Source organism: Nicotiana sylvestris, chromosome 7 (assembly GCF_000393655.2).
Source record: "Nicotiana sylvestris chromosome 7, ASM39365v2, whole genome shotgun sequence".
Lineage (NCBI taxonomy): Eukaryota > Viridiplantae > Streptophyta > Magnoliopsida > Solanales > Solanaceae > Nicotiana > Nicotiana sylvestris.
The window spans coordinates 4278907-4350754 of NC_091063.1; the positions used below are offsets into that span (position 1 = coordinate 4278907).

Here is a 71848-nt window from a genome sequence, read left to right on the forward strand (position 1 = left end):
CAAGAATACCCCAGCCAACCACCCTGCTTTAAACTAACGAAGTTTTCTTTGATTTAAAACAGGGGCAAGTACAATATTTGTGTCAGGAAATACCCGGTAAAGAATTAAAGAAGTCAGGCGTCCACCTGGAGAATGAGGATGAGAATTAAAGAAGTCAGGCGTCCACCTGGAGAATGAGGATGAGAAAAGAAGAAGTCAGGCGTCCACCTGGAGAATGAGGATGAAGAATTAAAGAAGTCAGGCGTCCACCTGGAGAATGAGGATGAGAATTAAAGAAGTCAGGCGTCCACCTGGAGAATGAGGATGAGAAAAGAAGAAGTCAGGCGTCCACCTGGAGAATGAGGATGAAGAATTAAAGAAGTCAGGCGTCCACCTGGAGAATGAGGATGAGAATTAAAGAAGTCAGGCGTCCACCTGGAGAATGAGGATGAGAAAAGAAGAAGTCAGGCGTCCACCTGGAGAATGAGGATGAAGAATTAAAGAAGTCAGGCGTCCACCTGGAGAATGAGGATGAGAATTAAAGAAGTCAGGCGTCCACCTGGAGAATGAGGATGAGAAAAGAAGAAGTCAGGCGTCCACCTGGAGAATGAGGATGAAGAATTAAAGAAGTCAGGCGTCCACCTGGAGAATGAGGATGAGAATTAAAGAAGTCAGGCGTCCACCTGGAGAATGAGGATGAGAAAAGAAGAAGTCAGGCGTCCACCTGGAGAATGAGGATGAAGAATTAAAGAAGTCAGGCGTCCACCTGGAGAATGAGGATGAGAATTAAAGAAGTCAGGCGTCCACCTGGAGAATGAGGATGAGAAAAGAAGAAGTCAGGCGTCCACCTGGAGAATGAGGATGAAGAATTAAAGAAGTCAGGCGTCCACCTGGAGAATGAGGATGAGAATTAAAGAAGTCAGGCGTCCACCTGGAGAATGAGGACAAAGAAAAGAAGAAGTCAGGCGTCCACCTGGAGAATGAGGACGGAGAATTAAAGAAGTCAGGCGTCCACCTGGATAATGAGGACAAAGAATTAAAGAAGTCAGGCGTCCACCTGGAGAATGAGGATGAGGAAAGAAGAAGTCAGGCGTCCACCTGGAGAATGAGGATGAAGAAAAGAAGAAGTCAGGCGTCCACCTGGAGAATGAGGATGAATAAAGAAAAGAAACAGTTAAGGCACCCACCTGGAGAACGAGGGAATACAATTGAAGTGTTGAAATCAAAAGCCCGCTCATATGATAAAGGAGCACATCTAAAAATCAATAAAGCAGAGGAGTCCAACAAAATCCCCAGCAAGAAACAACGAGAGTCCCAAAAGAAAATACGGGACACAATGAAAAGGAATACGGAATAAGCCAAATGCCCAAGAGTCACCAAGATATCAAGACAACAAGAAACGCAAGGGCATGACCTAGATAAGATTTTTTATAATTCCTGTACCATAATATAGTTTAGTCTTTGTATTACCTTTGAAGTAAGGTGTAATAAGGAGGTCAGCAAGCAGTAAAAACAGCACGAAGCAGCAGTAACATCACAGTCCCACGGTAGTCCCAGCTACCCAAAACTTCCCGAACTACATTGACCTGATTCCTTTATAGCCAAGGATATGTAGGAAACCTTTGAAGCAGAGGTTCGGTCAAATCTTTCAAAAAATGCTTCCCACGGAGTATTTGAACGGGCAAAAATCGCTCGTATCCGCTCACTTTATCTTTGCACGAAAACTCTTCGAGTTTCCGCACAAAGAGGGGCAGCTGTGAGCACGTGATTTTTGCCTTACGAAAACTACTCCAAAATAAATCAAAAAATAAAATAAATTTCTTTTACTGTGTAATTCTTGAATTTGCGTGGTGTTAAATATTTGTGTTATGTCCGTAAATGTTTACTTTGTCATAATAAAATGAAAATTAAAATAAAATACATGTTTCATGCATATCTAGGATTTAATTATGCATTTAATAATTGATTCAAAACAAAATCACAAAAAATATGCATTTTTATTTTTATTTTTCGTCATATTAATTGTGTCATTGTGTGATTAATGTTTTATCTACGTGTTAATGGTTATTAAAAGATAATTAGTATTATTATAATGATAATTTTGTTTTTATTATTTTAATTAGGAATTTAATAATTAGGAATTTAATTAGGAAATTAAAAGAAGTAGAAATTAAGTGGGTAAAACGGATCTGGGCCAAAATCCTAAACAAAAAATCAGGCCCAAACCATTTTTAACCCCCCACAGCCCAATCTAGGCAGCCCAGGTCCGGTCCAAACCAGACGAGCCAAAACGACAGCGTTTGGTCGTGGCTTCTCGGGGACCGTTGGATCAAATCCAACCAACGGTCAAGATCTCACCCCCTTACCCGTAACCCGTAACCCGACCCAGTGACCCGACTCAGCCGACCCTGGCATTAAACCAAACGACATCGTTTGGTTTAATGAATTGATCCTGGCCCTTCATTCTACTTGATCTAACGGTTAGTATCAATCCACCCCACCCCTATATAAGTCTCAAGCCCCTACCCCGGCCCCTAACTGAACACCCCCCTCCTCTCACTGTTCATCATCGTCCCCAAACCCCACTCCTAACCCTAGCCGCCCTAGAATCCCACCGCCTGAAACCCGGCGGCATCAACGCCGCCGGTCACCAAAATAACACCCTAGAACCCCCTGAACATCCTCTACACAAATCTGACCTTAGTTTCCTTCGAATCAGACCCCAACTCTTCGAATACTAAATCGAAGGTGGGTCTGAAAACTCAAACCTTTCCAATGGCTTCCAAAATAACACCATAGCTTCCCCTAACCACCCTAAGTATAGATCTGTTGTTTGTTTGGTTCGAATCCTCTCAGAACTCTTCGAATCTTCTTTTGAAGATTCGGACCAAACAAGAACTTACCCAGACCTGTTCCAAAGTGACACCAAATAATCCCTAGGCTTCCCTCACCCTTGTGTCGTATTTGGTTCTCCTCAAATCTGACCAGAAATGGTTAAGTCCCAAATCGAACTTTCAAGAACCCTAAAAATACCAGACTTTTGGATTCTGTCCAGATTGAATAAAGATTGAGGTTTAATCGACCTTAGTCGAAGTATTTTCAGTGGAAAATACTTCGACTAAGGTCTGTTTGATTTCAAACAAAATCCGAAGCCAAGTTGAGTTCGAGTCTGATTAAAATTCAGAGGTACTTTTCTATTTCTGTTTGTGTATTCTGTATGTATTTTCGTTTGTTTTAATAACTTGTTAATTTTTCATATTTTGTTTTGATTAATTCTGTCATCTTTGTCTCATGTCCGTCTTATGATCAAAATATGAAACTGTTTCTGTTGGTTGTGATTATTTACAATGTGAGTAATCGACTCGATTAAGTTCGTCGATTAGTTATATTATGAATTCTCATTCATGATAATACTGATTGAAACAATTTGTTTCTATTTTTATGTACTGTTTGTTGACAGATATTGTAGATAATCATTTTTAATTAATACTCGTCAGTTAAATCATCCTGGTTTATATGAATCTGTCAAAATAAGTGTTGTATATATGTTATTGTCTGAACATTAAAGTTTCAGGGCATTGTCAGTATATTGACAATGCTCCTATGTTTGTTTGATTTTGGTTCAAATTTGAAGTTCAGTTTGAATTATTATGCTGAACTCAGTGTAATATTGTTGTAATGTCAAGTTTGAATTCAAGTTTACAAAAGTTGGTCAAATACAATTATGTTAGGAGGTTAATAGGATTGGTTATAGCTGTAAATCAGAAGGATAATTAAGTTTATACAGATTATAGAATCTGTTTTGCAGTAGGTTCTGATTTTTCAGTAATATTTCTGGGATAAAACAGTAAGGGTAATGTGATAAAATAGTGGACTGAAAGTGGGATGTTAATGGTTATAATTTAAGATACTAATGGGGAACAAGGGATAATGGGCTGCTTAAAATCAGGATAGGATCATTTAAATTATTCAAAAGCAGTTTTAATGGAAACTTTCTGATTTTAAAAGGAAAAAAAGGGTTCATCCAGCACTAAAAGAGTATAGGACCAGCCCTGTATAAATACAGGGAGCTGGACAGACTTTAAGGGACTGATATTTTGAAAGAGAAAAATCTGATTTAAGAGCTTTTCAGAGAAAGATTGAGAGAGATACATTGAGAAAAATCAGAAATAGAAATCTGAAAATTGAGAAGAACAGAATCAGATAGAGGATAGAAGGAAAGAAAGAAAATCAGAAATAGTAAAAAGAATTCTACATATTAAGGCTGATTTTTGAAATTAAGAGCTTTTCAGTTTTCCTTTTCTAAAGTTTTAGAATCAGACATATTGTTCAGTTTAAAAATCTGAAACTTTTAAGAAGTCTTGTACTGTGTTTCTAAGTTCCTCGGGCCTTGTTTTGTTGACCAAATCTGTTGCACACTGGTATATTCTGCTGAATTTGTTACTGCTGCTACTGCTGAAATTTACTCCTTCTACCTTCATTTTCAGGTACATGTCTTTTAAATTTCATGTTGGAAAGAGATTCAACATGACTAATCAATGAAGCTTGAATTGCAATTCTGTTTTTCCATTTGTCCAAGTTCATCAGTTTAAATTTCATTTTTTGTTTCATGTTAGTTAATTAGTAGTGAATTCAATTTGATAGCTATGAGTTAATTGTCTTACCTTGAAATTCATATAAGGCTTTGTAATAATGTTAGCCCTTCATCTCATTAGTTTTGTCATGTTTGAACTGTCAAGGTAGGAAACATGACATAAAGATTGGCCATTAACTAGGCCTTGTGACGTTGTTAGTTGAATAAAGAATAGCGTGAAAATGTCAAAACCATATTGCTAGTTTATTCTGATAATCTGATTTAGTTGTGGAAGGAATGATATAAGTTGTACGTTCTTATGTGGCATTATAACAGGTATCTATAGAACCATTAGTGGATGGTAAGTTGAGTTGTTATGGCTCATTATGATGTTAAAGTGCTACGAATGTTTCAAGACATACAAATATGTGGCATGTAAGGCAATGTTGTTAATCAATTTGTATAATAATTCCCTTTCTTATCAATTTGATGCTTATTTACCATCCTAAATAAATAATTAGGCCTATTGGATTAAAAGCAAGTATATGAGAATAAAATGAGATATACAAATTGCAACACTTTACATCAACGACAATTAGAAATAGGACTTGCACTAAATAGAAATAATAAAAGTTCTTGAAAAAATATTTTTCCCTTTATAAATCATTTTTAGTTTCATATACAATTCATTATTGGGCATATAGATATATATATGTTGTATTTGTGAAGAATAGTATTAATCATGTTCTTATTCTTTATTTTGAATTTGAATAGTCTTGGATGAACATAAATTATACGCGGAGATTATAATCGACGGGCAACATTTAATAAATTGTGAATTTTTTTTAAGAATTAAGGGGTATCTTAAATGGAGATTTCTCATAATATAATAAACAATTTGGGGGACAAGTCCATAATACTATTTTGCGCAATCAGGGATGCGTTCGCGCACCCTGATTATATTTTAAAAGTAACTTCGGATTATGCGTACGCGCAATTTCGAGCGAATATTTAATAAAAACGAATTTCTTTGGAAAATATTAAATAAGTTCATATAACCCGAGATGTGCAGTTCATTATCTAAATACAAGGGTAATGATGTTCCTGATTTTATTTTAAATTTCGAACATATGTTTTTTTGTTAATAAAAACAATAACAATTTTATTGTGTACACGTACGTGTGGCACGATCCCCGGTAATTATAAAAAGTACATAATACGAATATACGTACGCATAATTCGTCCATATAATTGTAAACAATAAGTGAAAAACGGTAGTAAAATCATGCAAATAAAACGTATTTAGTAAAATCAAGATAATTAAGCCAAGAATGAAAGCAGTTGAGCGACCGTGCTAGAACTACGGAATTCGGAAATGCCTAACACCTTCTTCCGGATTAACAGAATTCCTTACTCAGGATTTTTGGTTCGCAGAATAATAAACAGAGTCATATTCTCCTCGATTCAGGGATTAAAATTGGTGACTTGGGACGCCTTAAAATTCCCAGGTGGCGACTCTGAAATAATTAAATAAATCTCGTTTCGACTGTCCTTTAATTGGAGAAAACTCCCTTGTACCCTCTCGGGTATGTAAAAAGGAGGTGCGACAGTAAGTGCCTAGCCTAACCTCGGTGAAATAGTGACGAGGCTAGGACCAGACTACTAAATAAACCTGTGCAAAATAGCGTACAAAAATAATAGGAAGCAGATAACAACGATGGAAACAATGATCAACCAGTGATATAAATAGCAGGCAACAAGAACACCATAAATGTTTCTCAACAAATAATAAATACAAGTGCAATTAATTAATCAAGTCCTTCAAATATAAATCTTTCACCTATAAATCTTTCAAGTAATAATCTCTATAATATGCTTTTCAATAAATATATTTCGAATATATTTCCTTCAAAAAATATCTTTCAGATAAGCATCTTTCGAATATAATTCTTTCGAGTAAAGGTGACCTTGTGACACCTCATTTCATAATCATAAATAATATAGGTCTCAGCCCACTTTCATATTTTCATGGCACCTCGTGCCCATATTTATGTCACAACCGCACGGACAACTCACGTGTCATTAAATAAAACCATAATATTTTTCTCTGGCACCTTGTGCCCATATATTTTTGTCTCACATTGCACAACAATATTCTCATGTTACTCAGCTCATAAGTTCCATAACCCAATACAATTAACAGTGTTCAAGGAGCCTCATTCACTTAACATAAAGTAGAGTACAACTTCCAACCCAATTAGGAAATCAACAAGAAAAGATGATTTTTTTTTTAAATCATTTGATAAAGAAAATACCATTTTCAATGAAAGTACAATATCGAAGGAATCATTACCTTTGATACGAGAAATTAATAAATTAAAACATAGTAGAAATTCCTTTTTAAGTAAAGTACAACCTCAAACGGTTTAAGGAAACTTTATTTGAGAAATCAATTGAGTTAAAAATGTAATAATTCTTGAAATTTGAAGTATTGAACATATTAAAAAAATAAGTCGAGGTATTGTAAACACTATGGATTCCAACACAAAGGATCACAACAGTAAAGGGATCTAAACAGTTAATACACTTGAATTGTTAATAACAAGTAAACACAGCAAACAGAAAGTGCACGGCATCACCCTTCGTGCTTTAACACTCTCTCACCAAAACAATACACGGCATCACCCTTCGTGCTTTAACACTCTCTCACCAAAACAATACACGGCATCACCATTCGTGCTTTACACTCTTCCTCACCCAAGCAACAAACACAAGGCAAATAGGGTAAGAGAATCTATAACATCGAAATAAAATCAAGTAATAACGGAAAATCAGTAAATAAACGTACAGGACAACATAACTCAATTAGAATCAGGAAAAATCAAGGACAAGTGCACGACATCACCCTTCGTGCTTTTACTCTCGTCCTCACCATAAGAATCAATATAAACTCACGGAATCACCCTTCGTGCTTTACACTCTTCCTCACCATAAAATCAATATAATCGGCACGGAATTGTACATCGTGTGACACGGCATCACCCTTCGTGCTTTACACTCTTCCTCACAAAATCATACACGACATCACCCTTCGTGCTTTAACAATCTTCCTCACCCAAACAACAATCACAAGAAATAAGGGCAAGGAAATAAATGAAATCACAATAAAATCTCGGTAAGGGAACAATAATACAACAATCAAATAAACGGCAAGGGAAACAACATCAAAATAATAACATCCCGGCAAGGGAGACAATAATATCAAACAAACATCCCAACAAGGGAACAATAATATCAAACAAACATCCCGGCAAGGGAACAATAATAATAATAACATATGAAGCGCAATAAACCACAACGGAATCATAACAATTATAATATAAGACTCACGGGCATGCTTGACACCAACGTATAGATACTCGTCACCATGCCTATACGTCGTACTCCACAATTAACATGTAGCAAATAAGATACAACTCCTAATCCCTCAAGCTAAGGTTAGACCAAACAATTACCTCGCTTTGCAACCAATTCAAAATTCCAACAAGCCTTTGCCTCGCGAATTCGTGCCCGAAATTCCCAAATCTAGTCATAAACAATTCGATTCAGTCAATAAAAATTATAGGAATTAATTCTATATGAAATTCTACATTTTCCATTAAAAATCCGAAATTGCACTAAAAATTCACTCGTTGGGCCCACGTCTCAGAACCCGACAAAAATTACGGAATATGAAACCTCATCCAATCACGAGTCCAACTATACCAATTTTACTAAAATCCGACATCAACTCGACCCTCAAATCTTCAAATTAAACCAAGAGGATTTTCAAGATTTTCCCAATTAAAAATCACCAATTAAATGCCAAAACTAGTAATAGATTCGGGTAATCTAACCAAAATTAAGTTAAGAACACTTACCCTATTGTTTTATCTGAAAATCTCCCGAAAATCGCCTCTTCCCGAGCTCCAATTCGCTAAAAATGGAAAATGGGAAAAGTCCCATTTTCAGAATTTAATGTTCTGTCCATAAAAATTTCGGGTACTGTACACGACACTGTTCATGGGGGTACTGTACATGGGACTGTTCACGGAGTACTGTTCACGGTACTGTACACGGTACTGTACACTGAGTACTGTTCACGGTACTGTTCACGGGGTACTGTACATGATGCTGTAAAAAAAGACAGCAGTTTCCCAAAGAGAATTTCAGTAGCTTTTTCTACCCGTTGACCTTCCGAAATCCACCCGAGGCCCTCGGGACTTCAACAAAATACACCAACAAGTCCTAAAATATGATACGGACTTAGACGAAACCTCAAATCGCATCAAATAATGCTAAAACCGTGAATCACATCCTCATTCAAGCCTAATGAAACTAAAAACGTCCAACTTTTATATTCGATGCAAAAACCTATCAAATCAAGTCCGATTGACTTCAAATTTTGAACACAAGTCATAAATGACATAACAAAGCTATGAAAATTTTTAGAACTAGATTCCGACCCCGATATCAAAAAGTCAACTCTCCGGTCAAACCTAAGAAATCTTTAACCTTAGATTTCTAGATTCCGTTAAATGGCGATAATTTGATCTAGGGACCTCCAAATTCGCTTTCGGGCATATGACCAAGTCCCAATTTACAATACAGAACTACCGGAATGGTCAAAACTTTTATCCTGTTTCGTTTGCTCAAAATGTTGACCGAAGTCAACTCAATTGAGTTTTAAAGCTCTAGTTCACAATTTAATCCATTTTTCACATAAAAACCTTTCGGAAAATTATACGGACTGTGCACGCAAGTCGAGGAATTATTGATACCGCTTTTCAAGGTCTTAAAAATAATGAGATGATTATTTAATTTAAAGATGAGATTTTGGGTCATCACATTAAAACATTCATGTAAGTATACATATATTTTCTCAACTTCTAATTTTTCTAATCTCATATAAAGAGTACAAATTTTCGTATGCGTAATTCTTAAAATGGTAAAAAAATAACCTCTTTTTCTTGTGAAAAAATAATTTATCTTTACAATAAAGAAAATCTCATATTATGTGTATAATTTATCATATCCAAAAATAGTAATAATGATAACTATCCAAAATTATACTTATAAAACTTTTACTGAAATACTCCACTTAAAATAAAATACCACACTAACATAATATCTAACGATATTAAGGTTGTAAACTTACAGGGTCTCATAATAATAATGTCTCAAGCCCTCTATAACCTCCTAATAGATATAGTTCCTTTGAACTCATGTTGATTTACTATGGCATATCCTAATGCTAAGGTACAGGATGTAACACCTCAGAGGCTTGATGAAGTTATGAATACATGTACCTATGCATGATATGACATGCATACGCATATGCATGACACTATGAGTATTTCATGATTTGCAGAGTTATCCAGACTTACAGGTTGAGTCATTTACTCTATATTTCTTCTGTGTCTGTTATGTACTTATTTATGTGCCTTACATACTCTGTACATTATTCGTACTGACATCCCTTTTTGCCTGGGGACGCTGCGTTTCATGCCCGCGGGTCCCGATAGACAGGTCGAGAGCCCTCCAAGTAGGCTATCAGCTCAGCGGAAGATGTTAGTGTGCTCCATTTGCTTCACAGTTGCTTGATTGGTTAGTATGATTAGATGTGTATTGTTTGGTATGGTGGGACTCTGTCCCGACCTTTAAGGAAATTATATATTCTTAGAGTCTTGTTGACAGATGTCAAGTACGTAAAAGATTGTATGGCCTTGTCGGCCCATGTTTAGTACACGAGCGACTATTTTGGTCTTATAAGCCCGTACTTCATATGTATAAGTTTGTATTCCCTCATACTTTACTCCAATTTATTTACCTATGATAGAATGCTATGAAAGATACGTTACGTTGGTACTCAGCTGAGTAAGGTATTGGGTGTCCGTCGCGGCCCATCGGTTTGGGTCGTGACATATGGATAGGCCAAAGAAGTATTGGGGAGAGGTGATTAGACAGGAAATGTCGGCGCTTCACCTAACCGAGGACATGACTAGCGATATGAAGGTGTGGAGGTCGAGGATTAAGGTGATGTGTTGATAGGTAATTTTGAGTTTCTCCTAGGTTACCAGTAGTACTAGTAATATTCTTGTTGTTGGTTGAATATTACTTTCTTTTAGTTTTGTTATTAATACATTTTGTTTGTGCATAGCGCTACTTCATTATCATTTTAAGCTCTACATAACATTTGAAATGATTTTTTTTGGATCCACTGATCATAAACTATGTGCAATAAAAATAATAAAATAAAATCGATTTCTAATCATTCGATACAATTTCTTTTCTTGATGAAAAATCTAAAAGATAAAAATAACAATGGTGAAAGAAGTGCGAAATTGATAAATATGATGGGTTGACACGATAAATTTCATCCCAAAACCATTTTTTGACTGTGCTTCCATTATATCAACTGTATTTGAACTATTAGATAATTATAATCGATGATAACATCACTATGCCCATCGATATTATAGAATCGTATGTGAGTCACCTCATACGCTCCTCAGAGGTCACAAATAAACCTAAAAGACTCTTTTGTATTATGTATCTTGCTATGTTGTCAGATAGAGTAAAAACACACTCGGACCTATGTTCGCTAGATAAATTGAAAAAGGTATGATAATAATCTCACCATGCATTGCGCACTTTGTTCATCCAATTGGGCAGAACTAGATTCAAGATAGAGAAGGAGAGCCCTTCCATTTTTTTATGCACACGACTTTTTCATAGAGTCTTCTTTCACAGTTGCTAGAGAAGATTCCTAGAGAAGTTCTTTGGAGATACTTGGAGGCAAAAGGTGTGTCGGTACCCTACATTATGGCGATTAAGTGTTACGCCCCATGTTTTTGTACATTAAAGTTTTATCGTAAGTTAATCGACGTAAGTTTGGGAATGAGATTATTTTGAAATTATAAGTATTATGTTATTTCAAACAAGTGATGAGTAAATTCGTGAAGGTTAGAGGGTAAGTAAATCGAAAAAAATAAATTTCATCGAAGTTTGTCATGTTGGGATAAAATACGGCCCGAGCTAAAATATCCGGTATTTATGGACTAATGTCATACAAGGTACCATATGACCATGATAGTAAGGTGTATAAGGTGTGTTAAAAGTGAGTAGTATTTTAAGTAATTTGAGATAATCCTTAATTATGTGAATTATTGGATAATGGAGAAATTAACTAGTTAATTAATAATTAGGGGTTGACTAATTAAAGTTTTTGGATTAGATTAGTGAGAAAAACGTGGCAGCCACATGGAGACACATTAAGTGACTCTTGAATCACCTTGTAAGGTGGCAACAATTCAAAGATGAGTATCTTATCTCTTTGGATTAAAGAATGGCATCAAAACACTTCTTTAATTCACAAAAATGAAGTCCTTTTACATCTTCAAAGTGATGGATAGATTCTACAAGAAAGGATATTCAATATTGTGATCAAATTCATTAAGGGAGATGGATTAAACATTCAACAAAGTAGTGATCTTAAGCAAAAAATTCATACGAAATTATAATGCGTAATAGCAACGGGATTTTGCGATTCTAAGGGAGTACGGTATAATTTTTCTCAAGAATCTCATATGGATTTTCACTACTCCGATCTTGCCATTTCGTGTTGTCGCAATTGATGTGTGTTAAATGGATTGTCAAAAGAATTGACCTAGGTATGTTAAGGATATCCCTTCTTTCCTTTTGGCATGATCCATACGATACAAATGAAACGAGCAAAATACGCAACTTTCATAAATGATTCTATTCATAGAAATGCTAAGGGTATCTATATTCTTGATTCCCCAAGTGAATTCTTATTATGAGCCCATTTGGATTAGCTGGAAAAAAGTAGCTTTTAAGTACTGAAACTTGTTTTATAAATAAGCAGTTACCTGTTTGGATAAAAGTGTTGAAACTTAAAAAAAGTTGTTGAAGTGTTTGGTAAACAAGTGCTGGTAAGAACTTTTTTCTGTTAAAAAGACAGAGATATCCTTAAAGCTGTTAACATTATAAAATGAGCTGATTACTACAATATATTTGATTCATAAGTAATGCAAACAAAAAATAATTTATATTTTAATTTAAATAATTACTTAAGATAGTTTTTTTATTTGTTTGCCAAGAAAATAAAAAGAATAGTTTTTGCTTTGTATATATCTGTATGAGAATCTAATTGATCAATTATTATTTTTTTCTTTCCTTGGCTCAGAAAGTGCTGCGACAGAAGTCAATTGCATGGCTTAAGTAAATTTAACTTTATGTGGATTGGGTTATATAAAAGGGCTTTTACTTGTTCTGATGGAGTTAGTGAAAGCGTTAATTTGTTAGAAATTAAAGTTTGTTAGAGGGAGTTAGTTACCGTGCACGTCTATGAGCAGCGTAAAGCGTTGGTAATAATTCGAAGTCAATTGAAGTTATAGATTTGAATTCCAGTCAATTGAAGTTATACACTGATTTCTCAAATTATATAAAAAGTTAGGTCATCATATGCATATTTCAAGAGAACGAAACAAAATAATATTTATTAATTGAAATGTAAAATAATAAATATTAGTTTTTTAAAAGATTCATACAACTACAAGTATCAAGCTTCACAAATTTCATTAGCAATCAAATCGCGAAGACCCATCCAAACAAGATCACTTTGCTCTTCCACATTTTTCGCATTTATATTGTTATTAGCTCTCAAAGATGTACCAACATCAGGATCAACAGATGGAACATATCTCTCATTCTCAGCTGCTCGGAATGCATCATCCATATTGCATTTCTTTCTAATATAGTTATGAATGGCTATAGTAGCAAGTACGATGTCTCTTTGAGTGTCAATGTGATAGAAAGGCATGTCTCGCAAAATTGACCATCTTGATTTCCAAACCCCAAATGTCCGCTCAACAATACTTCTACAGGAAGAATGCAAATAGTTAAATTTTTCAATTCACCCTCTTGGTTCTCGCAATTGTTTTGTTGCACCGCGGCGGAATTGTGCTAGGTGATATCTCACATTATCTCCTTTCTATGGAGCCATATATCCCTTCATGTGAGGATATCCTGCATCAACTAGATAATACTTATTTCCAATTGGGCGTGGAAAGTTAAGTTCTGGTCTACGAAGGGCCTCACCAAATATACGACTATTGTGAGGTGCTCCTTCCCACCCAACCCATGTAATGTAAAACACATATTCAAATCTACGACAACAAGAATATTTTGAGTCGGATAATCTTTACGTCCAATATATGGTATCTCTTGACCTTGCGGTAATCTTGCTTTAACATGTGTGCCATCCAGTGCTCCAATACAATCCTACATACATTTACAAGTATAAATTTAACTTAAGTTAGTAATACTTACAAAAGTTAAGTTGTAAGTTTAATAAAAAATAATTATGTAAAAATATTTCTTACTCTAAAGAAAGGGAGATATCGACCATTACATGGCTTGTGAGCTCCTGCACCATCATTATAATTTTGATGTGGTCTAATTATATCTCTTGCAAGCTCACAAATCGCCTTTAAAACACTATGAAAGTGTCAATGAATTGTTTCTCCCAAATGTTGAAAGATTTCATGTATCAATCGATTTTCATCTCCATGTGCACAAGTTATCAAGAACATGCCTAACATCTCGTGTATAGACATTCCACGTGTGGGTTTAAGTCAATACACTTCAGTTAAGTCATTCGATAGATCAACAAACACCGACTTCCTCAATCGAAAATTTTCATAACAACGAGTCTCGTTTTCTCTTAATATCTCTTGAATAAATACATTTCCAGAGCGACTAGATGTACGACAAGCTTCGTTGCATAAGTATTTTTCGTAATACATCAATATCAATTTGCTTGCTATTTGACATAAAGCAGTTCATTCCTTCTCATCTTGCTCCCTCTGTATTTCCTCCGGTTCTTCTTCATCTTCATCGTTTGACGAATAACTTGGTTAAGGATCTACTATGTCACTAGAGTTCGAACTCTCTATTTTATTGAAAATGAAAACATAAGTAAAGAGGAGTTAACTGAAAGCTTTACAAATTCATACGCTCCAATGGTCAGTTGTGGCTAACTAAAAGCTAACTAAAAGCTAATATGATGTTAACTGAAGTTTAACAAACATAAAATAAAAGCTATCTAAATGTTAACTGAAGCTTAACAATAGAAGCTCAACAAACAAAATCTTTAATTTAATAAAAGTTTAGTGATACAATCACAATATCTAAACAAGAAGCAATATATAAAGTTTACACATAAAACCATAATAAAGTTTACACATAAAATCATAATAAAGTTTACACATACAATCACAATATTCGAACACAGAATAATAGAAAGACTCAACCACAACGATACATTATCCATTTTTCTTAAGGTATAACTGGTAGTTAAACTCCAACCAAGACTTGCGAGCTTCATCAGTAGGCATCCCCAAAAATATTTGTCGGTTATTTTTCTTGCGGGACATATTCATAGTAAAACTGTAAATTTCACTCCCAACTAGAATATCAGGAATTTATCCCAACGTGCTAATACACTTCTCTATGGATGTCTCATCAACTGCAGGAGATGTAGCAGTGCTTTTTCTAAACATAAACTCTATGAGAGAGTGTATATCTTCTATTATTAATGTTGCATCTATTTTTTTTCTTACTTGACTACTGGTGCTAACACCATTAGTTGGTTTTTGTCTTTTTAGTGATGGCTCTGGAAACATAACAGAATTTATATTCTTGTAGATCATCACTTTCATCGCTTATTTCATCATTAAGATAAGTAAAGTGTTCTTTGTCACAATCATCAATAACATTTATCCCTTCTTCATCGAGATTAAGTCCAATGCCAGACGATTGTTCTTGATTTGCTGCACATGCTCTTTCTCCTGTGGCAACAACATCAGCAAACAATGCATCGTAAAACCATGTGAGCGAAAGATCTTTGTTCCTAAATTTCTTATATTTTGCATTTTCCTGTAAAAAGAGAAAATAAAAACTACTTTAATCAAACTGATAGAATTAACAATGACAAAAATAAGAATTACACATATAATAATGTGAGAAATGTACCTTAATTTTTCGCTCCCACCAATCATCATCTGCCATAATCATATTTTTCGTGGCATCCCATCCTAAACATGTCTCCCCTCTCATCAATTGCTTAAAAAGTGTCCATTTACCTTTCATGTAATCCCAATAATGTTTTATTTTTTTTATCATAGTCTTTCCCCGTCTTCTTACAGAACTCGTCAACAATACTTTTCCAACCATCTTTATTTAATTAAGTGTTTGGTCTATTTTCTTTTCTAACCTCTTGCTCACACAACTCAAGAAATATAATATGTGTATCATCGTCCCACTTAGTATTGTCTGGCATGATTGAACGTAAATAATCTGAAGAAAGCAGAACAACCAAGAAGCTAAGACTGAAGTTGCATAAAGCCTGAAAGAGCCTTGTGTTTGACAGAAAGAATGCCTTTAGGCGTTTGCTTTGAGGCTCCGTAAAGGAATTATTCGCAGCTCTCAAGCAAGAATGTGATACTTGTCAAGTTTCTTTTAAATACAACTACATATTTATGTAGGTGTAAGTTAAATAGTACTACTTTGAACTAGCTTATTCCAGTACAAAAAAAATTATATTGTTAATGCCATTGAATTAATAGTGTCTTCATCCATTCCATTGCAACAAAAAACTATATTGTTAATGCCTAGAGAGAAGCAAATTCTGCCTCTTGCGCTAATCTACTTAGGGAGTCAAGCAAAAGTATCCAAATAGAAGCGTTTCATGCTATTTGCCGCAAATCACAATAAGCCTCCAGATATTGTTAGCATCCTTATTGCTAACGGAAGCAAACTACTTTGCCTCTTTGCTGATTTTAAGACTGACAAAGAGGAAGAGCAGTTTGAGGCCGACAAAGCGCAAGTTGTTAAAGAAATCGCAGCCCTTGGACACAAGGAATGTTGTTGAACTCGGCACTAGTTATTTTTCTGAGTTGTTGAGTTTGTGTTGTATCTTTAATACCAAAAACAAAATTGCTTTGTTTTCCTAGGTTTTACACACGTCATTCAAACAAGCTAAGGATTTAACTCTGTCTTTTCTATTACTGTAGTAGGACAATTGTTGAGGGCTATACAAATATCAACATAATTACATTAGTAGTTGTAGTAGTAATCAGTAGATTTTCTCCATTAATTTTGAATAAGTAAAAACTGAAAAGTGACTCAAGTAATATGAGCCTCTGTTATACTGTACCAAAGGAAATAAAAAGAAGTTTACAAACATAGAAATCGTATGATTAAATTTACTAGGAATTGAAATTCAACAGGAAGATAACTTACTGGACTGAAGAGGCTTTCAAATTGGAGCTGAAGCTGGGAAGAGTTATGGAAGAAGAGGAAGAAGAAAGCAGAGGCGCTGTTAATAACAGAGAAAAGAAAGAGACCGTATGTTTTTAGGTTTTCTAGTGAGGGGTAATTTCGGGAATAAGAAATATGATAAGGGATAAGAAAGTAATATCTTTGGTCAAACCAATATGGATTTTAAGCCAATTTAAAAAAAGTTGGGTTTACCCAACTTGTTAGTTTTGGCTTTTTAAGCAAATTTTAACTTTTTTATGCCTTTTTTTTAGTTGCCAAACACTTCCAGAAGTTAAAAGTGCTTAAAAGCTTGTTTGACCAGCTTTTAAGCCCATCCAAACAGGCTCTATATCTTCTGTTCATGGGTCTTAGAAAAATACGTATTTAATAAAGTTTATCCGAAAGGAATATTAATTTTTATGGCATTCCGAGAAAATATTATTAACATATTTCTTATACATTTCATGCATTTGTACATGTACATTGACCCATGAACAAATGGCATTATATACGCGTATATATGTATATTATATTTATATGGGATATGGGAAAAGGTTACGGCGTTATATACGCACCACCACCTGATCAACTGGTATATGTTGATGATTTTGCCCACGGTGGCCGAGATGATATGATGGGATGCCCTCAGAGGCTTGATGATGTTATGAATACATATACATATGCACAACATGACATTCATACGCATATGCATGACACTATAAGTATTTTATGATTTACAGAGTTATTTAGACTTACATGTTAAGTTATTTACTCTATATTTCTTCCATGTCTTTTATGTACTTATTTATATGCCTTACATACTCGGTACACTATTCGTACTGACGTCCATTTTGCTTGGAGATGCTGTGTTTCATGCCTGCAGGTTCCGATAGACAGGTCGAGAGTCCTCCAAGTAGGCTATCAGCTCAGCGGAAGATGGTGGTGCACTCCATTTGCTCCGAAGTTACTTGTTTGGTCAGTATGATTTAGACACGTATTGTTTGGTATGGCGAGGCCCTATCTCGACCTTTATGTTAAGTATGTACTCTTAGAGGCTTGTAGACAGATGTCGTATACGAATGCTTATATGGCTTTGCCGGCCTATGTTTTGAGTTTACAAATGATCATGTTGTCCTTATAGGCCCGTATATCACATGTATAAGTTTTTATACCAGGTTGAGTCGCCCTACATTGAGTACTCCCCTATGTTTATTCTAGTTAGCCCATGACGGCCCGTTTGGTCCATTTGCCAATGAAAGTACAATAAGAAAGATATATTATGTTCGTACTCGGTTAAGTAAGGTACCGGGTGCTCGTTGCGGCCCATAGGTTTGGGTCGTGATATTAAGGACATGTATGATGGGGCTAACACTCGAGTTAGGACAGTAGGAGGCGACTCTAAGCATTTTCTGGTTGTAATGGGTTTACACCAAGGTTCTGCGCTCAGTCCGTTTTTATTCCCCCTGGTAATGGACGCGTTAACACACTATATTCAAGGGGAAGTGCTATGGTGCATGTTATTCGCCGATGATATAGTTCTGATTGATGAGTTGCGAGCCGGTGTTAACGAGAGGCTGGAGGTTTGTAGACAGGCTCTTGAGTCTAAGGGTTTCAAGCTGAGCAGGACGAAGATGGAATACCTAGAGTGTAAGTTCAGCGCTGAGCCGGGGAGGGGAGGGAGGGGGCGTGGATGTGAGGCCTGAAGCATAGGTCATCCCAAGTAGAGACAACTTCAAGTACCTTGGTTCGGTTATCCTTGGAGGGAAGGGAAATCGACGAGGATATCACACACCATATCGGGGTAGGATGGATGAAGTGGAGGTTATCATCTGGAGTCTTGTGTTACAAGAGAGTTCCACTGATACTCAAAGGTAAGTTCTATAAAGCGGTGGTTAGACCGACCATGATGTATGGGGCTGAGTGTTGGCCTGCTAAGAACTCACATATCCAGAAGATAAAAGTAGCAGAAATAAGGATGTTGAGGTGAATGTACGGGCACCCTAAGATGGATAAGATTAGAAATGATGATATTCGGGAGAAGGTGCACGTGGCTCCCATTGATGACAAGATGCGGGAAGCGAGACTCAGATAGTTCGGGCATGTTCAGAGGATAAAACCAAATGTGTTGGTACGGAGGTGTGGGCGGCTGGTTGTGGAGCGCACGAGAAGAGGTAGAGGGCCCTAAGAAGTATTGGGGAGAGGTGATCATACATGATATGTCAAGGCTTCAGATTTTCAAGGACATGACACTTGATAGGAAGATGTGGAGGTTGAATATTAGGGTTGTTGGTTAGGAGATAGTTGAGTCTTGCCTTACTTCGTACCATTGTGGGACTAGTTTGGTAGGGTTTTTGTCTAAGATAGCTAGTGGCAATGTTGTGTCTTACTATTTCGCTTTCCAGTGCATGACCTATTTACTATCTATCGATTTTGCTTTGCATCTTTCTTCTGGATTTCATATTGTTCCTATTTTTCCTATGATTTTTATGGTGATACTAATATTGTCTCCTTTTATCCTTTTATCCTTTTATTTTCTTGAACCGAAGGTCTTTCAGAGACAACCTCTCTACTCATTCGGGGTAGGGGTAAGGTCTGCGTATACACTACCTTCCCTAGGCCTCATTAGTGGAATTTTACTAGGTTGTTGTTGTTCTTATTGTTGTTGCTGCTTTCATAGTTGCTTGAGTGACAACCACCTTGCATCATTCACATATCATCTAGGATTGGATAAATGAGTTCTCTATTCTTAACTAATGATCTCGGAACTAAACTAGAAAAAGAAAGAAATTTCTTGCAAAGTAGCTTTCTCTCCTAAACTAACATTAGGCGAGCACGAATTCGAATTTAGTGGTTAATAAACGTCGAATATTGGATGATTAAGTAGGCGCTTGGACATGGATTCCAAAATTTCTTTACAAATTTGAAATTTTACTAAAATTTGAATTGAATATGAAGTTGTGTTTGGTTATAATTTTTGCAACATATCTGGATATCTGTTTTTAATATATTTTGCAACTAAAAACTAGCAATCTTCTCATTTTCAAGTGAGATTGGAAAAATTGTAAGATTTGGATAACCAAACACTATTTTTAAAAAAAAATTGAAAAAAGGAGAATTTTCTTATGTCCAAACGGGCTCTTAACAACAACAACAACAACAAACCCAGTTTGATCCCAACATATGGAGTCTGGGGAGGGTAGTCTGTACGCAGACCTTACCCTTACCTAATGCAGCTAGAGAGTCTGTTTCCAAACGGGCTCTTAAAATAACAAAAAAGAGAAGAAAAAAAAAAAGAAGAAAAATTAGGTCACGTGACAGTAGAGGCCTTGCCAGATAAGTCACGTGTCCATACCCCACGTATCAAACAGCACCAATCTTCTATTCCATGGAAACTTCCATCACGCGTGTTGTCGGCACGTGAATTATCCTCCAAATTATGCCCCGTAACCACGCAAAGCACTTTATTACTACTACTCAAAAAGCAAAAAAATTTAAAAAGGAAAAAAAAGCATCTATTCAAATTCTTTCTTCTTTTTTATTTTAATTTTCTTTTTAATCTTTCTTTCTCTGTTACCTGCTTCAACCTAACCCTACCTTTGTAGATAGAGAAGAAAAAAAATCACATTTTCATTTTTGAACTCCTTCGGATCCCTGTGCAGAACACAGTTGAAATCTTTTTGTTTTTTCCTTTTTTTTTTGGGCATTTGAAGCTTTCTTTAGGAATCCAAGGTTGACCTAGTTAATTTTTTTTTTTTCAATTTTTGAATGGAGCCTCGTGTGGGTAACAAGTATCGACTTGGTCGCAAAATTGGCAGTGGATCGTTCGGTGAGATCTATCTTGGTGAGTTTTTTTTTCCCCGGAGAAATTGTCAATTTATTTGTGTTGTTGTGGCTTTGAGATTTTTTTTTGTTGGTTGTGTAGGTACTAATATTCAGACTAATGAGGAGTTGGCAATTAAGCTGGTGAGTGGGCTTATTCATTCATTTATTTATTTATTTGTACCAGTAATTTACTATACTTGTGCTTACATTACTCTTATTGCAGTTGATTTTATTTTTGGGGGTTATTGTATTTTAAATTACTCTTTCTTTTGGAATGTGTTGTTTCTGGAAACTTAGATATCAATTGAGGCAATTGATGTTGACATAGTAGGGTAATGTAGTTAAAGTACTTCCATTTTTTATTTGGATGACGGTGGTGTGCAGTGTTGTGAAGAGCGTGAAGTTGAGGAAAAGCGAAAACCCCCATTTCACTTAAAGTGCGCTCGCTTTTTTGAAGTGAAACGGAATTTAAAAAAAAATGTTAGTAAAATAAATTCTATTAAAAGGAAGGGTAGCATACCATTCTGTTAAAAACTGGGCAGCATAAAAACAGTGAAAGAAGAACTGGGCAGCATTTCAACGAAGAGGAGAAGAATAAGAAAGAAGAACCGAAGGGGAAAAAAATAATTCGCCAACATTTCGATGCTATTTGGACGCTGATGTTGAATATGACAATGTCCCACATCGGTTGGGAAGTAAATTTGGTGGGAATTTTTACCTATAAAAGGAGGCCTAATGTTTAGAATTTAAACACACCTCTCATTTGCCTTCTCATCTTCTTAAGGCATTTGTATCTTCTCTCTGTAGTATTATTTCACTTGTATTTTTGGAGTGGAATAAAATATTGGTTGTGTCCGAGGAAGTAGGCAAAATTGGCCGAACCTCGTAAATTCTGGTGTTCCTTTTATTGTTGTTTTATTGTCTTATTTATTATTTAGTGGCTGCCATATTTTTTGGTATAGTAGTTGTGACTCATTCACACTATATACATTTGGCTTCCGTAACAATTGGTATCAAAGTCAAGGTACTGTCTAAGTATGCTTTGTGGATTGCAGCATAGTCTGATCTTCCACATCAGAAAAGATTTATCTTGGTAACTGAGTCAAGGTTCTGTCTGAGTATGCTCTGTGGTTGCAGCTTAGTCTGATCTTCTACATCAGAAAGGAAATAATCTTGATTTGTGTCGTCAGCTATTAAATAATATTTGTGTCAAATATGGGAGACAATAAACAAGAAGAATCTACATCAAGTGTCAACAATACGTCATCATTGGCATCTTCGCTTATGACAAGAATTGTGTCAAATGCGAAATTTGCGGTAGAAATTTTTGACGGGTCCGGACATTTTGGGATGTGGCAAGGCGAGGTTCTAGATGTCCTTTTTCAACAAGGGCTAGATCTGGCCATTGAAGAAAAGAAACCAGATGTTATTGGAGAAGAAGATTGGAGAATTATCAACCGTGTTGCTTGCGGTACCATTCGATCCTACCTTGCTAGAGAGCAGAAATATCCATACACAAAGGAAACTTCTGCAAGTAAATTATGGAAAGCACTGGAGGATAAATTTTTGAAGAAAAACAGTCAAAATAAATTGTACATGAAGAAGAGACTGTTTCACTTCACCTATGTTCCTGGTACCACGATGAATGAACATATCACCAGTTTCAATAAGTTGGTCACAGATTTGCAAAATATGGATACAACTTATGATGATGGTGACTTGGCCTTGATGTTGTTGGCGTCACTTCCTGATGAGTACGAGCACCTTGAAACTACTCTACTCCATGGAAATGACGAAGTTTCTCTCAGAGAAGTTTGTTCGGCTTTGTACAGCTATGAACAAAGAAAGCGAGAAAAACAGAAGAGCGGAGAAGGAGAAGCACTGGTTGTGAGGGGTCGTCCTCAAAATCAAACGAGGACAAAGAAGGGAAGATCCAAGTCAAGATCCAGACCCAGCAAAGATGAATGTGCCTTTTGTCGAGAAAAGGGGCACTGGAAGAAAGACTGTCCGAAGTTGAAGAATAAGGCCAAACATAACAATGGAAAGGCCATTATGGATTCAAATGTAGCTGATTGTGATGATTCAGACTTCTCATTAGTTACAACAGAGTCATCAACATCATCAGACATATGGTTGATGGACTCGGCTTGTAGCTATCATATGTGTCCCAACAGGGACTGGTTCGTGGAATTTCAAGAAGGAGAATATGGAGTCATCCACACAGCGGATAACAGCCCTCTTACCTCATATGGCATTGGTTCAATACGATTAAGGAACCATGATGGAATGATCAGAACATTAACAGATGTTCGATATGTACCGGATTTGAAGAAGAATCTCATCTCTGTGGGAGCCCTAGAATCAAAAGGGTTCAAAATCATTGCAGAAAATGGAGTGATGAGAGTATGCTCTGGTGCACTAGTGGTAATGAAGGCTAATCGGAAGAATAATAATATGTACCGCTATCGTGGCAGTACAGTTATTGGGACAGCGACAGTGACATCCAGTGACGACAAAGAGGCAGAAGCAACCAAGCTATGGCACATGCGCTTGGGACATGCTGGAGGAAAATCCTTGAAAACTCTATCAGATCAAGGATTGTTAAAAGGAGTAAAGGCTTGCAACTTGGAGTTTTGTGAGCATTGTGTCAAAGGGAAACAGACAAGGGTTAAATTTGGTACAACGATCCATAATACTAAAGGCATTTTGGATTATGTACACTCTGATGTTTGGGGTCCTTCCAAAACACCTTCATTGGGTGGGAAGCACTATTTTGTAACCTTTGTTGATGATTTTTCCCGAAGAGTGTGGGTGTATACAATGAAGAGCAAAGATGAAGTGTTGGGAATTTTTCTCAAATGGAAGACGATGGTGGAGAATCAAACAGGCAGGAGGATCAAGTGTATTCGCACAGACAATGGAGGTGAATACAAAAATGATCATTTCAATAAGGTCTGTGAAAATGATGGCATCGTCCGACACTTCACTGTTAGACATACACCACAACAGAATGGAGTGGCAGAACGTATGAACCGGACCTTGCTGGAGAAGGTACGGTGTATGTTGTCCAATGCTGGCTTGGGCAAAGAATTTTGGGCTGAGGCAATTACATATGCATGCCACCTCATTAATCGTCTACCATCTGCTGCTATTGATGGCAAGACACCATTTGAAAAATGGTATGGAAAGCCTGCTGTAGATTATGACTCTTTGCACGTGTTTGGCTCAACTGCATATTATCATGTGACAGAGTCAAAATTGGATCCAAGGGCAAAGAAGGCTATTTTTATGGGAATTACTTCTGGAGTCAAAGGATATCGCTTATGGTGTCCTATGACAAAGAAAGTAATATTCAGCAGGGATGTTACCTTTGATGAATCTGCTATGGTAAATAAGGTAACAGAAGATACCAAACAAAATGAAGGTGCTTCTAAGCAGGTGGAGTTTGAGGGAAAATTTATTTTTCCTACACAAGAAGCAGAGGAGGAAACAAATGAAGATTACCCTCTGGAAGGAGAGCCAGTAGAGGAGATTCCAACTCAGGAACCTCAACAACAACTTGAATCAATAGCAACCAGCAGGCCAAAAAGAACAATAACGAAACCTGTTCGTCTCATAGAGACAGTTGCTTGTGCAACCTCAATTGTAGCTGATGATGTTCCTACCACTTATAAAGACGCAGTCCAAAGTTCAGAAGAAGATAAGTGGAGGATTGCCATGAATGATGAAATACAGTCCCTTCATCAGAATCATACATGGAGATTGGCCAATCTCCCGAAGGGAAAGAAAGCAATTGGGTGCAAATGGGTATTTGCAAAGAAGGAAGGATTTCCTAACCAAGTAGATGTTCGCTACAAAGCAAGATTGGTGGCCAAAGGATATGCTCAAAAGGAGGGAATTGATTACAATGAAGTGTTTTCTCCAGTTGTAAAACATTCCTCCATTAGAATTATGTTGGCTTTGGTAGCACAATTGGATTTGGAACTAGTTCAGATGGATGTAAAAACTGCGTTTTTACATGGAAACTTGGAGGAGGAAATCTACATGACTCAGCCAGAAGGATTCAAAGTTGCTGGAAAAGAAAATATGGTGTGCAAACTTGAAAAATCGTTGTACGGATTGAAACAATCTTCTAGACAATGGTACAAGCGATTTGACGAGTTTATGTTGCGGCAAGGGTACAAGAGAAGCAAATACGATCATTGTGTGTATTTGCACAAGCTTAAAGATGGTTCCTTTGTATATCTTCTCCTATATGTTGATGATATGTTGATAGCTTCCAAGAATTCGGAAGAAATTGATAAGTTGAAGATTCAACTGAAGAAGGAGTTCGAGATGAAGGATCTGGGTGAGGCAAAGAAAATTCTTGGCATGGAGATAATTAGAGATAGACGTTCAAAGAAACTCTGTTTATCTCAGAAAGAATATTTGAAGAGAGTACTACAACGTTTTGGCATAGATGACAAGACTAAGCCAGTTAGTACTCCACTTGCTCCCCATTTTAAGCTAAGTACTACTATGTCGCCAATGGATGAAGCTGAACGAGAGTATATGTCAAAGGTACCATACGCAAATGTTGTTGGTAGCTTGATGTATGCAATGGTTTGCACAAGGCCTGACATTTCACAAGCTGTTGGAGTTATTAGCAGATATATGCACAATCCAGGGAAGGAGCATTGGCAAGCTGTGAAGTGGATTCTACGGTATATTCATAATACTGTAGATGTCGGGTTAGTTTTTGAGCAGGAAGACAATCAGTCTGTAGTTGGATATTGTGACTCAGATTTTGCGGGTGATCTGGACAAACGAATATCAACTACATGGCTATTACAGAGGCTGTGAAGGAGGCAATTTGGCTTCAAGGATTGCTAAAGGAGCTTGGTGTTGAACAAAAAAGTATCACAATTTTTTGTGATAGTCAAAGTGCTATTCAATTAGCGAAGAACCAAGTTTATCATGCAAGGACGAAGCACATTGATGTTCGGTATCATTTCGTACGAGAAATCATAGAAGAAGGTGGAGTCACAGTGAAGAAAATTCATACTACGGAGAATCCTGCTGATATGCTGACAAAAGTGGTGACTGCGGTCAAGTTTCAACATTGTTTGGATTTGATCAACATTGCTAAACACTGAAGATTGAAGATGAAGACACAACCAAAATTTGTTATTGAGAGAGAATTGAAGATGTGGAATTTTGCCAAGGTGGAGATTTGTTGAATATGACAATATCCCACATCGGTTGGGAAGTAAATCTGGTGGGAATTTTTCCCTATAAAAGGAGTCCTAATGTTTAAGATTTAAACACACCTCTCATTTGCCTTCTCATCTTCTTAAGGCATTTGTATCTTCTCTCTTTAGTATTATTTCACTTGTATTTTTGGAGTGGAATAAAATATTGGTTGTGTCCGAGGAAGTAGGCAAAATTGGTCGAACCTCGTAAATTCTGGTGTTCCTTTTATTGTTGCTTTATTGTCTTATTTATTATTTAGTGGCTGCCATATTTTTTGGTATAGTAGTTGTGACTCATTCACACTATATACATTTGGCTTCCGCAACAATTGAAACAGTGAAAGAAAAAGAAAAGGAAGAAGAAGAAGAAGAAGGAGGAGGAGGAGGAGGAAGAAATCACATACCTGTTGCTACTGGTCATATGTTGAAGTTGAAAAGTGTACAAGACTTGGAACCCTAGTCGCCTCTTTCTCTCTGTTGCTGCTAGTCGTATGTTTAATAAAAGAACACCTTTCTTTTTTAATTAAATAGGTTGGCAGGTGTTTAAAACAGAGAAGTGCTCGCTTCGGTCGTCTCGCTTCCCTTTGTCGCTTCTCGCTTTTTAGTGTGAAGCGCACGCTTTTGCCTACTTGAGTCGCTTCATATAGCAGAAGCGGTCATAGGGTCGCCTCGCTTCGCTTCTTACTTTAAGCGAGGAAGCGGCCGCTTTTCACAACGCTGGTGGTGTGTGTGCTAGTTTAAGCCATCTCGATTATTTCGTTGGATACCTGCTATTTCCTACCTAACATAGGTACCGGCTCGTTGTGCCCGCTATGGCTTACGCAGATGGAAGAGATCACCTAGTTCTTTTTTGCATCTATGTGTTAGGATTTGAACTTGAGTTCTCATCCAACTTCGTTGACCACTAAGCCGCACCCTCTTGAATGTTGAAGTACTCCCATATTCATCTGTTGTGGGTGGAAATTGAGGTTGTTTGTATTTCTTTTGTCAAGTTGTGCACGGAGTTTACTTGCTTGGTTGAGGTGCGTTCTTCAAGGCCTTTGCAGGCTGTGTTCATCTGAGGGCAACTAGGTCAAAGTTTTGTGTATTGCTTCTTCTTTGCTGAAACAGGGAGAGCCTAAAGAACACTATCAATTGCTTAGAGGAGGGAGTATTCTTTGCTTAAGTTTTAAGTGGGCATTCAGGAAGCTTTTAATTTTAAAGTATCCTAGGACATGGATGTATGGAGAAAAAGCAAAGACGTCTTTGATGCATTTTATGATTGGCTTATCAGTGCATGCTGATCCATGTAATGGTTTAATGTATCCATATATTTCCACGGAAACCTATGAAAAGATTCCGAACCAAACAGAAAAATAATAAATAGTGTTACAAATTTACTGTATTTTTGTAGAAAAATGAAATCAAGTTTTGAATTTGGTGTTTGAAGGAAAGTTATATCAAACTCATCTCATTTCTATAGTAAGAATTACAAACCAAATTGTCAAAGTCAGCACTTTAGTAAGACTACTATGTAACGGTGCACTGGTCTTAGCTCTGAAACATATTCCATCCCACCAACCTCTAAGATTTTGACATATCGCTTGCTTGTTGAACTAGCATTAGGCAATGAATCTCATGTGTAGCATATTCCTTTATAACAAACATCTGCAAGATCCTTATATAAAACAATTAAGTACCGAGCAAGGTGCTCTCCTTGCTCATGGCTTTCTAAGATGTCTTATCGCACTATAAATGGCTATTCATCTATATTTTTTATTATGCTTCAAGATATTAAATATTTTTGCAGGAAAATGTCAAGACAAAGCATCCTCAGTTGCTATATGAGTCAAAGTTGTATAGAATTCTTCAAGGAGGAAGTAATGGCTTTTCCTGTTTCTTTTTTTACTTTTTCATTTTTAAAACATATCTGCTCTCTTGTCTAGTTTGTAGCATTGTAATTCTAGTACTTCTGTTGTAGCTGGTATTCCAAATGTGAGGTGGTTTGGCGTGGAGGGAGATTACAATGTTCTGGTCATGGATTTGCTAGGACCCAGTCTTGAAGATTTATTTAATTTTTGCAGCAGGAAGCTTTCCCTGAAGACAGTTTTAATGCTTGCAGATCAAATGGTTAATCTTTCGTTTAAATCTTTAAATTTAGCATTTGTAAACCTTCTTAAAATATGTTGGTTATATGGCTATTCTGGTACTGCAGATAAATCGTGTTGAATTTGTTCATTCCAAATCATTTTTGCATCGAGATATCAAGCCAGACAATTTTCTTATGGGCTTGGGAAGACGTGCAAATCAGGTCCCACATTCTTTTTACTATATCTTTTCTTTTATTTCCACTATTTTGTAGGATATTTTTCCATTACCATTTTGTTTTGACTTAAAATGCAGGTTTACATAATTGACTTCGGTCTAGCCAAAAAGTATCGAGACACTTCAACTCACCAGCACATTCCTTACAGGTTAGTTGATTATGAGTTGCTTGTTTGGTGGGATACCAAGTGTTTACAGCACCTTTATTTCTCCTCATCTTTTTTGCTCTACTGGATAGTGTAGTGAATATCCTCTTGCTCCTTTTGTTCTTTTCCCTTAATTTAAAAGCTTTGACTTGGCTTTAGCATTGGAAGCAAACTGATTTGGACTCGACTTAAATCCCCCCACCAGTGAGGACATCATAATGCAAAATACTTTTTTTTTAATGAAGTAAGAATTTTCATTAAAAGGCATCAAGAAGATGCAAGGATTACAACTGCAAAAAGATAGGAACAGCTCCAGGCCATCTGCTAATTATCAGGGTGCTGACAACGTCCGTAATAGCGCAAAATACTTTACCTCGATAAAAAGGGATGACATCATGACTCAATATGAATGTTTATTCAAATTTCTTTTTGAAGTGCGAATTGCTTATTTCATAAGAAAAAGAAATGTTTAATATTTTTCAAATAACCACAGCAGATATAATCCTATTGGCTTCAGTTGAGCGTTATGTAAAGTTACAGCTAGGGTTGTTTTGAGATTTTAATAGGACAATGCAAGATTCTGCTTTGTCTATAATGGGCTATAATACAATATGAAATGTATGATGTGCTCTGCTTGATGAGCACATGTATTCCTACTGAAAGCTTTAATATTATGCTTGGATGGAAGAAATTGGAAGAAAAAGGAAATGAGAGGAGACTAGTGATTGTGCTAAAATCTTGAAAAATACCAGTCCCTCTCGTTCCCTTCGGTTTCCTAAAGAAAACCATGCGATGTGAATATCTGGATATTCCAGCTTAGAATTGTAAGTGCAACAGAGGGCAGCTCATTATTATTCAGAATGTCCTAGAATCTTATGGTGTGAATATTCCAGCTTAGAATTGAAGTACAACAGATCCTTATAATAAAAAAAAAAATGAAGTACAACAGAGGGCTGCGCACTATTCATTCGAAGTGTCCTAGGTCTTTTTTTTAATGTTCAAGCACATGCATTATGCATCTAGTATTTGTGAATCCTATTCATGCCTGTTAGCTTATATGCTATTGTCTGGCATTTTGCACTGCAGAGAGAACAAAAACTTGACCGGCACTGCAAGATATGCTAGCATGAACACTCACCTTGGTATAGGTAAGTGTTCTGGTTCTTTAGGCCTGCTTCTTCACTCTTCTGACGGTTGAACTCTGCTGTCTTTTGACTCAATGTCTTAATGTATTATGTTGGTAATTGTAGAACAAAGCAGGAGGGATGATTTGGAGTCTCTTGGATATGTTCTTATGTACTTCCTCCGAGGAAGGTGATTTTTGCTGCAATCTATCCTCTTGTTTTTGTTCTGCTTGTGTTTGACATCTATTTATTGCAGTCTTCCTTGGCAAGGGCTGAAAGCAGGAACTAAGAAGCAGAAGTATGAGAAAATTAGTGAAAAGAAGGTTTCAACATCCATTGAGGTAATTTATTTACACATTTGGTGATTGGATCTTTCTAATTTCTTTATGGAGCCTAAACAGCTGATCTCTGTTTCTGCAGGCTCTCTGTCGTGGTTATCCTACTGAATTTGCATCATATTTCCATTATTGTCGTTCTCTTCGCTTTGAGGATAAACCAGATTATGCTTATCTGAAGAGAATATTCCGTGACCTCTTCATCCGTGAAGGTCTTAAAAAGCTTTTGGAAGCTGTTTTTGGCTTTGTTTGGTAATATACAACTAGCTTTTTGTTACAATTCCGTTTCCTGTTGCAGGCTTTCAGTTTGACTATGTGTTTGATTGGACTATTTTGAAGTATCAGCAATCGCAAATTGCAGCTCCTCCTTCCCGACCTCTTGTGAGTGGTATAACATCTCGTTTTTCGTTCTTCATGTGTGATGAGCTTGAATCTGACAACCATTGCTTTTTATTTTTATTTTTCTAGGGTCCTAGTGCCGGACCCAGCTCAGGCATGCCTCCAGTTATTCCAAATGTAGAAAGGCAATCAGGTTATTTCCCAGAATCCCGCCTCTATGCGTGCTTTTGTTTTTAGACTTGAGCACATTGTCTCTATTTCAGCTTGTGTCTGGCTTTTGCTAACTACACTCAACTACTGGTCAAGTCTCTGTCTCTATTTTTTTCAGAATCTCATTTTTCATCTGCTCTCCTACATTTTTTGCAGGGGAAGGGGAAGGAAGACAATCAGCAGAGCCTTCTCGGAGGAGAAGTTCTGGGCCACTTATAAATGCTGGAAGTTTATCCAGGCAGAAGAGTCCTATTGAAAATGATTCCACGAGCAAGGATGCTATGGTGAGTTTGAGTTATTTGATAAGTAAAACCTTCGTAAAGAGAAAGTAAATTTCAAATGCTAGAGGCCCTGAAAGGCCATTAGCGGGAGATTTGTGATGCTCTGACAATCAAGACTTGTGAAGCTGTTACAGTGAAATGTGTCTTGGTCCAAGTCTTCCATTACTGCTGATAAATTTTCCCAAAGATGCTATAACCTTGGGTAAAGATGGTAGTTCGATATTAACTTAGCTTGCACGAAAACAAAATAGTAAATGGTGTTTTTATGGTTTCAAAGTTGTCAAAATTGAAGTTTACTCTTGTGCTATACCACAAGTCTTCAACCCCCACCCCCCCCACCCCCACCCCCACCCACACACAAGTTTTCTAAATGCTACCAATATTTGCAGCTATCAAGCTCCACTTTTATGGGAAGATCTAGTGGATCTCTGAGGCGAGGTCTAGTCTCCGGGAGCCGTGAGACTTTCACAATGGGGAATGACTCTGACCCTACACATTCTCGCACACCTGAGGCAAGTCCAGGGACCATGCACAAATTATCAGGTGGACATAGAAGCTCTCCACTTGGCGGATCGTCCGATCCTAGATATGCTTCATCTGGCCGGAATACTTCTGGAATAAAGAACTATGAAACCACAATCAAAGGAATTGAGGCTCTACATTTTGATGACGAAGAGAGGGCTCATTGATTTTGCAAACCCTTTCACTTTCTTGTAAATTTTTTTACTTGTGTGGTGGACATCAGATAGATTGCGGCCCCCAAAGTTGATTTTTCTTCGAATTTGTGGGTTGGAAATTAGGGAACTAGCTGCTGTTGTTCAAGCTGGCAAAAGATCGATCGCAAATAAATAGATCCAGATGGTGGTTATGCACAGGACACCATGTGCTGTTAATACGAACTCCGATATGGTGCATGGCTCTTTATAAATCAATGCCATGCATGCAGAATCGTCTATAAACTTTTAATTCTATCCAACTGTTGGGGATTAGTAGAACTGTACATTGGCCATTGTAATACTAAAATTCCCGATGCTTTATACTTTTCAGGTTGGGTGTCGTTGAGTTTATACAGTCTCCTATATTAGGATTCTGGTAATTCATTATGTTTACCAGGCTGTGTGCAACAATCACGATATGTTCATTTCTCTTCGATATATCTATCGTGTATCTGCCAAATGTACTCCCCAACGTTTCCTCTGCCCCTTAGAAAGACAACTAGAGCTAGGGCCATTTGCAGTTGAATGTTGAGGCATTGTGGAAGCGAAGCATAGTGGTGATGTTTCGTATTTTGCCACCTGAAGTTTACTCATCTCTTGGTAGCTATTTCTAAGCCTGATTTTTTGCCACTTGCTTTGCACTACTGTAGTGAAGATACAATCTAGTTAAGTAGAGAAAACATTGCTCCTGTAATCGAGATTAAAGCTTTTATTGGTAGTGGGATGGGAAGAAATAGCGATGCATTCTTATAGTGCATCTATGAACTTTAACTTATTCTTTATTTTTCTCATATCATTACTGGATGAAATCATCACGTACAACATGACTTACACTGTGCCTATTAACTCAGAATGTATATAAGATATGGAAAAGTGTTTCAACTGTGTATATCCTCCTTCCCTATATTCCTTTATAAATATTGGTCTATCTAATATACTAGGTGTGCAGAAGTTGACTGTAACATAGCATTTTCTCCCAAAAATTTTTGTTTCACATTGTGGAGTTGGCATAAGTTGATAGTAACAAATTTTGAGTTGCGAGCCTATAGGGAGCCCAACTGGCGCACGGCTCGAAATTTGACAGATAATTGGTCTGTTGTAAAATTTGAACTGCTTGATTTGGATGAAGTTTGATTTGACGATGAAAATCTATTTGGACATAACTTTTCAAAACATATTTAACTTCTTTTTTGTTTTTGTTGAAAAAACATGAAATGTGACTTATACCCATAAGTTTTAAAAATTATCAAAAATACCCAACAATACCAAACAAACAAACTTGCTAATCCTGTATATGAAGAACTTTCATCAATGTTATTTATTATCATTATCACAAACCATAATCCCGAACATATATAAATTTGACACAAAATCACGTTTTTATAATGAACTACATATTACACTATCCTAAAACCATAACCGGATATTTTAATATCAACTCCTAATAACACAATTACTAACCGCTATAATTCGTCAAAAATACATGTGTAACACATCAGTTCAAAAGAAAATGATAGTAATTAGTTGGTGGATTAGTTGGATCATAATAGATGGTGATCTTTTTTATAAAACACAAAATTTTGGGGTAATTTTTAAAATTGTTAAAAAAATCAAAAGTCGTATTTTGGGCCAAAAATAGGTCTAGAGCTAGTTTTGGAATTTGAAAATTTGGTTTTCAAAATCTGCCAAAACATGGATAAAATCTATAAACAAAACATGTTCTGCCAATTTTTTTTTGGAAAAACTTGGCAAAATCTATGGCCAAACGGGGGCTAAATATCTTCTTTTTTTCCCACGGAAAAACTGACAGGCAGATCTCTTTTTGTGTAAAATAACAAAAATGCAAATCTGAAAGGCAGTTCCTCACCATAAACCTAGTGGAAGGACTCCACAAAGAGCTGTACTTGAAACAAAGGAATTCCTGCAATAGTTAGATGTTACACCAGCAGAGAAGCCACTTTTAAAAACTCTATTACTGTTGTGAACCATAACATTTTCGATACTAAAGCACACAGCTCTGTCTATTAAGAAATTGCTTTTAATATCACGGAGCAGTCAGAAAAATGCGGCTTAACTAAATCTTGAACATACATATCATCAGAGACTCTGGAATGTCAAATTTACTCTTCAGCACAAAGAAATAAGAAATGCTGGATACAACATCAATAGATCATGCATTAGGTTCTTCTATCTTGCCTCTACCTAAAAAACATCACAAGGCTGTTCCAAGCCAGAACATGACACTGCATTTTGCATTAAAAAGAAAGAATATAGCAAGCATAAATCAATTAATATTCTCAGGAGCGAAAAAGGAAGGGTTGAACGTTGAAGTATATATTAATTTAAACTAGAAAACAATAGTTGATTATACTATTTTGATATACTGTGTGGGGAAATATTATGTAATCTGGAAAGCAATACTCGGCCAAAAGAGGATTTGACTACACAATGCAGTAAGCATTTGAAGAAGATTCAAGTTTCATCAAGGAAACTTAACTCTTTTTGCACACAGTAAAGTTTCCCTATTTAGAGTGATATTGCCCTATTCATATCTCACATGTCACAACTCCGGCGTCCGAACTACAAATCTTTCCAATTGGTCGAGAATTAATAATTTGGCTCAGTGATGGATAAAGCTTTTTCTTCACAGCAAATGTCTAAAACTACAAGTCACTAGACTGCTTCAAGCTCGCGAATACAAAGGCAGCACCTTTCAGCTTACTCTAGAAGTTGGTAGAATCAATAGATCAAATTATGACATTCCAAGTATGAATTCATTGATTTGTACCCAAGGGTGTAACCTAGCAGTCGATGAAGTTAAAATGAAGATGATAGGAGACTACGTGAAATCTCAGTTCTGGCAGGAAAGTTTATGTGATTTTTTCCCATCAAGCTTAGTGTGGAAAAGTTATCCATCACCTACACTTATGGAAGGATGCAAGTTACCTAGTGGAATAGTCAAGGTGCATACAAGCTAGCCCGAACATCCCGTTATTCGAAACTTGTAATAAGAGCCAATTCATTTATCTACTAAGCCTTGGCGAAAAATCAAGCAAACTCCATCACATTTTCCACACAATCCTCCTCTTCCCACTCCCCAAAACATTAAAACAACTAATAAAAATCAAGAAGTTGATTAGGACATTCTATGCTAAGCAAAAGTGACACCTTTAAAAACTCACTTGCTGATGAATTACATTAATAATGGCGTCGAAAATTAATAATGGCTCAATGATGGATAAAACTTTTTCTACTCAGCAAATGTCTAAAACTACAAGTCACTAGAATGCTTCAAGCTTTCAAATACAAGGTCACCTTTCAGCTTACTCTAGAAGATGGTAGAATTGATAGATCTAATTATGACATTCTAAGTATGAAGTCATTGATCTGCACCCAAGGATGTACCTAGTCGATGAAGTTAAAATGAAGATTATAGGAGACTACGCCAAATCTCAGTTGTGACAAAAAAGCTTATGTGCTTTCTTCCCATCAAGCTTAGCATCACAAAGTTATCGGGTACTTATACTTATGAAAGGATGCAAGTACCTAGTGGCATAGTCACAAGTGCATACAAGCTATCCCGAACATCCCATTAATAATTTTTTTTAATAAGAGCCAATTTATTTATCAACTAAGCGTTGGCGCAATTCAAGCAAACTCCATTGCCTTTTTCACATAATCCTTCTCTCCCCACTCCACCCCAAAACATTAAAACAAATGAGTAATAGAAATCAGGAAGTTGATTAGGCATTCTATGCTAAGCAAAGGCGACACCTTTAAAGACTCACTTGCTGATGTACTACATTACAGTGCCCTGTATCTCATGCACTAGGTTATGCAACTCATTCACTGTAGAACCCCCAAAAAAAAGATACTTACATAGTACTTTTCTAGAAGGGGAGCCTTGGCGTAACTGGTAAAGTTGATGTCACGTGACCAGGAGGTCACGGGTTCGAGCCGTGGAAAGCCTCTAGCAGAAATGCAGGGTAAGGTTGCATACAATAGACCCTTGTGGTCCGGCCTTTCCCAGACCCCGGCATAGTGCACGAGCTGCCCTTTTATAGTACTTTTCTAATTTCACCAACCAAAACAGATTGATCAACAACAACAACAACTCAGTATAATCCCACAAGTGGGGTCTGGGGAGGGTAATATGTACGCAGACCTTACCTCTACCCCAAGGGGCAGAGAGGTTGTTTCCAGGAGACTCTTGGCTCAAGAAAGCAACAAGAAACGCTATATTAGTACTATCAATAGACTCATAATAAAATAACATAAAATACATAACATAACATAAAATACCATAAAATAACAAAATAACAGCAATATAAGAAATATAGAAAATACGAAAAAGATGTAAAGTATATTAATAACCAACAGATAAAGCCCATCATCAGTAGCTGATCACTAGCATCCTAAGACTAACTCCTAACTGGCTAGTCTCACTCTAGTGCGCTGTAGAAATATTCACAACTTACCCCTAACCTACAACCTTAATGCTCGACCTCCACAATTCCTTGTTAAGTGCCATGTCGTCAGTAACCCTAAGTCGCGTCATGTTCTGCCTGATCACCTCTCCCCAATACTTCTTAGGTCTCCCTCTACCTCTCCTCGTGCCCACCACAGCCAGTCGCTCACACCTCCTCACTGGTGCATCAATGTTCCTCCTCTGAATGTGCCTGAATCATCTGAGTCTTGCTTCCCGCATCTTGTCCTCCATGGGGGCCACACCCACCTTCTCTCGAATATCTTCATTCCTAATCTTATCCATCATTGTATGCCCGCACATCCACCTCAACATCCTCATCTCTGCAACTTTCATCTTCTGGATGTGTGAGTTCTTAACCGGCCAACACTCGGTCCCATACAACATGGCAGGCCTAACCACTGCTCTATAAAATTTACCTTTCAGTAACGGTGGCACTTTCTTGTCATACAGGACTCCCGTCGCTAACCTCCACTTCATCCACCCCACCCCTATACGGTGTGTGACATCCTCGTCGATCTCTCCGGTCCCCTGAATAACTGACCCAAGGTACTTGAAACTACCCCTCTTAGGGATGACTTGAGAATCAAGCCTCACTTCCACTCCCGCTTCCGTCGGCTCGGCCCCAAATTTGCACTCGAGGTATTCCGTCTTCGTCCTGCTCAACCTGAAACCTTTTGACTCAAGGGCATGTCTCCAAACCTCTAGCCTCTCGCTGACGTTGCGTCGTGTCTCGTCAATTAGGACTATGTCATTAGCAAATAGCATGCACCATGGCACCTCCCCTTGAATATGATGCGTTATGGCATCCATCACTAGGGCAAATAGGAAAGGGTTGAACGCAGACCCTTGGTGCAACCCTGTAACAACCGGAAAATGCTCGGAGTCGCCTCCTGTTGTCCTAACCCGAGTCTTAGCCCCATCATACATGTCCTTAATCACCCTAATGTAGGCAACCGGGACCCCTTTAGCCTCTAAGCAGCTCCATAAGACCTTCCTAGGAATCCTGTCGTACGCTTTCTCTAGATCGATAAACACCATGTGGAGATCCTTCTTCTTATCCCTGTATTGTCCCACCATCCTCCTAATAAGGTGGATAGCTTCTGTGGTAGATCGCCCCGGCATGAACCCGAACTGGTTGTCTGAAATAAACACCATCCTTCGCACTCTCATTTCTACCACTCTTTCCCGGGCTTTCATGGTATGACTTACTAATTTGATACCCCTATAGTTGTTAGGGCTCTGGATATCGCCTTTGTTCTTATACAACGGAACCATTGTACTCCACCTCCACTCTTCAGGCATCTTATTAGTCTTGAATGTAACATTAGTCATTCCAAGCCTGCTCTACCCACACACCTCCAAAGTTCAACCGGAATTTCATCTGGTAGCTCTACCCCTCCTCATCTTACGCATTGCCTCCATGACCCCATCGACCTCAATGTCCCTACAATCACTTAATTCATAGGGGCTGTCGGTATTCCTCAATTCACCTAGTACAATATCATGATCCCCTTCCTCATTAGAAGTTCATGAAAGTAGGTCTGCCATCTCTTCTTAATCTGGTCATCCCCCATCAAAACTTTGCCGTCATCATCTTTTATGCACCTCACTTGGTCCAGATCCTGAGCCGTCCTCTCTCTCACCTTAGCGAGTCGGAATAACTTCTTCTCCCCGCCTTCGTTCCCTAATTCCTCATACAAACGAGCAAAAGCTGTCGTCTTAGCCTCCGTCACTGCCATCTTCGCCTCCTTCCGAGCTACCTTATATCTCTCAATGTTCGCTCTCTTCTCCTCCTTGCCAGTGCTCCCTACTAACCGCAGGTAAGCCGTCTTCTTCGCTTCCACTTTACCTTGGACAACTGCATTCCGCCACCAGTTTCCTTTGTGGCCACCGGTGCAGCCCGAAGATATCCCTAACACATCTCTCGCCGCCTTCCTTATATAGTCCGCCGTCGTCGACCACATAGTGTTTGCGTCCCCACTACTTCTCCAAGCTCCCATTGCCGACAACCTTCCTTCCAACTCCTGAGCTTTATCCTTAGTCAAGGCGCCCCACCTAATCCTCGGGCGGCCTCGTACTGACCTCTGCTTCCTCCTTATCATAATACTAATGTCCATCACCAAAAGCCTATATTGCGTTGCAAGGGTCTCACCTGGGATAACTTTGCAATCCTCGCACAACCTTCTGTCGCATCTCCTGAGGAGGAGATAGTCAATCTAAGTCTTCGCCACCGAACTTTGGTAAGTAACCAAATGCTCCTCCCGCTTCGGAAAACTTGAGTTCGCAATCACTAGATCGAATGCCTTGGCAAAATCCAGCAGCGAAGCGCCCCCTCCGTTCCGCTCCCCGAAACCAAAGCCGCCATGCACCTCAGTATAACCACCTGCAGACGACCCAATATGACCATTGAAATCCCCTCCTATGAATAACCTCTCGGAAGGCGTAATACTACGAACGATGTCATCCAACCCCTCCCAAAAGCGCCTCTTAATCTCCTCATCCAAGCCTACTTGCGGGCGCGCACGCGCTAACGACATTTAAAGTACACTCACCACCACCAATTTAATAGTCATTAGTCTATCATTCACACGCCTGACCTCTACCACCGACTCTCTAAGATGGCTATCTACCAGGATACCCACTCCATTCTTACCCTTCACGACTCCAGAGTACCACAACTTATACTCATCCGCGTTTTTCGCCCTCGATCCGACCCACCTGGTCTCCTGGACACACGCTATATTAATCTTCCTCTTCTGAAGGATCTTCGCCAACTCTATAGACTTACTCGTTAGCGAACCTATGTTCCATGACCCGATTCTCAACCTATAGGCTCCCTTGCCCCCTCTACCTCCCGACCCACACCCTGACCCCGGCCCCACCCTTTGCCCCACACTCTGCCCCACCCGAGGACATGCCTTTAATCTATCATCCCAGACTGCAACCACTACACCTACGACAAATCTAAAGAAGACTCGCTAGTGCAAAACGGACAACGAATCAAACTAGAAGGAAACAAGTGACTACCAGTACACTAGTTGAATGATTTAACTATTGTTAACTAAAGTAACATCAATTTAGCTAACACCAAAAAGGAAACAGTAGAACGGAAGGTACCAATTCCCAAGAACCAAACCTATGTTGATTTGCAGTACTCGATGTAGTTGTACGCTCACGCACCGCTTCCCACCGCCCTTTGCTGACGCTCGTCCAGGTTGCTCTCCTTTGCTAGTGCTCGTGCGCCCAACTTGTCTCCAACAACTTCGAGAATTTCCCTGAAAACACAGAAAATACCACGACCCAAAAACCAAAAAGGGCTGTCACCGCTACCACTGGTGTAGCCCCGAAAGTAACTAATAGAGAATGGGTTAGTGTTCTTCGGACCAATAATGGTCAGATTTGGCTTTATCATGGAGACCAAGCATGAGAAGGAAACGATGGACCTAGATCAGCGAGCTCCATAGGTCACTTGAAAACGAGATCTAATTGAGCAAAGATTTTCAGCAAATTTAAACCCAGAAGATGAAAAACCAAGGGCGTAGCTCAATTGAGTGGGGTCTGGAAAATAGATCAACAGTAGCAAGAGCCAAGAATAATAGTTTTATGTGGAAAATGCCAAAATAGATTAGCTAAGTGGAAGTACAACAAGTTACTGAGACTTAAGCTTAAATATTTTGAAACCCAACAAAAGCATAGGATAAACGACAAAGAATTTACGAAACTGTTGTGGCCAGAAGCACGGAGATTTTGCTTATTATTCTCCGGCGAGGTTTTCGGCAATATCCGGCAACGACGACTAAACTCTTGAAAACTGACAAATCAAAGAATGAGTAATTACAGATTTCTTAAAATCAATTAGAGTAAGTGTTAGGTTAATTCACGAAGCAGAATGAAGGAGAAAATAAGAAATGGAAGAAAAGGAAAAAGACTAAAAAATAAATAGGAAAGATTAGGAGGAGAAGCAAACCGAAAGATTAGGAGGAGAAGCAAACCGATTTCAGACGGAAGCTCGTCGGCGGCGAGTTTTGAGAAGTCGACCAAAACAGATTGATCAAAAATATAAATGCATCAAGCTAAAGCAATTCGCAAATTTAGCTAATCTTAGAGCAACAATAATTTTCTTACCCACTAAACGCAACAGAGGTAGATAGATGATTACTCATCAAAGGCAATAATATATTAATCCAGTAGTAAAATATATCATAAATGAGTTTTAACCAGAAAAAACACACTGTATAACATACTTGAAAGTGAATCATAAAAATTTGAATTTAATCACCTCCAGCCATAGACAACTTTGGTACACCTCTCTTTAATCCAACGAAAACTCTTCTTTATTGATCCCTTCACTTTTCCCTCAACTGTGTATACCTTATAACTAGCCACCCTCTTTTTCCTTTGCAACTCTGCGTCACTAAAACTCCAGCTCTTAGAAACTGACCCATTATTATTACTTGACTTTCCTTTCTTGAACTTTACATCTTTAGCCGCCGACAACTCCATCTGGGTATTGTTATTCGGTGCCGATGAAGATGCATAGGAAGCACTATAACATCGTAGATCTCCTCGAAACCCAGTTGGGTTTGAATTGGGTTCGTAACCGTTACCGTTACTGTAACCTACATCAGTAGTAGTATAGCTTTCAGCTTGTGTTCTGGAATTGTTATATGACTTAGATCTGAAGTCCTCCATTTTTCGATGTTTCTGATTCTTGAATTTGGGGGTAGTGAGTGGTTAATGTAATTCAGCACTGTGGATTTTGCCTTTGTCTTGTGTCGGTGAAAGTGGTGGTGGTATTTACAGGGTGGAATTGCATGTGATTCTGATCGATACGAATAAGGTGGCCTAACAATGGTCAGCAATGAACGCGTAGCACGACTTCTGTTTCGAGTAAATCAACACTTCTTGTATTTTTTGTCCCATTATACTCTATCTTCCTAAATATTTTTTATTTATAGTTCAATTTAACTTTTCATGATTTACTAGTGTTACAATACGCGCGTTGCACGTGTACTCCATCTTAATGAGTATAAAAAAATTAAAAATTACATAAAAATATATTATAAAATAAAATATTAAAGAACTCCGAATTTTTAAAAATAATGATTGTTGATCGTTGATTGTATTTAGCTAACTTAATATAATCAAGAAAAAAACTGTCATAGAACTTCTCAATCTTCACAATACAAAATGAAAAGGACAAGAATATGAGAACATAAATTTTTCTACCATCAATGATGCCTTTAACCAAACACCCTAAAGTTGAAGACTGGCTATTCCTAAATATATTTGTTACATGAAGGTGTAAGACGTAATAAAAAGTAGATCACATTTTCTCTACACAAAAATGTGGAGAAAGAACAAAGACAGAAGAGGACACATTTGGCTTATTTTATTCTCCATTAAAATAAACACAGAGATCCATCTTTTAAAGGTAAAAAAGCAAAAGATATTTCGCTAAGGGCCACCTATTCAATGAATGTAAAATTTAAAAAATTTATAAATATTACTCACTCCTCAATGTAGATGATATAGTTTGACTTGACACAAAGTTTAAAGAAGAAAAAAAAAAAGACTTTTGAAACATATGGTTCTAAAAGTTTAAGGGGGAAAAACTTTGTGGAGCCATGATATTTATGTGGCTATAAAAGTTTCTCAATAAGAGTAAAGTAGGTAAAATAAAAAGTTCAAAATTGAATTGTTTCTAAATATAGAAATGTGTCATTCTTTTTGGAATAGACTAATAAGAAAAACGTGTCATTTGAATTGAAACGAAGGGAGTATTAAATAATTTATTTGAGTTATATGATAAAAATTTAATAATTTTTTAAAATTGTCAAATATTAATTATAAATAGACAGCAAAGTAGAGAATGATGTTGCTAAGCATGAAAACAATCTAGATAATTTTGAAAGCTCAGAACGTAGTACAAAATGAAGTTGAGTATTCTAAACAGGTCAACTATATAAAAAAAATAGCGACAAACCAAATTTGTAGCTAAATAATACAAATAAGCCGCTAATTACATATTATCAAAAAAATTCTATTTGTTTTGAGATGAGTTTATTTTTAACACAATGAATTAACAACGAGATTCTTTCTACAATAAATAGAACTTCGATTGTATAGGGTTAAGTTCTTGGAAACGTAAAGTGAAAATTCACAATTAACTTCAAAATTTTAAATATTAATCTATCTAAGATTTGTGAAAACTTTAGTATTTAAATATAACGTCACCTTTTGTGATGCTTGAAAGAGTACAGTTTATATAGGGAAAGAAAAAGAAGTAGTCCTAAATATTAGGTCTTCTACATTCTAAGAAAAAAATTTAGGTATCGTGAAAATAAATAAATAAGACTTAAAATAATTCTAAGTAATAGCTAAAACGCAATTTAGCAATCCAATAACTTTGCTACAACCGTCCAAATTAATAAGTGAAATTTCCAAATAATCCCAAGTAATAATTAGCCCGATGTCTTTTTAGAGTCTTAAATTGTATTCAAATAAGGAAAGAATATAAACAAAATCTTAAGTCCTAAATACAGGAAATAATTAATGCCCAAAATTTTAGGAAAATAACTTAAATTACAATTCTGTCCAATGTAAAATTTATTTTTAAAGGGTAAAAAAGACGAACGACATTTCGTTAAGAGCCTTCGTGTTTTTAATATAGTATAGATAATCACATTAATTATATACACTTATATTACATCACAAATTATAAAAAAAAAAATCCCTTTTAAACACCATGCAGAATTATGCATCACCACATAAATTAAAAGGAAAGGGGGCAAGTGCACAAATGGCCGCTTTCAGATATGTTATTCAGAGATTAGTCAATACTTATTTTGACCTGAAATTTTAAAATAAAATTCTTGACTTCAGAACAATTTAATTAAACTGAAAAATTGAAATTCAGAACGCACTCACTAATTCTTAAACAACAGTCCTTTAAAATGACCATTAATTTCAAAACATTGCATTAACATCTCTTTAAAGATGAATGTACCAAGTTAAGCTTATCTCAAGACTCATAGTCGTAATTTTCGTCCGGAAGAAAAATTCAACCATAATTTTCTAGAGCTACAAGTCTAGAAAAGGATAGAATTGATGATCAGCATTAGGTTTCGGGGGAACAAATTAAATCATGTGTTCTAGTTTTCCAAAACATTGTTAGATGACAAGAACGTTTTAATTTTTCTTATAACACTAGTTATATTTTGGAAACTCGAAGTTAAAGATCATATTGGAAATAATCTTTCCACCTCCATAAGAGTAAAGTTTGCATACATACAGTCGCAATCTATAAGGAATTTGGAGATGATAGAAATGAAAGTTGTAGGCCTTTGTGTTTAGCTTTCAGAAAAGTAAATCATTTAACATTTGTATTTCTGTACAAAAAGTTATGGCTGGTACACTACAGGCTATCTAGGAAGATGAAGAAGACATTTGTGTTGCACATGGTTGAATTTGGAGGCTTATAGCTCGAAATTTATAAAAAGTTGTAGATCTTGATGTCTAATTTTTAAAAAGTTAAACCATTTGTCATTTGGAGTTTTGTACAAAACGTTATAACCATTATACTAGAGGTTGTCTGTGACTTTCGAGAATTTTGTTCATCGCGAACGCGATGGAAGACCTGCGAACACGAAGAAGGTTGCCTGGCAGTGTATAAGTTTGCAAAAATGGGTTTGGCTCATTTCATCTCATTTCCTCCATGGGAGACGACCTAAGAGCGATTTTGGAGCTCCATCTTAATCATTTATGTCAAGGTATGTGATTCCCACCTATTGCAAGTTAATTACTTGGATTATATCTAGATTTTAACATGGAAAATTAGTGAAATTTTGGGGTTTTGAAGAAAAACCTAGAAAATTATATTTTTGAATTTTGACCATGAAATTGGACATGGAACTTGGAATAAATTATATATTTGTGTTTGTGGTGTTGTGAGTAAAGTTTATCTTCAAAAAAATTCGAAATCCGGGCACGTGAACCCGAGGATGATTTAATCGACTTTTCAAGCGGAGTTGAAAATTATTGTAAATAGGATTATAATGAGCATTTGAGTATATAATAATGGGTTTGCATAATTATTGACTAGTTTTGGAGCGTTGGGCATCGGTTTGAATCGTCGAAAGGGCTTGAGAGCCGGTTATGGAACTTCGGAGCGAGGTAAGTCTCCTTTCTAAACTTGTAAGAGGGAATTATCCCCATAGGTGAAATAATTAAATATGTGCTTCTATTTGTGGGGGTTACGTACGCACGAGGTGACGAGGATCCGTACGTAGCTATTATTATGCTTAAGTCTGGGTAGTCTAGGACCTGAAAGCATGCTATACTTGAAATATTTGTAACCTTATTGACAATTTAAATTGCTTAAATCATATTGAATTGGTAAATGAATTTCTAAAGAAATTTAACATCATTTTCTTGACCATTAAAGAGAAGTTGTCATTTTTTTGGATAATTGTTTCTCTGATGAATTCTTGATTGACTGTTTAATGTGTTAGTTTATATTTGACCGCGTCGCATGCATGATTGGCAAGTGGGGTAATAGATGTATCTATGGTTCGCGTCATTCGACCCTCTTGTAGTGCACTATTTAAATATTAGGTTGGATCTGGCCGTACGACCTCGACATGATTTGCACATGCTTGTATTGCTTGTCTTGAAATTATAAATAATGATATTGTCTCCCTGGTCTAAGATCAATTGATAATTGAGGAAATATGAACTTAGAAATCTCTTATTATCAAAAGGATTGTTTACTTGCTACATGATTCCCATGAATTTACTGTTGTTTTTAATAAATCCACGACTGATTATATTATTGGACCACTAGTAAGTATCGAAATCGACCTCTCGTTACTACTTCTTTGAGGTTAGACTTGATACTTACTGAGTACACGTTGTTTTCGTACTCATACTACATTTGTTGTGCATTTTTGTTGCACATGCACATGTATGTCTAGTGGCCTCGTTGAGCGCAATGACATGGTCTATACGAAGATTTAAGTGAGCCGAATTTCTCGAGACGACCCGCAGCCAGCAGAGTCTCCTTCAGAGTATTGTACTTTCTTTTCTGTCCAATTTGTATTCCGGACAATTATTGTATTACATTTTATTTCCGAGAAATTGCTCATGCACGTGTGACACCGGGTTCTGGGATGATTATGAGATTATTTAGTATTTAAATTTGCTAAAGACACCATTATTTTCTCAATTAAGTTCATTATTTATTGTTTAATGCAAGGAAAAGAAATGATTTCAAAAATACTAAAATGAGGAATTTATTTAACTTCTTGGTGTTGGCTTGCCTGCCAAGTGGTGTCCGGCGCTATCACGACCCTTAATAGATTTTGGCTCATGACAAATATTGGGTCTTCTTATTTACATAGTTTTCTTTAAGTCTAAAAGTAAGTTGGTTAGAAAATGGGTTTTTAGAAAGAAAAAAAACTAACGAAAGAAATTCACTAGAAATGAGCGTACTTTTCCCGGTCATTCTTGTGAATAGGCATAATTTGTAATTAAATTTTCTTTAAGATTGTAGGAAGTTTCTTTTATATTATGAAAAGTTTTTCTTGCACAAGAAACTTAAGAAAATATAGCTGCCAAAGTTCATTCGTCCTTGTTGTAATCACTAACAATTTTAACTTATATTTTTATACTATTACTGTTGTTGAAGTTAAAATTCATAAACTTTATTTTCAGTTATGCTCTATTACATTACATAAAAACATGACATAGACATTACTAAATTTAGTTCTATCAATGTTTTTAGATGCGCCCCATCTAGTTTGGATTGAAGCATAATTATTGTTGCTTCTTATCGATCTATTTGTTAATTATTATTATTTGGATTTTATCTAGTTAGACTTTTTAATTTTTAGTAGTTTATATAATTTTTTTTTTCTCAGGATATTCCTCTTTGTCTTCTTATATATAATTTGAAATTCGAGGAGTTCAACCTTCTTCATATTGCAGGGTACTTACATTTTATTTGGCGATTTTATGAAACATAAACGGGCTTATTTTTATTAAAGAAATAAATTATTCATAAATGGTCTTGAGGGAGTGGGTGGAGGTTGAAACAGTGACGAAATAAAATATTTAGTAACGGTATTTAAAAATTATAAAAATGTAACGTTTAAGATTTAAACCTATAACCTAAAGCAATTTTTGAATTTTCTTTGTTATTATAGTAAAGCTTCCCTTATGCCAATATACATAAAAATTATTTATACCTTTTTGTATAGTATATTTTTTTTTCACAAAAGAGATTCAATTGAATCAGTTCCGCCCTTGATTCAGAGCATATCAGTACAAATGTATAAATTGAAGAAATTCGGATTCCCAACTTATTGGGTTAGGAAAACCAAAACAATTTAAATAACAAGGTCCAAGTTGCAAAATAGATGGTTGAGGGGCCAAAACGTCAATAAATGCAAAAATCCCAACCGAAGAAGTAAACGCCGTTAAAAAAAAAAACAGAGAATCAGTTCAGAGGAGGGTTTAAGAAGCAGCAGCTGCAGCTGGTAAGAGATAAAATTGAGCAAAAGAGATGGGAAATCCAAAGCAGAAATGGACATCTGAAGAAGAAGAAGCACTTCGTGCCGGCGTCGCAAAGCACGGAGCTGGCAAATGGAAGAACATTCAAAGGGACCCTGAATTCAATCACCTCCTTTACTCTCGCTCCAACATCGATCTTAAGGTTTTCCTTTTTTCCTTCCAATTTTCTTCTGAATTAACACCAGGGAGACGAAAAGTTTTGTACTTGACCTGTCTTTTGTAAAAAGAATTTAATTTATAGGGATCTTTACTCAAATAGCCCGTCGGATTCACCGTTTACTTTTCCTAGACGGTATACATAGATTATACATTCATTATGCACGGTTATACACATATTATACATGGATTATACATATCATATGGTTGGATGGGCGGCTATTTGGTTAATTCTTCTAATTTTTATGCATTGGCGGTATATAAAATATTTACACAATCATGTCATGATATATAAGTGGATGTGCCCAGTGTCGAAGCCAGGATTTTCATTAAGGAGTGTCAAAATATATGAAAGTAACCATACATAAAGATCAAGGGGAATCTACATATAATATATATGCATATAACGAAAAAATTACCTACCTACACGGTGTATTATCCCGACGAAGGGTGTCAGTTGGCACCCCTTGCTATAAGGTGGCTCCGCCACTGGATGTGCCATAACATATCTATGTTGCCCGCTTGCTTTATTGAGGATATATTGGATTAGCGAGATAGTCGTTTAATGTATTCCATTAGTGTCGTTGGTATTAGAATTTAGAAAAAAATGTTGGAGTGCAGACATGAGATTGTTTTTTAGGTCAAGATAAATTTTTGTGTGTATATTAACTGAGGACGAATTTGATATGTTGTAACTTGTTGCAATTAGCCAGAAATTTTAACAAGTGATTCAAAGAAATGCAAACTTGCACAGTGAATGAATACACATTACTATCAAGGGGATTCAAAAATTCACATATACTCAAATAGTTTTGTTTTTATCCTATTTGTACAATGTAGTTTTTAGACGAAGGGGATTCAATTGCGCTGCATATTTCAAAGTGCTGAAAGTTTAGTTTTCAAAAAGTTACTTGGATGACCTATACGATAGGAATTACCCTATTACCATAGAAGCTTAGATGTATGAAAGGATATTGTAGATATGTTTAATGAAAAATTGTTAGTGATTACAACAGGGACGAATGAACTTTGGCAGCTATATTTTCTTAAGTTACTGATGAAAAAAGAAACTTTGGCAGCTAAATTTTTTTAAGTTACTGATGAAAAAAGGAACTTTGGCAGCTATAGGTAAGGGGACAAGTTTATGATAATGACAAAGAGGAAGACCTTCTTCCAACATTATCTAGCCAGCAACTTGTCTCCTTCTTTAGCATCCTCTACGACGTTCGAATGTCTATCAACCATCACCAAGTCTTTGTGATTTTGCTACATTTCATGCGACCTAGATTTAGTACAGATAATTTGTGAAGATATTTGCTTGTTCCTAGGTTGAACACCTGCTTGCAAGCTGTGTGTTCGCGATTTCTAGCCTTAAATAATAGTTACTTATGACAGATAAGCATACATCCAGTGGAGATTGTAATTTTATAGTTAAGCATTGATGTAATACACTAATGCTTTCCAGTAGATTAATCTGTTAGCCTATTGTTTTGAATCCCACTGCCTCTCAATGCTCGCAGAACGAAGAGGTTGATTTGGATGTCGATACGAATCTTATGGTTTTCTTGCATTGTACTTTTCTTTTCATTCTTTCTTCTAAACTTCTGGCACCGCATTTTATATAGGATAAATGGAGAAATTTGAATGTTAGTGCCAATGGACAAGGGCCAAGGGATAAATCTAGGACACAAAAAGTGAAGGCTGATGCTCCTGCAGCTCCATTGCTCATCACACAGGCCCCTGTTTCCTCCACTCCAGTTCTACAAGATGCAGCAGCAGACACTGTCATGGAAGATTCTTCAAAATGCGCATTAGACGGAAAAACTGCTTCTAAGTTTGTCTTTCTGGATTTCCTTTTCGAATTCTTGAATAATTCAGAGAATGAGACGTTAGATCCATATTCTTTGAGATAATGATTTCATCTTTGTCAAACTTTTATTATTGTTAAATCACATTGATTTGGGAAAAAGATAAGCAGTTTTTTTTGAATGGTATGAAATGCTTCTTATGGTAATCTATTAACTACTCCCTCCGTTCCAGTTTATGTGAACCTATTTCCTTTTTGGTCCGTTCCATAAAAAATAAACCCTTTCTAAATTTGGAAATAATTTAGCTTAAACTTACAATTCTACCCTTAATGAGAAGCTTTTATAGCCACACATATACTCTGGGCCCTTTTTTGAGTTGTTTAGGACCACAAATTCCAAAAGTCTTCATTTTTTCTTAAACTCCGTGCCCAGTCAAACAAGTAGACATAAATTGGAACGGAGGGAGTACTGATTATGGGGTGAAACAATCTGGCCCAGCATGGATAGTAGTAAGGACACAAAGATGTAATTTTACTGTTTGCCCTTTTATCTGTCTAAATAAAGAGTCTTGTATCTCAAATTGACCATACTAGAATTCCTGCAACACATTTCCTGGTATCTCAAATAAGAGGTTGTTTAGGTTAGCCAAGGCGCGAGAAAGGAAGGCGCGTGAGTTGGACAAAGTGAAGTGCATCAAGGACGAATAAGGTATAGTTTTGTTGGATGAGTGGCTTATCTATCGAAGATGGAAAACCTACTTCCATAGTCTCTTGAACGAGGAGGGGACAAGAGCATTGTACTGGGTGATTTGGAACTCTTAGGGAGTCGTTGTGACTTTGGGTATTGTAGGCGGATTAGAGTTGATGAAGTTGAGGGGGCTATGCGTAAGATGAGCCGGGCAAAGCGACCGGGCCGGAAGGCAGGCTTGGAGTGGCTCACTAGGTTATTTAATGTCATTTTTAGAACGAAAAAAATGGCCGAAGAGTAGAGGTGGAGCACGATAGTTCCCGTACACAAGAACAAGGGTGATATCCAAAATTGCAATAACTATCAGGGTATCAAGCTGCTTAGCCATACTATGAAAGTCTGGGAGAGAGTTAGAGCTAAGAGTGAGGAGGAGTGTGTCTATTTCCGAGAACCAGTTTGGATTTATGCCGGGGCGTTCGACTACAAAAGCCATCCACCTTGTTAGGAGATTGATGGAGCAGTATAGGAAGAGAAAGAAGGACTTGCATATGGTGTTCATCGACTTAGAAAAGGCATACGATAAAGTTTCGAGGGAGGTTTTGTGGACATCTTTGGAGGCTAGAGATGTACCAGTTACCTACGTTAGGTTGATTAAGGACATGTATAATGGAGTGAAGACCCGAGTGAGGATGGTGGGTAGGGACTTGGACCATTTTCCAGTTATGATGGGGTTGCATCGGGGGTCGGCACTCGGCCCTTTTTTGTTTGCTCTGGTGATGGACGTACTGACGCGCCACATTCAAGGGGAGGTGTCATTCAAGGAGAGGTGTCGTGGTGCATGCTATTTGCAGATGATATTGTATTGATTGACGAGTCGCGAGACAGTGTGAATGCGCATTTAGAGGTATGGAGGCAGACCCTGGAATCTAAAGGTTTCAAGTTGAGCAGGACCAAGACAGAATACTTAGAGTGTAAGTTCAGTTGAGAGACTCAAGGAGGGGAAGGGTAGGTGAGGCTGGACTCGCAGGTCATCCCTAGGAGAGGGAGTTTTAAGTACCTTGGGTCTATTATTCAGGGGGATGGGGAGATTAATGAAGATGTCACCCATCATATTGGGGCATGATGGATGAAATGGAGACTCACTTCCCGTGTTTTGTGTGACAAGAAGGTGCCACCGAAACTAAAGGGTAAGTTCTACAGAGTGGTGGTCATACCAACAATGTTGTATGGAGCTGAGTGTTGGCCAGTCAAGATCGCTTATGTACAAAAAATGAAGGTAGCAGAGATGAGGATGTTGAGATCGATGTGCGGGCGTACCAGGTTAGATAGGATCAGAAATGAGGTTATTCGCGACAAGGTGGGTGTGGCCCCTGTTGAGGACAAGATGCAAGAAGCGCGACTTAGATGGTTTGGATATGTGAGGAGGAGCACAAACGCCCCGGTGAGGAGGTGTGAGAGGTTAACATTGGAGGGCCTACGGAGAGGTAGAGGTAGGCCAAAGAAGAGGTGGGAAGAGGTGATTAGGCAAGACACGACGCAACTTCAACTGATCGAGGACATGACCCTTGATAGGAAGGTATGGAAGTCGAAGATTAGGGTAGTAGAGTAGGTAGTCTAGAGTGTTCTTAACAGTAGTATTGGCACACAGTCTCGCTTTGTGTTGGTAGTGGGTTTTTATGACTAAACGTTGTTTCCTTTCATCGTTGATCACCTTACTGTCTTGGTGTTTTTATTCTGCTTTTATATGGCTTTTTGGTACTGTCCCTTCTTGTCTATATTTTCATTAATGTAGTGCTTATGCTTTCCTGAGCCGAGGGTCTATTGGAAACAACCTCTCTATCCTCACAAGGTAGAGGTAAGGTCTGCGTACACACTACCCTCCTCCGACCCCACGGTGTGGGATAGTACTGGGTATGTTGTTGTTGTTGATGATGAATGCTCATTATTTTAATATTTTAGCTGAATTTTTAACCTACTGCAGAGAACCACTTGCATCTCCTACCAAATAATTGAATATAGGTGGAAGAACAAAATATATAACAGTGTTTGATAGCCGTCTGTGTACATTACCATTTTTCGTTTTTGTTCTCTCATAGTTCCTAGCAATTCTGTTCATGTTTTCTTGAAATAATATTATTGCTTTATTCTTGTTCTTAGGTACAACCAAATGATATATGATGCACTTTCAAGTTTAAAAGAGCCAAATGGATCAGACACAAGCACAATTGTCAACTTCATTGAGGTATAAAGCGGCACCATTACTTTCTGGTTTTCTCTTTTGACTTTTCTAGCCATCCATCAGGTATTTGATACTTCTGCTTACTCCTTGACATTCAAAAAAACTGTTATATTTTACTAGTAGTACTATGAATTAGGCAATCCCTGTGATTTTGACCATCCAGAAATGAATTTTAAGTTTTCTGAAGCTAGATAAAAGTGCTATCAATAATAACAATAGGATTTTCAACAAACTATAAAGCAGTTACAGTTCCAAGGTCATTAAAAATGATAATGTGGCGCAGCCATGTATGGGATGAAGACCTTTACTATCGTCCAACATAAGACCTAAAGAATATGTGTTTGTGTTTCTTGTTTACATCTCCATGTTTTCTTTGCCACACTTGGAAGACACAGACAGAGAGGATAAAATTACAATCCCTCAAGATACCCAGGTTCTCTCTCTGTGGCAAAGAGAGCTAGAATTTATTCCAGGAAAAAAGGAACACATTTCAACTTTGATTAATGAACAGAACAAAACTTTTTTCAAAAGATTTCATTTCAAATTGGTTAATGAACAGAACTAAAAACTTACTCCCACCGCCTAGCAAGAAATCATTGCAGACCTGCTGCACACATGGAAGAATGATTGCAGAAGTATGTCGTATGGAATTCAAGATATTGAGGCTCGATAATTCTAGTAGTAGTTGTTTTCTTTTGTCTGATAAAATTGTTAGTTCACTAATGTTTTTGCTGGTTGATCACCGATAAAAAAAATGTATTTGCTAGTTGATTGCTCATAATTTAATGCATAATACTCTATGCAAGAAATGACTGAAGGGAACCTTTCTTATTGGTTTTGTATCTACTGCAGCAAAGGCATGAGGTGCCCCAAAACTTCAGAAGGCTGCTCAGTTCTAGGCTGAGGAGGCTTGTTCAACAAGACAAACTTGAAAAGGTCACCTTGTTTTTATTCTCATTTATCAGTTGGGTTACTGGTAACACTTTCTTTTGTAACTTCTTTTGGCACCAGAAGACTGGTCTGGTTTTTAAACACAAAACTTTATGTGCTTCATTTTCGACTTTCTTAAAGAACTATAAGAAAAAAAACATCTAAGTAGAACCCACATTCTGGAACACCCTTATAAAGTTAATAGCTTGGTTGAATGAGTATGCTAAGTTTCCTCGCCAGTTTTCAGATGTTTGAAGCTGGATTAGTGGCACAATTAAGATCATCATGACCAAGTTGTGCAGTGTCTCATGCATATATCATTATGTGGCTTGGTTGCTTGGTATTTTATGTAGTGAAATGCTTGCATCTTTTGGGCAGAGTAATTCTCTTCTTGTGTGAGGAATTATTCTTTTGGTTATCTAATATGATTTGGGTGGAAAAGAATGTTTGCATAGTTCATAGTTGATTGCTTTACATACTTCTTCTGGGTTTCCTCCTAAGTGTCGTTATCCTTGGTTGCTTTACATCAGTAAAGTGCATCTTTTCAGCAGCTTTTCTCTTTTACCACATAATGATTTATGGATTTTTGAAACTGAAATCGAAGGACAAGCGAAAGAGCATGAAGGAGTTAGGTGTATACTTGCTGAACCACCGAATAATGCATTCTGATATTCACCTGACTATAAAATTCTGAATTCTGGCATTTTAATTTGTGGCATCCACTGCAGATTGAGAATTGCTACAGGATTAAGAAAGAGGTGTTAGAAAGAACAAAGACAGCTACCCCAAAACAAAAACATGTTGGGCCAAGACAGTTTCCAAGTAGTACCTATCTTGGTGATACTGTTGAAGAAGCAGCAAAGACTGCTGTTTATAAGGTTGCAGAAGCTGACAATAAATCATTTGTAGCAGCTGAAGCAGCTAAGGAAGAAGCGAGAGTTTCAAAGATGGCTGAAGACCAAGATAGTTTACTGCTATTGGCCAAGGATATTTTCGACAGATGTATGTTTTCTTCCTATCGTCTTGTTTGTATGTGGTGTATTTTAGATTGTCTTGTTTAACATTTATTTATATCCTTATTCTTGCATCCTCAGGCTCACAAGGCGAAATTGTGCTAATGGCATAAAAGGGTCTTCCCCCTCTTTTGTAAAGTCGGAACCAGCTGTTCAGAACCTCTAAAGTATGTTAGTATTCTATTCGTATCAAGTAATTAGTGATATGTGGTTTGTTGTTAATTTAAGTAGTATTAGTTACGATCTTTGCACAGGTTCTCTTCTCCTATTATGTATTCAGCGTAGCAAAAGTTGGAGAGGGATAGAGAGATTATTATAAAGCTTGAGATTTGATGCTTGTAAATCATGCAGTTCAGAGGCGGACCCAGGATTTGAGAATAACGGGGGCACCATTAAAAAAATTGTAGCAGGCGGATTTCGAACCCGCATCGTATGACAAGGAACAAGGCTTATGCTTGTAATTTTGTTAATGAGGGGGCCAAGAAAAATATTTAAGGGGTCCCCAACGTATATACAACTATGCATACATAAGAGTTTTTGCCGAAGTTAACGGGTTCACGTGACCCCTCAAGGACTGCTGTAGGTCTGCCTCTGATGCAGTTCTTTCTATCTGGCAAATTGATAAAGAGTACTCTGCTTTTACATTCGGAGTATTGTCACAGTTCTTCTACTGACGATAGGTATTAGAGTTGAAGATTTTCTCCCGCAAAGAAGAATAACGAAAAAACTATTACTCCTATTAAATACTCTAATAGTAATTCAGCTAAATTGAGAGTAAAGAAAATTATAAAACATGAGAATTGTAGCAAGATTTCAGGCCATACATGTCACCTTTTTACTTTCTTTTCCTACTTTTATGGAGACGTGGACTATCTGCTTTAACCAAAGTTATTATTAGTATTGGACTTTATAAGAAAACTAATAAAATTCGATTCTTTTGAACTATTTTTACTCTCTTGGTGGCCAATGCCTTGCGTACAAAGATAACATCTCCTTTGTTATTCAACTTATTCGAATTGTAGATATTAACTTCTGAATTTTCTTTATTTAGTATTGCTATATTGTAATGGTAACAGGCAACGGAATGCTCAGGCTCGGGTTAGCCTGTTAGGGTAAAATGTAGCTTTTCTTCTGAAGCGTCTTAGTTCAATGGAGGAAATACTGATATTTCCTTAGCCTCCACCTAATAAGAAGAGTTGCAGAAGAAACGAAGTAATTCTTCTCTTAAATGAATAGAGCACTTTTTCTTTAGTAATTACTAAAGAATAAGGTCAAATCTCATTGTTCTCAAAAAATAAAAAATAAAAAATAAAAAAAGTTCCACATCAAATACACCACTTTCTATTTTACTACTTTAACATGTCCTACATAATAAGAACAAGGGCAATTAAGTAATAAAAGGAGGTTTCACTGCACAGACTTCAAACCACCAAATGTCACACATCTTTCTTCGCCTACATAAAATCTTGAAGCTATTTCACTAAAAATCAAGAGATTAGGTAGATAGTACACATCATTTAAACATAATCACTGGCAGTCTCAAAAAAAAAAATTTAAACATAATCGCTGGAATTCATTTACAAACAAAATGCAATTGAAGAACCTGTACGTAACAAATAAGGGCAAAATTTTGCATATAAAGGAAAGTGTATCACCAAAACTTTATATTCACTATTAAGATTTCAAAATTAGAAAGCGAACTCTAAAATAATTGGTGAGCACACAATAGATGCATCAGCGAAACTATGAAATTTCAAATTTCTCGTGGGCGAGACCAACTTGTACCGCACTTTGACTATTTAACGAGTACTTGTTACCTCTCACCAACATATATATCAGGTAACTCTGCCTACTTACGATTATTTGACAAATTCGAATTCGAAGCCGAAGCCGGAAGAGGTCCTTTTCACATACCGGAAAAAATACAGAACTTCCTTCTAAAAATCCTGCATTCTACTTCGCAGTTTCTCTTTTAAATTCGTAAGTGTGATTTTGCTCCGTTCTTTGAGTTCGTTGGTATCCTACAGTTTGTATTGCCACTGTTGCCGGAAGGTTTATTCCGTTTCATCCTGGGAGGATTTAATCCATTACTTTGGCAACTTGTGAGGGGGTTAAAATTCCTTAAGGACGCACAAGGAAATTGTGGACTCGAAATATTTCTTATCGTTTACAGTTTTTCCAGTTTCTCCTAACAGTTTTTTAATTTCTGTTTTAACACAGTAGCTATAACAAGCTTAAGGAATTTTAATAGTAACGTTTCTGTGTTAAAATCTATATTGAACTGTTATCTATAGTTTGTATACTGGTTTGGAGACTAAAGTCTCGGTGCTTTCTACTCCGATATATTTTTTACTCCGGTTTAAAGAACATAAAAACTTTACCGGGGTATTAAATTTGAATACGGTTTGAACAATATAATAAACTTCACCGTTTATGTTTTGAATGTTTGGTTTGGTATTCAGTTTGAAGATATAAAACCTTCACTGATTTTGAAAAGTTCTGTTTGTTGCCAACTTTACAGAAAAATGGCAAATGAGGACCAAACTAATGCTAATGGAATGGGTGCTACTGTTACGAGTGTTGCTGCCTCTCGAGCCGTTCAACTCCTGCTCATGCTATGGCACCAGCAGAAAAACCCGGAATTTTTTCCAGTATTGACTTCAAACGTGGGCAAATGAAGATGCTCTTCTATCTTACTACGTTGAGTTTGCAGCGATTCATCAAGGAGGATCCTCCGATCATGGCTGAAGGCACTCCGGATGATGAACGATTTGTTGTAACTGAAGCATGGAAATATTCTGATTTCTTATGCAAAAACTACATTTTGAGTTGTTTGGAAGATAGCTTGTACAATGTCTATAGTGTCATGGAAACTTCAAAAGCGTTATGGAATGCGCTTGAGAATAAGTACAAGACTAAGGATGCCGGACTTAAGAAGTTCGTGGATGCAAGGTTTTTGGATTTCAAGAGGTTGACACTAGGTCGGTCATAACTTAAGTCCAAGAATTACAAGTCATTGTGCATGACCTCCTTGCTGAAGGTATGACCCGAATCAATAATTTTATTAATAAGATTTATCTTGTTATTAATTATAAATTTATTATTGAAGGTATGGTCATAAATGAGGCCTTTCAAGTCTCCGCTTTCATTGAGAAGTTACCTCCGTTGTGGAAGGACTTTAAGAACTATCTAAAACACAAGCATAAGGAAATGACACTTGAAGATTTGATTGGTCGTTTGAGGATAGAAGAAGACAACAAAAATGCTGAAAAGAAGTCACGTGGCAACTCGACAATAATAAGGGCTAACATTGTTGAGGTGGCGCCACAAAATAAGAAGAGAAAGAAGGCTTCTGGACCAAAGAATTACCCAAGCAAGAAAAAGTTCAAGGGTAATTGCCACAACTGTGGAAAGTTTGGGCATAAGGCCGTGGACTATCGTGCACCAAAGACTGATGTACAAAAGAAGAAGAAGAATCAAGTCAACATGGTTGAAAAAGTTGAAGAAATGGAGGACTTGTGTGCCATGTTGTCTGAATACAATTTGGTAGGAAATCCTAAAGAATGGTGGATTGATTCTGGAGCCACCCGCTATGTTTGTGCTAACAAGGAGTTATTTTCTTCTTATGCCCCCGCATGACCCGATGAGACAATTTCATAGGAAATTCGTCTACAACCAAAATTGATGGAGTTGGCAAGATTGCGTTGAAGATGACGTCGGGAAAAATTGTGACTCTAAACCAAGTTCTTCATATTCCAGAAATTCACAAGAATCTTGTGTCTACCTCACTTCTTGTCAAGAATGGATTCAAATGTATTTTTGTTTCTAATAATGTTGTACTAAGTAAGAATGATGTGTATGTAGGAAAATGTTACCTGAATGAGGGCCTTTTTAAGCTAAATGTAATAGCAATTCCTATCAATAAAGTTAATTCTTCTTCTTACTTACTTGATTCAAACACTTTATGGCATGTACGCCTAGGCCACATCAACTTCAAAACATTGCGAAAAATGATAAATTTGGAAGTATTGCCAAAATTTGATTGCATTAATTCTAAATGTCAAATATGTGTGGAATCAAAGTACGCTAAGCATCCTTATAAGTCCGTTGAAAGGAATTCAAGTCCTTTAGACTTAATTCACACAGATATTTGCGACATGAAGTCAACACCATCTCGTGGTGGGAAAAAGTATTTCATTACTTTTATTGACGATAGTATGAGATATTACTACGTTTACTTGCTTAATAGTAAAGATGAAGCAATTGATGCTTTCAAGCAATACAAGAGTGAAGTTGAAACACAACTAAACAAAAAGATCAAAATGATAAGAAGTGACAGGGGTGGCGAATATGAATCTCCTTTTGAAGAAATATGTTTGGAAAATGGCATTATTCACCAAACAACTGCCCTTACTCTACACAATCTAATGGAACTGCAGAGAGAAAGAATCGAACGTTGAAAGAAATGATGAATGCATTGTTGATAAGTTCTGGTTTACCATAAAACTTGTGGGGGGAAAATATACTTACAGCTAACGGAATAATCAACCGTGTACCTCATAGTAAAACACAGTCCATTCCTTAAGAAAAATAGAAAAGAAGAAAGTCCAACTTGAAATACTTCGAAGTGTGGGGGTGTTTAGCTAAGGTACAAGTTCCTAAACCTAAAAGGGTTAAGATAGGCCCAAAAACGATTGATTGTGTATTTATTGGATATGTAACCAATAGCAAGGCATATCATTTTCTGGTTCATAAATAAGAAAATCCTGAGATCCACGTTAATACGGTAATAGAATCAGATAATGCTGAATTCTTTGAAACTATTTATCCGTATAAAAAGGAAAGTGAATTGTCCTACCAAAAATCAAAACGACCTCGGGAGGAAACAACAAATGGTATGCCTAATGAGGAAAATCCGAGAAGAAGTAAACATCAAAGAACATCTACTTCATTCAGTCCAGATTTTCTGACTTTCCTGCTAGAAAATAAGCCTCGAACCTTCAAGGAAGCAATGTCTTCCTCAGAAGCACAATATTGGAAAGAGGCTGTCAATAGTGAAATAGAATCCATATTGAGCAACCACACTTGGAAATTGGTTGATCTTCCTCCAGGTAACAAAACTTTGGGTTCTAAATGGATTTTCAAAAAGAAAATGAAAGAAGATGGTACTATTGACAAATACAAGGCAAGACTTGTTGTCAAAGGATTTAGACAGCGAGAGGGTCTTGACTATTTTGACACATACTCGCCGGTAATAAGAATTACATCCATTCGGATGATAATAGCGTTAGCCGTCTTGTATGGTTTTCAAATCCATCAAATGGATGTAAACACAACCTTCTTAAATGGTGATCTAGAGAAAGAAATTTACATGAACCAACTTGAAGGGTTTGTGGTTCCGGAAAAAGAAAAAAAGATGTGCCGACTTGTTAAGTCCCTTTATGGACTAAAACAAGCACCCAAGCAATGGCATGCAAAATTTGACCAAACAATATTGCCAAATGGCTTTAAGATTAATGAATGTGATAAATGTGTTTACATTAAGAACGTTCCAAATCATATAGTCATTGTTTGCTTATATGTTGATGATATGCTAATAATGAGCAAAGACATTGCCGACATTCAAGTTACTAAGCTTGCTAGTAAGTTTGATATGAAAGACTTAGGAGTTGCTGATGTAATTCTAGGAATTAAAATCCAGAGGACTCCTCAGGGTCTGGCTTTGTCTCAATCACATTACGTGAAAATGGTACTGGAAAAATTCACACTTGGAATTTAGAAGTGCAAGAACTCTAATTGACTTAAACCATTATCTTGTAAAGAATAAAGGTGAAAGCACGTCTCAATTGGATTATGCTCGTGTGTTGGGAAGCCTAATGTATATCATGAACTGTACACGTCCTGGTATAGCTTGTGCAATAAGTAAACTTAGTCGATTCAGAAGTAATCCCAATAAATATCACTGGGTGGCAATGAAACGAGTACTGGGATATTTGGAATATACCCAAGACTACGCTTTGCACTACAATAAATATCCTGCGGTTATCGAAGGATATAGTGATGAAAATTGGATAATCGGCTCAACAGAAACAAAGTCCACAAGTGGATATATTTTTACTGTTGGCGGAGGAGCAGTATCTTGGAAGTCTTCCAAACAGACGTGCATCGCTTGCTCTACAATGGAATCAGAGTTTATAGCTTTGGATAAGGCCGGCGAAGAAGCTGAATGGCTTCGAAATTTCTTTAGAAGATATTCCGTTCAGGCCAAAATCTTTGGCTCCTATATGCACACATTGCGATAGTGAGGCTGCAATAGGATGGGCAGGGAGCGTTATATATAAAAACTGTTAGACAACTACTCTCTAGTGGAATTATAACTATTGATTATGTAAGATCAAAGGATAATGTGGTGGATCCACTTACAAAAGGCCTAACTAGAGAGGGAGTTGAGAAATCATCTAAGGGAATGAGACTATGGCTGAGGACAAGTCATCATGGCGGTAACTCTACCTAGAATTTTGGATATTCCAAGATCTAGGTTCAAGGAGGTTAAACAAAGTTGTGATTGACCGTTTCAACATTGTCAAAGTAAAATCTTTGGTCTCTTCTCGTGATGAAGACAATGTTCAGTAACAAGGATAGAATTTTACACGTTCTTTAATGATTACCTAAGTTTGATGTGGTATTTATCAAATAGTGTCAATCTAAAGGATTACACGTTTAGGAATCACCTATGTAAGTGTGAAATGGAAGCCGCTTCAATGAGAATTCTGTAAGGCCAATTCTCTAAGCACTTATGAAATCAGGCGGTGTTCATGGCTGAAACGAACACAACAATGAGAACCAAAAGACGGTTAAGGGTTGGTTATCTGACATATGGTTGTCTAGGTATACTCTAAAGTTCAACGGTTCAAATATATCAAATCTATCGATTGACCGAGTATATCCGACATATGCTCACTACGGAAAGTTCAAAGGGAAACCTACTTATCCAGATGCAATTAATCCTTACTTGCAAATCACATAGCTTTCATCTATGTTCATTCTTGTTACAGTCCTTCCCATTCATGTGGGGGATTGTTGGACTTTAAGCCATTGGGTTTTAAAGATTAGAAGTGTGAATTGGGAAATGGTGGGAAATAAAATGGAGGAAAATGAAAAATTTGAATCAAGTGAGCTTTGTCATTTATGACAAATGAACTTTGTCCTTCATTGGTGAGGGACAACTACACTTGTGTGTATAAATATAGGATCACTTCTTAGAGCTCTTAAAGGAGTTGAATAGAATGAAGCATCGCGCCGTCGTCGTCGCTCGGCTTCGGCTTCGGATTCGGATCGATCGATGAGATTAATTTTTTTGGACAAAGTTTATTTAATTAATTAAGTACCAGTCAGTTCATTAACGAAATTAACTGGAATGTATAATCCAAAACGTTGAACGCTGCTTTCCCTTCTGTTCACATTATGAACAGACACCTCTTCCTTTCAAATATCTGTTCACATTATGAACATACATCACACCTCTTCCGACAATTGCCTATAAATTTCGTGGCATGGCTTCCTTTTCACATACTGAAAAAAATACAGAACTTTCTTCTGCTGCATTCTACTTCACAGTTTCTCTTTTAAATTCGTAAGTGTGATTTTGCTCCGTTATTTGAGTTCGTTGGTATTCTGCAGTTTGTATTACCACTGTTGCAGGAAGGTTTATTCCGTTTCATCATGGGAGGATTTAATCCATTACCTTGGAAACTTGTGAGGGGGTTAAAATTCCTTAAGGACTCACAAGGAAATTGTGGACTCGGAATATTTCTTATCGTTTATAGTTTTTCCAGTTTCTCCTAACAGTTTTCTAATTTCTGTTTTAACACAGTAGCGACAACAGGAGTTACCTTGTAAAATAGGTTGTCAAGGTATGCGCAAGCTGGTTATAAAAAAAAATAACTATCCTATGCAAAGGGAGCAAACATGCTAAAGATATTGTTGTATATGCAATATTTAAGGCTTTATCATTTAAGAATGTTATATTATAAATACTAAGTATGAAAAAAATGACAACACTAACGTTTTTCTGCATATGTATATGTACTAATAAAAAAATATAAGAATTCCTATTAAAATTTAGCTTTAGGCCATTAATTTTATAGAGCCGCATTTGAATCGAAATTTTAGGAAGGATACAAAATACTGAAGAGACTATTAATTGAGTATATGACGCTCTCCTTGATTTGTTGGCAGTAGGGGTGTATATAGGTCGGGTTAGTTTGGATTTTGCAATTACCAAACCAAACCAATTATATCGGGTTTTTAAATCTATAGATCAAACCAAACCAACAAAAGTCGGGTTTTTCAATATCGGGTTTTCTCGGGTTTTTCGTTCCGATAAACTTGTGCTCCAAACTATATATAGCTGCCATCATAAAATTCTAATAAATTCCTGCAACTATCTTGGAGTACAAAAAAGAACAGGAGGACCATGCAAATATAAAAGTCCAAAATTATACACCAAAGAAGGATCATGACAATAACACCTTGTGAGGTCAGGATCAATCTTATACTGGGGCATTTTCTTGAATGAGCATGTTGTAACATGTTGCTTGAGTACAACAGGTCTACTTAAATGACAACCATGGTGGCTATTGTGTTAACCAAACAATGAATGACAATAGGTGTTAAGGAAAAATTACTCCTTACACAATGCAGATGTTTTTTTCCAGTAAATATTAAAAAAATACTATATATCAGGTATTTGATCTTGATATGTCAACACACTGTGTTCTAATAAAACATTAACAAGCCAATGAACTATTCCTGAAGGCTAAAACTCCATACATTTCCATATCAGTTCTACTAAGTCAAGAGAAAGATTGAATTAGATTTAAACAATATCTGGCCATTAGGAAGTAAGCAGAATGAGAAAATTATCACCAAAAATATAAACTGCATATCATATTGCACTCTACATAAGAATTATCACCAACTTTTTAAGAGTAGACATTACACCCAAAAGTCCTAAAAGATAAACAAAAAGAGAATATATTAAACTCTAAGAAGTTGGGCATCTTAGTAGATATTATAACCAGAGGAGCATGTTTCCAAAATACTTGTAAAGGCATAATGACCTCACTTCCAAAAATAGTCATGAAGCAAATTGTAGTTAATCATCCCTCTAATCAATCCTCAAAGGTGAGTCTACATATTCTGGAAAAAAGAAGAAGAAACAATTAACATATTTAAATATTAATTAATGTAAAAAATAACTATACTCATTAACAATTGAATATAAATTATTACCTTCTTCAATTTGCTCAATTTTCTGGACTTCCTCTAACATGTCTTCAAACTTATATTCCTTGGAAGGTGATCGTATCCATTGTTGAGTACAAATAAGTGCTTCCACTATTTTTGGTGATAAAGAACTCCTATAAGAATCCAAAATTCGACCACCTGTACTAAAAGCAGACTCCGATGCAACAGTAGAAATAAGAATAGAAAGAACATCCCTTGCAATCTTTGAAACAATTGGATATTTACTAGATGAAACTTTCCACCATGCCAAGATATTAAAATCCTTGATCTTCACCACATCATCCATCAAATATATCTCAAGATCAGATTTTTTTTTAATATTTCCCTCATCTTCCAAAAGTTTCTCCCACTTTGATTGCAACAAATCACCAACTTCACTCATACTAGTATCGCCTCCAATATTGTCACTAGAAGCCTCAAAAAAAGAATCATTGTAGTTATTATACAAGCGAGTTAAAATGCTTACCACATCTTCGGACTTCAATCTTCCCAACAAAGAACTAAATACATCAGTAAGAATGAAGTTCACATATTTCATCTTGTATCTAGGATCCAACACAACAACAACAAGCAATAACATATTCATATCCTCAAACTTACCCCAATATTTCTCAAGCTTACTTTTCATTCTTCCTGCCATATCATTCAAAGTACGATCATCGCTTTTGGTATGCTTTATAATAGCATTTCGAAGATTGAAAAATTCATGGAAGAAAGAGTTGGAAGTAGCATATAAACTGCCTGAAAATTTTAAAGTTATCTGATAGAAAATGTTAAGAAACTTGATAAAAGCTTTCACATTCTTCCAGTCGTCTACAGATGGATTTCCTCTTAAAGCGCTTATTTCTCGACAATACTTTTGATACTTATGGTCATCCACATACATTTTTGTAAAGGCTTTTTCAAATTTTAGAGTTGTATCTAACATTGTATATGTGGAATTCCATCTTGTTTCAACATCAAGACTTACAAGACCATGAGTATCTATCTTATCTTTCTCAACAAATGACTTGAAAGAAGCAAACCTTGAAGGAGAAGACCTAACATATTTTACCGCATTTCTTACACGAGTAATAGGCTCAATTTGTTCATCTAACCCATCTTTTACAATCAAGTTCAAAATATGAGCATTGCATCTAACATGCAAAAACTCATTTCCAAGTATTGCCCCTTCCTATCATCAATACGCAACTTCAAATGCTTAATGGCAGCATCATTAGCACTTGCATTATCCAAAGTCAATGTAAACAAGTTCTCAATGCCCCAACCAAATAAACATGCTTCAATTCCCTTTGCAATAGTCTCACCTTTGTGATCCGGCGTTGGAAAAAAGTTCAAAATTTTCTTTTATAGATTCCATTGATCATCTATCCAATGTGCAGTAACAACCATATAAGTTAAGTTTTGTAGTGATGTCCATGTATCACTAGTGAGACATACGCGTTGGTTCTTAATAAGATTTTTAATTTTTTCCTTCTCTTCATGATAAATCCTCAAACAATGTCTAGCAACAGTTACACGAGAAGGTAATTCGAAATTAGGTAAGGCTTTAGCCATTAATTTCTTAAATCCTTCTCCTTCAACAACTCTAAAAGATTGCTCATCAAGAATTACAAATTCGGCAGTCGCCCTTATAATGTCATCCACATTATACACTACCCTTTCAGTAGCACCCGAACCACCTTCTAGCCACCCTTCCTTGATAGGTTTTAATGTTGATTGTCTCTTATCAATGGCTCTAAAGGGAGATTTGTGACATGTAGAAGTTAAATGCGACCATAATATAGTAGTCCCATTCTTGCTACCTGCAGCCAATGTTTTAGGACAATAATTGCATTTTTGCCCTACATTTACCTCCTTTAGCAGTAAATTTGGAGAAGTGATTCCAAATCTCGGACGTCTCTCTGCCACTATTCCCAGATTTAGATTTTTCTGATGGAGTCGTTCTTTTTTGCTTCTTAGGAGGAGTGCGTTATGAGGAGTGTCTGCACTTTGTTTTTGAGCTGCCACTAGCGAAGGATTATTGACAACCACCTCAGCATCTGCTACAGAAGTTGTAGTTTCCATTCTTAGAAAAAGTTCCTGCAAATAGAACATATCCAGTTACTATTTAACTCATGGAATTTACCTTCGCATTGTGACAACAAATGACAGATCACTGGGCTATATTTATAGAGGTTATTTTATGTTGAAGTGAAGCCAAAGAAGGTGCAATATATTTATAGAGGTCATGGACTAAGCAATATAAACAGAATGCTAGATTATTCAGAATTAGCTGGATTGCGAAACTTCTGGGGCAATAACAGGATCACTGTCTAATCTTTCTACATTTTTTAATATGGGGGGGGGGGGGGTTGTTATATTGAAAGCATAAAGCAGGGAGGGTACAGAATATGAGTTTTTAGATTCACCCCAATCATAAATTTGAGGCTAAAGTAAAATTAAGGCTGTTATAAAAGAATCCAACTAGGATGAATTAAAGGTATTTGAACGACATTCTTGAGAAGCTAAGCATCTTTTTTCACTTGTTTCCCTTATATCTGTATCATTACTTCTACTTTGATCTTCTGATAAAGGACCAATGTAACCATTTGGACTTGAAGCTAGCTTGCCACATCTTAGTTAATTGGGGAAAAACAAGGTATATGTATGCAGCTAAAAGAAAACATGTAAAATGAGAGCAAAAGAGCTTTACCGATGATAGGGTTTGAGCAAAGGAAGAGCGTAGGTTTTTTGCCTTTGGAGAAGAGGCAAGATGATTTCAATTGTTTATGTGTTTCAGAACACCTTTTGGACAATCTATCTGCTTTTAAGATTAGGTTTTGGTTTGGGCTCAATTATTCTTTTATGGGCCAAACAAAAAAAAACATTTACATGGGCTATAATACCAATTTAAAATATTATGCTATATAAAGAAATTATAATAAAAATTAAGAAATAATTATAACTTACATTCTAATAAATATTTTTATCTATTTAATATATAAATATGTATACATGTGATGTCGGGTTGGTTTGGTTTCGGTTTGACTTTTTTTAGTTAATACCAAACCAACCCTATTGTGGTCGGGTTTTATTTTTCAATACCAAATCAAGTCAAACCAAACCACTAGTCGGGTTTTTTTTTCGGTTTGACTCGAATTTTCGGATTGGTGCGGGTTATCGGTTTGATTTGTACACCCTAGTTGGCGGTACCTCTGCCGAAAAGGTTTGTCCACCTTCTGAAGGCAGCAAGGGCATATCCCTTCTGAATGATACTTCATGACTGGGGTACGTAGCTGTAGTGTCCTTAACTTCATAATCTAAATCCGATTCGATTGATAAGTCTCCGCTTTGAACCTCTGCTGACGCCTGACGCATGCATGCTCTCACGCGTCAACAGAGTACGTAGTTATGATATCATAGTTTATCCTCCTGACCTTCGTAGTGGCAGTTATCAATAGTTTATATGACTATTCACAGTATATAGATGAAATATGATGTATTTGGATAGAAAATAAAAAGAGAAAGAATACCTCTTTAGAGTCGAAAAAATTTGGTACTCATCTATTTACAGCTTGTTTGTATAGTTGATACATATTGTATTGTATCGTATTGTTGCTTTAAATACGCTGTTTGTTTTGATTATTACTTAAATTTTATTGTATCGTATCGTTAAATTCGTCGTTACATAATGACGAAATATGCCACTTTATGTAACGAACAAGTTGGTGTGGTCGCGTCGTTACCTTGTTTTTTTCTCTCATCTCACCCTTCATTACATTAAATAATTTTATTTTATCATTTATCCTACCCTTTTACATAATAGTTTTACCCCGTATCATAATTTTTCTTTATAATATTGTAAGTTTATTTTTCATATTGGTGGTACGTGATATCATAAAACGATGTCAAACGATACAATCTATCCAAATATTATATTCATCAAACAATACAACACAATACAATACAACACATTATAAAACGATATATAACAATTATTCAAACAAGCTGTTATTGAAATTTGACAAGCATATCAAGTAATAAAGATCATGTGATAACGATGTACAAAAGTAAAATAGAATGGCCTTCTCGTATATACAAATTAAGAACAATTATCTGCCTTTTATTAAAAGTTAATTCTATGTATAAAAGGATGAAATAAAGTTTTCCAGCACTTAATTAAAAGAAGGAAAACAAAACCTCTACTACCTTCTAAAACTTGTTAACCAATTAAAAAACCAATTTAAAAGGGTAATGGTGTAGACCAAAACCAGGGATCTGACTCTTAGCCGACGTGCTGACGCAGCACATTCAAGAGGAGGTACTATAGTGCATGTTGTTTGCAGATGATATAGTGTTGATAGACGAGACACGAGGCGGGATTAACGCGAGGTTGGAGGTTTGCAGACAAACTTTGGAATCTAAGAGTTTTAAGTTGAGCGGGACCAAAATTGAATAGTTGGAGTGCAAATTCAATGACGCGGCCCTAGAAGCAGACGTGGATGTGAAGCTCAATACTTAAGTCATCCCAAAGAGAATGTCACATATCGTATTAGAGCAGGATGGATGAAGTAGAAGCTTGCATCCGGTGTTCTATGTGATAAGAAAGTGCCGCTAGAACTTAAGGGTAAATTTCATAGAGTGGTGGCTCGACCGACCTTGCTGTATGGGGCGGAATGTTGGCCAGTCAAGAGTTCCCATGTGCACAAGATGAAAGTAGCAGAAATGAGAATATTGAGATGGATGTGTAGGTGTACCAGGAGGGATAAAATTAGGAATGAAGTTATTCGGGACAGAGTGGGGGACAAGATGCGGGAGTCGAGGCTAAGATGGTTCGGGCATGTTAAGAGGAGAAGCATTGACGCTCCTGTTAGGAGGTGTGAGAAGCTGACCATGACAGGTTTGAGAAGAGGTCGAGGCAGATCTAAGAAGTACCCGGGGAGGTGATTAGACAGGACATGGTGAAACTTCAATTTACTAAGGACATGACCCTTGATAGAAGGGCATGAAAGTAAGAGTAGGGTAGAAGTTTAATAAGTAGTTGAGAGTTCCCTTTCTTACCCGTAGTACTAGTAGCACTGCATGTAAATATACTGGTTGTTGTGAAGGCCAAAATAGGGACTTCGTTTCCATTTTATGCGACAAATAATGACACACTTGGATATTTAAAACAATTTTACTTTCGACTAATCATTATGGCCTATTTAAACCAATATTTCACAAATTGTCTTTTCTTTCTTAAATAAATCTTTATACCCAGTTAAACACCATCAATTGGGATGGAGGGAGTACTTTTACTATTTAGGTACTTACTATTTAGGTACTTATTATTTTGGGGGGTGGGGGGCGACTAAAACATCTCTTCCAAAATGCAAATTAAAAATGTACTCGATATCATTCTTCAAATACAAAAACTTTGGATGTCAAAAACTAGCAAAAGCCCACCACTAAATAGGATGATGGATTACAAAATGCTAATATGCATTACTCATTAGTTCAGAATCACAGAAACTACTAAACAAACAAAAGGTAAGAAGGATATCAAGAAGATGAAAAAGAAAGGAGGGGAAGTTTCGCGACACAGCTAAAGCACCACATTGTAAAACCTCTGAATGTCCAAAGCTGGTTACAGGAGATCAGCAACATTTGCTGGGAGCTCCTCAATCACCACATTGTAAAACCTCTGAATGTCAGACAGCATTCTCTCATCGTCGCTGGTTACGAAGTTGATTGAAACACCCTTCCTACCAAACCTCCCACTACGTCCAATACGATGAAGGTAATTCTCAGGTTGAGTGGGGAGATCATAATTTATGACAAGGGAAACTTGTTGGACATCAATTCCTCTGGCCAAAAGATCGGTGGTGATGAGAACACGAGAGGAACCAGAACGAAATTCGCGCATTATAATATCCCTAGTATTCTGATCCATGTCACCATGAGTGGCCGAGACTGTATGATCTCTGCTTCGCATCTTGTCAGTCAACCAATCAACTTTGCGACGAGTATTCACAAATATCACACTCTGTGTGATGGCCAAGGTTTCATACAAATCGCAAAGGGTCTCAAGCTTCCATTCTTCCTTGTCCACATTCACATAAAACTGCTTAATACCTTCTAAGGTCAGTTCATCACGTTTCACAAGAATCCTCACGGGTTTGTTCATGAACTTCCTTGTGATCTCAAGGGCCTCAGGAGGCATTGTGGCAGAGAAAACACCAACCTGAATCTTAGGAGGCAAGAGCTGGAAAATATCGTAGATCTGGGGACAAAGAAAATGTGTAAATTTTAGAACCACCAGGGAAGAAATCATGTAAATTTAAGTAAAATATTCCATGTGAAGACAAGCAGTGGATACAGACCTAGAACACTAACACGGAAGTACCTGGGATACAACCATAGCATACATAAAAGAACACAGAAAGGAAAGTGGACAACAAAATCACAAATACATTGGACATCATTGCAAGGCTAAACATAATTTACAGCGTCACACATACTTAATCACAAACTATCAAGAAAACAAGGCCACGGATTTAAACTATGTTCCAACATACTTGAAAGAAAAGAAACTAGCATAAAGAAAACAGAAAAGAGAAGATGGCATCTTTGACCTCTACAACAATAATTTGGGCTATAGAGTATGTCAAGTGCACTGGTGCACAAAGCATCCCCTGTTCACGCAGGTTCTGGGGAAGGACCGCACCCTATGGGGGTGTGATATAGGCAATCTATTCTAATGCAAGCATCAGTGGCTTCCACGACTCGAACCCATGACCTATAGGTCACACGGAGATAACTTGACCGTTGCTCCAAGGCTCCCCTTCAAGTGCACCATAGACCAGATATCACTTTTTCCAGTATCTAAAACCTCTGGACACCCCTCATTCCCGGGAAAACAAGTGAATAATTCTGCACAGACTCATATTTCTCAGGCTGAAAGAAAAACTAACTCCTAAACATAGTCAACCCTACTACATTGATGATGTTGGTGGTCTCCTTTTAGAATCATTTGTATAACATGTGAACTGAAGAACCTTAAACATCAAGACTGTCATTCTTTTATAAAGAACAGGTAGAGACTTTCATATAAAAAACAGAGATATCAATGCAAAGATGAAGATGTGTATGCATCACAGACACTGTGCAGGTATGTGGGAAAAAGAAGGGGCATTTTTTTTTATCTAAAATAGTCGACCTGATCCTTGAAGCCTCTGGAAAGCATTTCATCAGCCTCGTCCAATACAAACATCTTAATGTGATCAGGGCGGAGAGACTGTCTCCTTAGCATGTCAAATACACGTCCAGGGGTTCCCACAACAACGTGAACCCCACTTGAAAGGATGCGTTGATCCTCACGGACACTGGTGCCTCCCACACAAGCATGAACCTTGACACCAAGATAGTCTCCAAGTGCTCGCATGACCTTTTCAATTTGCTGTGCAAGCTCACGAGTAGGTGCCAAGACCAAAGCTTGACAGTCTAGTAGTTCATAGTCTAGTTGTTGCAGAATTCCAGAGCAAAAAGTAGCAGTCTTTCCAGTTCCAGACTGAGCCTGTTGAATCACATCAAGACCTTTGCAGAAAGGTACAATTCCTCTTTGTTGAATTGCTGAGGGTTTCTCAAAACCTACAACAGATATAGTCCAATATTAGATCTAAGTATCTAACAAATTCGAAAATAGAAAAGTGACAAAAATATGAAGACAATACTTCAGTACGAGACAATATGCACAGAACAACTATGAAAAAAGCAAAGCTCCTATGGTAAAAGTAGAGGAAGCATTCAGTTTGATCCAAAATCCCCAACTTAGTACCAGCACGAAGAGAAGGGAAAATACGTCTTCCTCTTCTTAATAATCTGTACAAAAGTCAAGAACTGAGAAAGAGAAACGGGAAAAGATTTTCAACTGACCGTATGCATAAATGCCCCTGAGGAGGTTCTCCTTCAATCCCATGGCATCAAAACTATCATAGACCTCATCGTATGAGGTAAAGAAATCTTGCCCTTCAGCATTTAGCCTGCATGTGCAAATTTGCAATAAAGAAAGTAGTCACACACATTATAACTAAATATTTTATTTCTCACACATGCATGATTTTGACTCCCAGATATGCTGATGTGTGGATAGACAAACTCAAGGCAATATAACATAACTTAGGAATGGAAAAGCAACAGTATAATCGAGGCAGTGATACTCACAATTCTGTCATTTTCGAATCATACTGACGAGCATCAAACTGTGATCCTTCAGGAGCTGCACCCGCCATGACTAGAAAGAATTCACAGCACATCAGCAAACAGAAAGTTTTTAGCTTGAACCCAAAAATTATCAAAACATGTATCCCACCCCACCATAACCGGAATCAAACCACGCTGAACTAACCAAAAAACCAGAAGTTCGATTCACCCCCAACCCCCCCCCCCCAAAAAAAAAAAACCTAGCTTGTCACTATCCTTCTAAAGACAATAACTTTAGCACAACATGATGTTAACGAGTACATTTCTCTTTTGTTTTGAAAACATTTTGACATATGTAAGCTGATTCACACATAAAGAGCACCCCATAAACAGATTCATAAGAGATATATCTACATCAAACCACACAAAACAAAAACAAAAAAAGCATTTAATTTACACACGATATCTAGAGATTCAAAAACTATAGCTAAAATATACAAAAAAGTAAATAGAAAATAAACAAAGGAGAAAGGTACCTGAAGATGTAGAGGAAGAGAAGAGATGCTGCAGTTGTGAGTAATAAGAGAAGTTAGGGTTTTTTCCCAAACTTCTCGGATCTACGGCCCACTGGAGTTTGTAGAGATACGATACAATAATGTGCGAATGTTTTGAGGGTTCCGTAGTAGCCAAAGAGACCCATATTTTTTCTTGTTCTGACGAATTTGCCCCTTATGGAATTGTCCTTTCGGGCTACACGTGGCCCATTTTGCGGCTTCCTTACATTTACGTACATGGCTCCTTTTTGAAGGCATAGCAATTGGAGAATCGAAAGGCCATAGGTTTAAGGTTGTCCTAACCTAAACAAACAAAATCTAAAATAAAATTCCAAAAAAGTAAGTAGCAAAGGAAAAGTTTTGATAAAGATTGCCCTAAAAGTTATTTTTACAAATACTCCCTCCGTTCCCTCCGTTCCAGTTTATGTGAACCTATTTTCTTTTTGGTCCGTTTCAAAAAGAATAAACCCTTTCTAAATTTGGT

The 71848-nt window shown here is 36.9% G+C and overlaps 5 protein-coding genes and 1 non-coding gene across 10 annotated transcripts in view; 3 read left to right on the forward strand and 3 right to left on the reverse strand.

Annotated features, from left to right (window-relative positions):
* Window positions 1-14839: 14839 nt before the first annotated feature.
* Window positions 14840-16962, reverse strand: LOC104249136 (uncharacterized). Of its 2 annotated transcripts, none has more exons than XR_011401189.1 (2): window positions 16919-16962; window positions 14840-15553 (listed from the first exon to the last, which is right to left on the reverse strand). XR_011401189.1 is itself a non-coding variant. In XM_009805512.2 (2 exons), exons 1-2 carry the CDS (start codon window positions 15848-15850, stop codon window positions 15260-15262), a joined length of 495 nt encoding a protein of 164 aa, XP_009803814.1. In that variant the 5' UTR covers window positions 15851-16583; the 3' UTR covers window positions 14840-15259. The 2 variants fall into 2 exon arrangements, 1 of the variants encoding a protein (XP_009803814.1); XM_009805512.2 differs by lacking the exon at window positions 16919-16962 and adding an exon at window positions 15650-16583.
* Window positions 16963-20438: 3476 nt separating this feature from the next.
* On the forward strand, window positions 20439-31774 carry LOC104246447 (casein kinase 1-like protein 1). Its single transcript, XM_070150850.1, has 14 exons — window positions 20439-20777; window positions 20859-20899; window positions 27779-27848; window positions 27950-28098; window positions 28184-28279; window positions 28372-28442; window positions 29526-29587; window positions 29690-29753; window positions 29820-29904; window positions 29984-30110; window positions 30197-30279; window positions 30367-30430; window positions 30604-30731; window positions 31118-31774. The coding sequence occupies exons 1-14, from the start codon at window positions 20702-20704 to the stop codon at window positions 31415-31417; spliced, it is 1416 nt and encodes a 471-aa protein (XP_070006951.1). The 5' UTR covers window positions 20439-20701; the 3' UTR covers window positions 31418-31774.
* A 1663-nt stretch (window positions 31775-33437) lies between these two features.
* On the reverse strand, window positions 33438-40839 carry LOC104209953 (uncharacterized). Its single transcript, XR_011400839.1, has 2 exons — window positions 39070-40839; window positions 33438-33687 (listed from the first exon to the last, which is right to left on the reverse strand). It is a non-coding gene; the product is annotated as an uncharacterized protein (transcript).
* Window positions 40840-46432: 5593 nt separating this feature from the next.
* LOC104209954 (telomere repeat-binding factor 4-like) lies at window positions 46433-53982 on the forward strand. Of its 4 annotated transcripts, none has more exons than XR_706744.2 (7): window positions 46433-46647; window positions 48287-48495; window positions 51314-51398; window positions 52248-52331; window positions 53054-53327; window positions 53420-53505; window positions 53593-53982. XR_706744.2 is itself a non-coding variant. In XM_009758727.2 (6 exons), the coding sequence occupies exons 1-6, from the start codon at window positions 46498-46500 to the stop codon at window positions 53449-53451; spliced, it is 834 nt and encodes a 277-aa protein (XP_009757029.1). In that variant the 5' UTR covers window positions 46433-46497; the 3' UTR covers window positions 53452-53883. The 4 variants fall into 4 exon arrangements, 1 of the variants encoding a protein (XP_009757029.1); XR_706746.2 differs by having other exon boundaries at window positions 53690-53982; XR_706745.2 differs by having other exon boundaries at window positions 53576-53769.
* A 1881-nt stretch (window positions 53983-55863) lies between these two features.
* On the forward strand, window positions 55864-56977 carry LOC138872692 (uncharacterized). The gene is made up of 3 exons (XM_070151102.1): window positions 55864-55935; window positions 56052-56319; window positions 56448-56977. Exons 1-3 carry the CDS (start codon window positions 55864-55866, stop codon window positions 56975-56977), a joined length of 870 nt encoding a protein of 289 aa, XP_070007203.1.
* An 11014-nt stretch (window positions 56978-67991) lies between these two features.
* Window positions 67992-71848, reverse strand: part of LOC104209956 (uncharacterized) — a 13482-nt gene continuing 9625 nt past the window's right edge. Inside the window, exons 14-18 of the mRNA XM_009758730.2 lie at window positions 71347-71538; window positions 70832-70901; window positions 70544-70650; window positions 69828-70258; window positions 67992-68891 (exon numbers count right to left, since the gene is read on the reverse strand). Coding sequence (XP_009757032.2) covers window positions 68256-68891; window positions 69828-70258; window positions 70544-70650; window positions 70832-70901; window positions 71347-71538 — 1436 coding nt within the window. The 3' untranslated portion in view covers window positions 67992-68255. The remainder of the gene's footprint in view (window positions 68892-69827; window positions 70259-70543; window positions 70651-70831; window positions 70902-71346; window positions 71539-71848) is intronic.

Coding starts and splice junctions, on each gene's coding strand:
- LOC104249136 (XM_009805512.2), bottom strand. CDS start 15,850: ATGGTTGGAAAAGTATTGTTGACGAGTTCTGTAAGAAGACGGGGAAAG. Junction 15,554..15,649: donor GGTGGGAGCGAAAAATTAAG/GTACATTTCTCA, acceptor CTCTTTTTACAG/GAAAATGCAAAATATAAGAA.
- LOC104246447 (XM_070150850.1), top strand. CDS start 20,702: ATGGAGCCTCGTGTGGGTAACAAGTATCGACTTGGTCGCAAAATTGGC. Junction 28,099..28,183: donor TAATGCTTGCAGATCAAATG/GTTAATCTTTCG, acceptor CTGGTACTGCAG/ATAAATCGTGTTGAATTTGT. Junction 28,280..28,371: donor TGGGAAGACGTGCAAATCAG/GTCCCACATTCT, acceptor CTTAAAATGCAG/GTTTACATAATTGACTTCGG.
- LOC104209954 (XM_009758727.2), top strand. CDS start 46,498: ATGGGAAATCCAAAGCAGAAATGGACATCTGAAGAAGAAGAAGCACTT. Junction 52,332..53,053: donor AACAAGACAAACTTGAAAAG/GTCACCTTGTTT, acceptor CATCCACTGCAG/ATTGAGAATTGCTACAGGAT. Junction 53,328..53,419: donor CAAGGATATTTTCGACAGAT/GTATGTTTTCTT, acceptor TTGCATCCTCAG/GCTCACAAGGCGAAATTGTG.
- LOC138872692 (XM_070151102.1), top strand. CDS start 55,864: ATGGCAAATGAGGACCAAACTAATGCTAATGGAATGGGTGCTACTGTT. Junction 55,936..56,051: donor GTGTTGCTGCCTCTCGAGCC/GTTCAACTCCTG, acceptor TTGAGTTTGCAG/CGATTCATCAAGGAGGATCC. Junction 56,320..56,447: donor TTTCAAGAGGTTGACACTAG/GTCGGTCATAAC, acceptor TTATTATTGAAG/GTATGGTCATAAATGAGGCC.